Source organism: Symphodus melops, assembly GCF_947650265.1.
Source record: "Symphodus melops genome assembly, chromosome: 1".
In the NCBI taxonomy this organism is placed as follows: domain Eukaryota; kingdom Metazoa; phylum Chordata; class Actinopteri; order Labriformes; family Labridae; genus Symphodus; species Symphodus melops.
This window is the reverse complement of record NC_136691.1, coordinates 52,510,373-52,582,461: the sequence shown is the minus strand read 5'-3', so window position 1 is coordinate 52,582,461 and position 72,089 is coordinate 52,510,373. Positions and strand designations below refer to the sequence as shown.

At 42.7% G+C, this 72,089-nt stretch overlaps 2 protein-coding genes across 2 annotated transcripts in view; one reads left to right on the top strand and one right to left on the bottom strand.

The window, feature by feature from the left end:
• The window catches only part of rasef (RAS and EF-hand domain containing), a 20,102-nt gene extending 19,647 nt beyond the window's left edge, over window positions 1–455 (top strand). Inside the window, exon 17 of the mRNA XM_079358190.1 lies at window positions 1–455. This exon is cut by the window's left edge and continues 807 nt beyond it. The gene's annotated coding sequence lies outside the window, so the exon portion shown is untranslated.
• Window positions 456–23,689: 23,234 nt separating this feature from the next.
• Window positions 23,690–46,126, bottom strand: LOC306841200 (transducin-like enhancer protein 1). The gene is made up of 20 exons (XM_079370918.1): window positions 45,316–46,126; window positions 44,865–44,965; window positions 43,963–44,026; window positions 43,121–43,165; window positions 38,498–38,560; window positions 38,279–38,380; window positions 34,385–34,604; window positions 34,104–34,120; window positions 31,166–31,279; window positions 30,766–30,813; window positions 30,452–30,601; window positions 30,211–30,349; window positions 29,778–29,977; window positions 28,224–28,300; window positions 27,847–28,096; window positions 27,480–27,727; window positions 26,854–27,001; window positions 26,571–26,721; window positions 26,285–26,361; window positions 23,690–25,595 (listed from the first exon to the last, which is right to left on the bottom strand). The coding sequence occupies exons 1-20, from the start codon at window positions 45,337–45,339 to the stop codon at window positions 25,488–25,490; spliced, it is 2,346 nt and encodes a 781-aa protein (XP_079227044.1). The 5' UTR covers window positions 45,340–46,126; the 3' UTR covers window positions 23,690–25,487.
• Between the last annotated feature and the right edge of the window lie 25,963 nt (window positions 46,127–72,089).

The window sequence follows — 72,089 nt, the reverse complement described above, 5'->3', positions numbered from 1 at the left end:
ACTCTCCTTTAAAGACGCCCACTTTGTGTGAGCAGGTTTGACCTTATGTACGTTTATGATGTGTTACGATTGATTGTTTGAGAGATTATCAGAGAGGAGGCTTCGAGCCTTTAAACTCAGATTGTGATTCAGTTTGATCTCACATGATCGGGATAATAACTACACGCTGTCGGCCTGCTGACGAACAGTTTCAACAGCAAGAAACTTTGTCCAAGCTGTGATAATTGAGACACTTCTGAAATGTTTATCACGTGGTTCACGGTCCTACTTGTGATGTCATCACCTGACTTAAAGAAACAGTGTCCTTCATGGGTCTTTGAAGAAAAGTGTATCTTCAGTGGTTGAACTTTTAGCATTTAGGTGCATAAATGTCACATGAAATACCCGTTCATGCAACTAATAAAACGTCTGTTTTAAAAATGACTTTCTCAATAAAACTGTAGTGTACGACTGTGTATGTGGTACTGGTGATTGTGATGGGGGAGAGAGAGAGGCTCGTTTGTTTTTGTTCATTTTTGCTGCAACAAGATCAGATTATTCATTTGAAATTCATTTATTCTGGGTATATAAATGAACTAATGACTACAGATGCTTGGAAAGTGAAGTCAATTCTGTACAACACTATTACACAAAACATACGAAAAGTTCACAACATTTGATTTGAGGTAACTTAAACTTCACTTTTCTTTATCCTCCAAATCCGCCTCATTATTCTCCGTCTGTGGCAACACCGATTCACCACAATGTTAGCTCTTAGCACCCTAAATACTTCCACTAACAACCTGTGGACTCCACTGACTTCATCCAGTTTTCATTGTTCCTTCATAAAAATAAAAGTTATCAAGTTCCGTTATCAACCAGAAACTAAGACACTGAGACTTTAAAATATCAAATCTCAGCAAGAGAAAGCCGCTGAGGTCAGGAGTTGTGAAACATTTCTTCCTTACAGACATTGTATCAGAATATTACGTGTTTTTAATCCCATGGGGAGATTCGCTCCTACACAGAATAAAAGACAGAGCTCGACCGATTAATCGACCAGCAGACAGCATTGGCTGATATTAACGTATCCAGTATCGCTATCGGCCAATTTTACTGCAGATATGCACCGATCTCACATTTATTCAGCAGTCAAATAGAATTTCATTTAAGTTTCATGGTATTACACATGCAGATCCCTGGCTGTCACCAGCAGAGGGCGCTACACGGATTACAACAAGCCTGCTCAGAAACTTTCCAGCTAAGTGGCCATTTTGTCTTTATTATTAATGTTTGATAACTGCATTTGAGGGGTCAATGCAATACATGTGTGTATGTATGTTTATCTATTTTTACAGTTAGGACATAAATCAAAGGAAGATATCTGCCGATATATTGGTATCTGATATTTTTTGTTTTTGTCTCTTGAATATCAATATTCAAAACAGCAGATGAGATCACATCATTTTCTAATGACTGTCCCCGTCTTTCTTTTTGTCTGCAAATTGTCCTCCAATTCAAAGACACAAAGGACAAATGAAATCAATAAATCTGATCATTTTGCAGCTCGAAAGGACCCCCCTGTTAGCCATACTCCCCAAGCGTCTGCAAGTGTCCCGACAACCATAGCTGTGTGAATAAATGCAACATATGTTAGGGATATTAAACACTGTGTGTCTGTGTGTGTGTGTGTGTATGTCTGTCTGTGTGTGTGTGTGTGTGTGTCTGTGTGTGTGTGTGTGTGTGTTTAATTGTGTTTAGAGTTGGCACGGGTCCCTGTTTCCACCTCCCATCTGTTTACATTGTCATGTGCTTGATGAGGCGAGACCACTCATTTGTCAAACAACATGCAGGGTAGCGTAGGTGGGGATGGGGTGTGTGGGGAGGAGCAGATGACTGTGTGTGTGTGTGTGTGTGTGTGTGTGTGTGTGTGTGTGTGTGTGTTCTGTGGTAACGGGGATAATTAGATAAGGGGGACTGTGTAGCAGGAAGGTTAATGACAGTAATGAATATATTAGCGTAGAGGAGTCAGAGCAGGTTCTCGAATGTTCGGCTTCTGCAGGTTCAGAAAAGGTCAAACACAACAAAAGATGGAAAACTCAAACAATTTTTCAGCAAATATTTTAAAGTGTGATTGATGAAAATGTGCAAATCTCTCCAAAAACAAACAAACAAAAATCATTGGATCAGTGGCATGTCAATGGAATCTGAATATTTTAACAGAAGAAGTAAAAAGTGGATTGTTAACAGCAATTACACACACACAGCTTTTTAGCATGGTCGCACACACACACACACACACACACACACACACACACACACGTGTCTATGATTCTGGGAGCGATGGGGGTGCTTACTGGGAGAGCCGGGTGTCACCATCTGGAAAGATCAGAGGTCAGAAAATGGGACCACTGGTCACTCTGATGACATCTGGACTGGCAGCCTGTCTATCCAAATCCACCTCTTTGTGAGACACACACACACGCACAAACACACACACAATCAGACACACACACACACACACACACACTGTCTGGTGCATCCGATGGCTATCTGTCATATTGTTTGTCATGTCTGGTTTTGACACTGTGATCAAAGACCCAAATCATTTAAGCAATGTCTGGCAAGCTGTGTGTGTGTGTGTGTGTGTGTGTGTGTGTGTGTGTCTGATTGTGTGTGTGTGTGTGTCTGATTGTGTGTGTGTGTGTGTCTGATTGTGTGTGTGTGTGTGTCTGATTGTGTGTGTGTGTGTGTCTGATTGTGTGTGTGTGTGTGTCTGATTGTGTGTGTGTGTGTGTGTGGCTGAACTTTTACAATTCTATGTACCATTATTTTCTTCTCTGTTTTTCATCTCTTTTTTGTGTTTTTATTTGTTTGTGTGAAAAACTCCCATAATGCATTTCTTTTTCTCTTTGCCATGACGACGTTTCTGATGTCTTGTATGACACGCTTTGAATTGTCCGGTTCTTGAATTGTGCTCTTAAAATAAACTTCCCTTTGCTTTTATTGTAGCGTTTCTGCTGTTTTTACTCAAAGATACTGTTACGCTTTTCACCACAAGCCGTCTGAGGTTTTACATCAGAGCAGATGGCTTTTTACGTTTGCTGCTATTCCAACTGAGCAGGCAAGAGGGCAGCAGCTTCATGTAATACAAGACAGGCTTGCTGTGCTCTGAGTATATCTTGTCCTGTAGCTTTTTTCACATACAGACATAAGAGGAGTCTCATTATTTCAATCTATATCAAAATATTAAACGTAAATATGGAACTCTTTGAAGGCAGCGCAGAAGCACACATACGATTAGCTAATGTACTGAACACTGAGGCTTCATAAAGCACAGAAACAGATGAAACATCGATTGTGTCTTCACCTGCGGCTCAGATGTTGTTTTTAGATTTGATCCTGTAGCACATATTAATAATAAAGTGGGTTTTTTTTTGTTGTTGCCCAAACACCCCCCCCCCACAAACCTATCCTATCCTACTCTTCTTTCTGCATCTTGTCCCATCTCCCTCATCCCATTTTCAAGCCCAGCACAGTTTAGCAGATGGCTGTTCCGTCATGAGCCCGGGTCTGCTGAAGATTTCTGCCTGTTAAAGGGAAGTTTTTTCTTGCCACGCTATGACGGATTAAGCTGGGCTCTTGTAATATAGCCATAAGTAAGGTCCTTTACCTGCTTTTTGTAAACATAATGATGAGCATGGTCTTTTGTTAATGTTAACAGACAAACAGTAAGGTCCTTTACCTGCTTTTTGTAAAGTGTCTCGAGATAACGCCTGTTATGAACTGACGCTGTACAAATAAAGATTGATTGATTGAGATTGATTGGTTTAAATGAGCATTAAAACCACTGTGCTGTGTAGTGTTATGAACTTTATTACAGCAAACTGTATGAAACGGTTTCAGAAGACGAGCTGCTCTCTGACAACGTTATGGATCAGTAGAGCTAGAGCAGGAAATATAATGACAGTGGGGACGCTCGGGTTCTGTTTATCTCAATGACCGCTCAGTTTGATCTCCAGAAGGACGGCCAGGGATTAGCGGCAGTTTTATAATGTGTGTTAATCTGACAGATTAGCTTGATTAGGTTAATCTGAGAACGTTTGTGAATGTGAGCGTATATATGCACACAGTATATCTCTTAAGTATTTTATCTGAGCTCCTTTCAAAGAACAGTTCAGGCTGTGTGTTCAAGCTGACATGCAGTGTCTGCGAGCGTCTTTGCTGATAAGTTGATATGACAGTAGCTGACGAGAGATGGCAGGGGTTGCCAGGCTGAATTCTTCACAGAGTCTAAACAGTGTTTTGCTGATGTTTCGTCGATAATCTCCAGCTGCATTCGATGCCCACAGTGTCTCTCTCTTAAACTGAATACCCTCAAACAACACACATCAGCGCTCCCGATCGAGAAACTGTCCCCACTGCAACTCCAAAACGACATTTTTGACCCCTAAAAATCAGATCCATCCACGTTGTTTATCTGAGTCAAAGCGAGGAAAACAGATTGTGTGCATTTACATTAATCTATCACCACTTGCAGTCCATCGACATTTGGCTGTGTGTTTGCGTGTGTGCGTGTCTGCACACAAAGCAGGCACCCGCTGACATAATGACCCTCCCTGCCTTCCGCAACATTATAGAGATCTCGTCCAGAAACTGTATTGACATATCGACCCCTTCTGTCACACACGAGAGCAGCCGATATCGACATGTTGTTCACTCAGGAATGTAACCTAGATTTGGTTTACAGAGCTGCTGCCCTCCAGCTTATCACAAACACTGTTGCTTTGCTTGAGGTAAACATCAGCAGAGGTGGGTTTGTCCTTCTCACTGCAGGGACAAGACAAAACCTGATCAACTATTTTAAACTTTGAAAACTTCTCTCTCCGTCTGTCTGTCTTTGGTCTTTGGTTTGTAAAATATACTTTCTCAATCTAAAAGGTTCTTGTGTAGTCTATACAGAAAGCTACTGTAGTTTTTGGAAAACATATAGATAGATTTTTGATGGCAATTTCCAGCCATGAACGGCTACAACTTTGATTCATTAGTCAGTATTCACACGAGATGTCAACGCTCGCTGTAGTAGCCACAAAGTCGCTAAAGCTCCAGTTAATGGGCCCGCTGTCTCCGCTCTGCTGTCCAAGCACAGTAAATGGATAGCATCTTAGGTGCAGCACAAAATTAAGATAAAAGTGTGTAAGCTTTGTCAGGTTAAACTGGCAAATCAACCGCAGCAATGTGTAGCTACAGGAATGTCCACGTTAAAAGGGAAGGCTGGTGGTGTCAACGCTGCACACGTTTTCTTACCTTCGGTTCAGTCGGTAAAAACAAATAAAACATTTAGAAACATCTAGTATTTACACCTGAGGTAATGAGGTTTCTCACAGTGTGCACATGTTTATTGTAGTCAAACAGTTTACACAGTACAGCAATGTAGTCTTTTATTTTTTTTCAGAAGGTTTTGCAAACTACAAAGACATCTTTGGCATATTTGTGGTCCATTTATGTTTTTGTTCACATTAAATGTTTTTTAAAGTAAATACATGAAACGTTTCCTGCCTATCCTATGAACCACCTCTTCTGAAACTGAACAGTTTAAAGGACACTGTTTTCGTTTTTAGTTTTGCTCCCTAAGCAGTTTGTAAAAATATTCAGGTTTTTTTTTTTCGGATATCAGAAAAGGCCTCGTTTGTATTTAAAAGTAAAGTTACATCTTTAGAGTTTGTGGTAAAAGTTCATTGAAAAATGTGAAATCCAGAAATGAAAAAAAAGATACATGAATAAAGTGTGTGAATTCTCTTTCTTTTTTCTGCTCGCTGTGTGCCATCAGACTCTTTAAATACAATCTATGACAGTCGACAACCTCAACACAACCTCCGACACACAAACGGCTACAAAGGGATTTATTTTAAGATCCATTTCACCCTAAAAAAAGTTTTTAAGACTTTCCCCCCAAGGACAGATCCACACGACATGGAAATTCACGAACAAACATACACCATGCCATCCACGACCTTTGACCTTTCACTGTGCCACGACCCCATCATAATGATGTACAGCAAGCTCATCATCTCCATGGTAACATGAACTACTCGCACTAAGCACAGCGACAGGAGAGTGTGTGTGTGTGTGTGTGAGGGTTTTAACTGAGAAGTGGATGGGGTGACGCACACACACGCGCGCACACACACACACACACACACACACACACTCTAATAGGACTCTCCATCTGTCTATGTAAATCTATCCTGACCTTTGCTGAACTCTGGCTGTGCAGTTTGACAGTTAATCACTTGATAAGTGTGTTGTGTCTCTGAGTGTGTGCTTTTGCCTTTGTCTATGTGTGTACATGTTTGTGCGTGTGTGTGTGTGTGTGTGTGTGTGTGTGTGTGTAAAAGCTATTGTTTCACATTTGGTGTAATTGAGTACTGAAAAACAGCAGGCAACCAAACAATCCATCAAAATAGGAGAAGCATGGTGTGTGTGTGTGTGTGTGTGTGTGTGTGTGTGTGTGTGTGCCTGAAGGTAGGATGTTGATGCTTTCTGACATTGTAGGTGAAACAGCCTGAAGTTAAGAGATAAAGTACACATAATATTTGTTTATAAAACCTCGTCAGGTATGAACATGTAGCCAACATGTCTTTAAGTTTTAGTCTGCACGTCTCTTCATTAAGAGCAAGAGGTTCACAGCCGTGTTGTGTAGTTGAATCTGTCTCCATTATCTGGTCATTGTTTTTCCAGAGGTCACATGTACAGCGACATGGCTCCAATATAACATTATTAAAAATACAGCCATTCGGAGATAATCTATATGACACACAATTATAATACATCATCATATCTAAGGTAAAGAATGAGCGATTAATCGATCAGCCATTGATACTGGCCGATATTTGAATATCCAGTCTCTGTAACGGCAAATTTACCACATATATATTACTCAATTAATTTCCCAGTCAAATAGCATTTCATTTGAGTTTCATTGTGTTACACTAGCGGCTCTCTTTCATCATCAGTGTGCACAATATATATCATATTGGCCCTAAATAGCCCATATCAGTCAGGCCTTAATGTGAAGAATACATTATGTCTATTAGAGGGGTGTTTCTAGTTGGGATAATGAATAATCAATTTGTCACCAACCAGTGTGAACAGTCAAAACTGAGCCTATGCTAAATGCTCTGTAGATGAAACCTGTAATTTGCTTTGCTGAGTGTGACACATGTAATTCAGGTAAATATGAACATTTAGCCATAAACAAACATTAGCAGTGCTAGCACCGCCATTATTCTGCCCACCCTGCCGGTTCAAACCAACACACCTTTATTGCTCTGGTTGATCTGATGTTTAACCCGACACGACATGCATACATTTTTATCAAGCATCTCCACATCAGAATACTGCCAAACTGAGCTGCTCCTATGAGATGCTCTCTGTACACTGTGCTTGTTGACATCCGGGTAGTAGAGTGAGGAGAGCCGGTCCATAAACTGGAGTTTACTTATGTGCGTTTGTATTTTGCTTTTTTTTTTGAGTATCTGATCTTTCACAACAACAAAAAAATACTTTGAACTAAATTCTTACTTTTTCTCTTCTCCTTCTTATGATGGCTGATATATTCTTTTTTTTATTTTTTTTGCCTCATATCGTGAGTATGTATGCGTATGGTGCAATATTGCTGTCGGACACAATTTGCCAGTATTTCTCTTCTTCAGCATCCTTTGCTTCGGCAGTAAATAAAGTGATGCTGATGTGACTCTCATGTGGAGCTCTGCTGTGTGTGGGTTGTGCACAGTGAGAGAGAGGAGACGGCAAGAAAAAGAGAGCGAGAGATAAATGCTGCTGTCGTGCTGTGCGGCGCGCTCCGTCACTTTGATAAATCTCACAGCGGGCTGACGACACCTGCTGACAGCACACTAAAATCTGATTGGCTGGAACAGCTCCAGGTCAGGAGGATGCTAATGGATATGATGTGGACAACAAACCGCACACACCAGCTACACACCAGGATACACATGACCAAGCAGGTCACACACATGAAGAATATCACACGCTCATACAGTATCACCTTCTTATCTGACATTGTTTATATCATTAACGTGGTGATTTACACTAACGTCACGTGATAATTGATTAGCTCATTAGGTATTATCTTACGTAGCATAGATGATTCCTGGTAGACAATTAGACTGTAAATAATGAATCCTGGAAACACGTGATTACGTAAACAGATGCATTTACATAAAGAACGAACTGTGAAAGGAACTAACTAATGCAAACACATGGAGCACACATTTCAACTCCAGGCCTCTCCATGCACACACACACACACACACACACACGTTATATCCTCTGATGTCTGTTTTGATTTGTGGTTTATCATGTAGGTCAGGATGGCGCACGCTCTATCTGTTCCCTTTGTGCCTTCTTAGAGCATCACAGATCGGTCACCAAGCATTAAACATGGTCTGATTTTTTTATTCGATTTGAGGGAAATCACTGCTCGTGGAGGAAGAAGCAAAGGGGGTGTGGGGTGTGTGTGTGTGTGTGTGTGTGGGGGGGGGAGGCAGGACTGGAACAGAGAGAATACATCATGAGGGAAACATCAGTGAGTGTGGTGGTGAGGAGATGGAGAAAGTCATGGTGTACTGCATGATGAAACGCTGCTGCAGCCTCGACCTTTGAAGAGCTGGTGGAAAAATGTAGGGACAACTTCAAAAGAGCAGCATGAAATATACAACACCATCACCACCAATACTGCTGCTGCTGCTGCTGCTGAGGCTGGAGGAGCTTGTACCTCCAGGTGTGCCAGGTTTTTTTTTTTTTTCCACCTGCTTGTTTTCTTCTCTAAACCTTTGATATTTTTCTTCACAGGTCGGATAAGGGTTGCATCCCACAGAAGCCCGAGAGAAACACGAACTGTTGGAATACAGATTGTTGTCTTTTTGTCCTCCTGAACTTTGGCTTTTTCATAGCTGTGTTTTAGAACAACAACAAAAAAATCGGTTGTTTGAGAGAAAAATGACAGAATCAGACGCACAACACGGCTCTTCTTTTGTGTCTCCCTCCCCTCTTTAAATCCATCTCTCCCTTCATCTCCTTCCACGCTTCACATCCTTCACTTGCCCTATCTGTTATCACCTTACCGTCTCCTCCTCCCCCCTGCACTGCTCCGTGTGCGAGTGTGTGTCCTTTCTGTCCATATATCTGTGTGTGTGTGTGTGTGTGTGTGTGTGTGCGTGTGTGCATGGCTGATGCAGATGAGACAGTGATACATGATTTGCTGCGAGTCTTTCTGTCAGAGGACATCAGATCATCAACCACACACACACACACACACACACATAAGCAGGCAAACACACACACACATTTGCAGACACACACACATACACACACACAGCGTCTGAGGAGGAGATAAGGGAGTCTTTGAAGGTGGAAATTAGTTTTGGCGCCTGGCTGCTCCTGTCTTGCAGGTCATGTGACTAAATCCTCCAGTCGCACCAACATAAACTGATAAGGCAGCTACTCTGTGAGTGTGTGTTTGTGAGTGTGCATTTGTGTGTCCTGCTCGCTGTATGACTGTGCACATTTACCTGTAGTGCATGCACTGAACGATGGGTGTGTGTGTGTGTGTGTGTGTGTGTGTGTTTGTGTGTGTTTATGGATTCCATTTATCCAGTGTTCGTCTCTTGTGGCAGGGCGAGGTAATTGGTGGCAGATAAACAGCGCTTAACACACACACACACACACACACACACACAAACACACAAACACACACACACACACAGTAATCAGAGGGGATTTACAATGTGTAGTTTGGAGCCTAATTGCTCTTCAGGTCCCTGTGAGAGTGCTGCCAAAGCCATTAGCCGCTGCTATTCTCAGAGTGTTCAGTGTGTGTCGCTTGAGTGTGTGTTTGGTCTCTTGAAAAATGAGCGTGCACATCACTCCAGTGTATTTATGCATGCATGTGTGTGAGTGCCTTTATTTGCTTCTCATTGGTGCGCGCGCGCACCCGTAGCTTTAGTGTTTTTCTCGTCGACTTGGCTTTCCTCCAAGCCTGAAGAGCTAATTGGAATTAGAATAACATTCCTCAAAGGCCGCTCGTTTAGTGCCGGCGCTGAGTGCTAACGACCAAGTGGTGGGTGAGAGGAAGGCGGGAGAGAGCGCCCTAACGATCTGCGCTAACAATGTTTTATTCTGATTTTTAATGAGGGGTAATCACTCAGCTGGAGAGGAAGAGCCGAGGAAAAAAAAATCAGGAGAGAAAGTGGAGGGAGGAGAGGAGTGAGGAGGAGAGGTGAGGAGGAAACAGTAATTATCTCCTCTCTGAGTTGTGAGTCACAGCCTGTCTTGCGGTTTCTCTCCGGGAAATTAGAGACGCACACTAACCGCCTTTATTCAGAGTCAGTGCTACCTGACAGCAGCAAGAGAACAAAGCAGAGGCCCTTTTGTTTAGTTATCAGGATATTTAAGCGATCAAAAGAAGAAAAGGTGCAGCCACGGCTACATGCATCCACTTAGTGATGCCCTTAGGAGGATTTCCTAACTAAAAAAAGAGTTCCTTTATAAAATCATATTTGAATCTGTGAGAGACCTCACACATAACAACATACAGTATAATGAAAGATTATTATCTTTAGTGTGTGTTAAGATCAGCAATTCAACAAAACAACACACACAAACAGATTCTGTTCACCAACAACCAGAGTCAAAGTCTCTCACAGTCAGATGTTACTTTGGAGTCACGATTTCAAACCCTCGTTTTTTCAGTCACTCTTTGTTTCTGGGCTTTTGGGCCTTAATTGTAAAGAGGGGACAATGGGTGGAGTCGAGTTGAACTTGAGACGCCCACTTGGCGGACTGTAGATGGGGCGCACAAACTAACCACTCGGCCACCGGCGCCCCGAGAAGTCAAAGGCTTCGAGAAGGGGTCATTTGTTGTTTATTTTTACCTAAAAGGTGAAAACAAACTCCCACACAAAAATTGGGCAAAAACTTTTGCAACATATCTGTGCATTTCAGACGGCGCTCTCTCTTTTTGCTCCGTGTTTATTACTGCCTGGAATCTACCATGTATACGCGTTGTTCTTTAACATACCTATATCACCAGTTACATTGGCTGCTTGTTTGTGTACAGGAAACCATGGCAACTGAAACCAAGCATACTATGTTGGTGTTGGACATGATAAATATTGAGCAGAAGTTGACCCTCTTGTAGGGTTCGTCCTTCATCAGAATATGGAAAATAAATAAATGAATTTTGAAAACTGTGGATATACGATGCCACCCAGTGGTCCGATCACAGAGCCTAAGTACAGCTATGTGAACCAACAGTTTATTATACAGTGTAGATTGTACGCAGAAGCACAATCTGTGTGTTTATATCATGTTGTAATCACAGTACTGAACCATGTTATCCCAAGTTGCACATTGTTTTCATATCGTATAAGTGAGTTAACAGCATGTAATGTATGTTGTTTAGTGTACCAGCATTTAACAAAAAACATGACATTTTCCCTTCCAGACACAGAGAATAGAAAAGCCCACAAATCCATGGACCATAAGCCACTGACCAATTAGGCTTTTTAAATCCAGGATCCCACAGGGAAGCCATCAAATCCTGCAGTTTAGCCTCTATCATCGACGGACTGTAAACTGTTAAGATTCTTCACTGAGTCCAACTGAGCAGTACTCAATATATATGGAGTGTGTGTGTGTGGTGGCGGGGGGGGGGGGCAACTGGAGAGAACAGAGTGAGAGATGTGCTGAGAAGAAGGTAAGGTGTGTAGGACAAAAGAGAGAAGAGCGGCACGGATGGAGAGACATTTGAATCCTCAGAGACGCAAAGAGAGAGAGAGAGAGATGGAGTGATGAGTACGGTCGTAGTGGAGTGTGAAACAGATGCTGCTCAGTGGAGAGTGAGAGGCCAATGGTGCTTGTAGAGTGCTTAGAAAGGGCAAAGGCTGAATCGATTCACACACAAATCTGAACTGTGTGTGTGTGTGTGTGTGTGAAGTGGAGGGGACGGGCGGGCGGGTTGAAAAATAGAAGGGGGAGGAGAGAGAGGTGAGTGATAGTGGCAGGGGAGACGTCGAGGTGGAGATGGATCAGGAGAGAGATGGAGGCTGATTATTGCTGAGCACTGACAGAGTAAAGGCCCCGTGGGTATGATACTAACACACACACACACACACACACACACACACACACACACACACAGGGTCTTCAAGTAAACACATGGGCTTACACACGCTCCCACAAAGTGATGGAGATGGAGCTGCCAGAATGTAATGCAGTTAAAGCCCCATTTTCGCAACCATAGCCGCTGAACGTCTGCTCCCCCTCTCCTCCTCCTCCTCCTTTCTTCTGTCTCTCCTCTCCTGATCAGATTCAACTCTCAGCTTCATTCTCAGTCATCCTCTGTTCTTACCTCCTAACCCTCTCTCTCTCTCTCTCCCCCCCCAAACCTCCCCTCCGTCTTTCATCTCTCTCCCTCCTTCCCTCCCCCACTTCTCTGCTGCTTACTTTATCATAGCTTCTCTCCACATGAGGGGATTCTCCGGACCCTCGGAGCAGAAAATGGAGGCTAGTGGAGAGAGACAGCGAGAGATAAAAAAAAAATAAAAAAAATAAAAAGTAAAAAAAATCACATTGAAAAATATGTCGAACAGACACATGTACACACAGACATGCAAACCGTTTATTAAAAATAATGGGTGTAGAAACGTACTTACAGATTGCTGTTATACTCTCATCTTCCATCTTCACTTTCCTCTCCAGAGTCAGATTAACATGTGCAACTACAGTTTACATTCACAGTTTAAGTCACACAACAATCCAAGTTCAACAGGCCTTGATTTCTCTTTGCACTCAGACATTAAAGATCCATCTTTAAAAAACCAAACACTCACCACACCACATCACTACTACACGACTCCTCTAACGGTGGTGTTTATGACATGACATGAGGACAAAGTGAATGAACGCTCGTTCCCCCAGAAAAAGCCAGTAGAAGCTGTTGGACAGTGGTGTAAATAAGTTAAAGCAAGAAGCAAGAGATGAAACTGACACTGCACTGCACTGATTAATTACATTAATCCTGCACTTTACCTTTTTTGGGACATTTTTTAGTCTTCCGTTAATCAGATACTGTGATCATACGATTTGTCCTGCAATTAATAAATGAAATCATCCATGCACTCTTGACCTCAGTAAATGAAGTGTAGTGTGAGGAAGCCTACGAGCTAAAGCAGTGGGGGCGTGATTCAGGAAATGCACACTTATGAGGTCGACTCTTCTGTGTGCAGACGGCAGCCCGTCATCTTCTAAGTTGGTTGAAGTGGATTCTTTTTGAAAAAGTGACATCACCACTGACTGTATAACGATATTATTGTTAACCGTGGGCCACAAAATGAGTCACATACCCTGCCATTCCTACCCTTTGGTTTGAGCATGTGTTACCCAAAGCATATGTTTGTGACTCCATATAGACAGGGCAAAAAAGTAACCCTTTCCTGTTTCAATTAAATCAAAGAAGAGCAGACGTCCTGTTGGATTACCAGCCTCAGGAGGATCTAAGAATTAGGATTATTTAAATGAAAACTACAGCACAGAGACAGATCTGAGCACTCCTTCCTTCACGTCACTGCGCAGCTTTTTCTACCGCACAAACTCTGACAGTAAAATGATCTGAAAAAGTAATCACATAATGGCGCTGAGCTTCCATCATAGAGACATACACTATGTGCACTCATAACGCTTTCATCCGCACTATTCCTGTTTTGTTTTTTTTCCCACTTGATCGTGAGTGAGACACCGAGTTTGAGTTAAGAATAAAGCTTTGGATTAAGTACGGCCAAGAATCAATGAAATAAATGGGCGATGTTTCACAGTCTGACAAAAGAGACGGGATGGGGGACTAACAGAGTTTTATCAGAAGAAAAGGATTATGGAAATCAGGTTGTGATCTGCGGTGCGGTAATCCCTGCCGCAGCGAGCAATCCCATAAAAAGTGTTAGTGAGATTAACCAGCAGATTAGCCACGTATCCACGCACATATTTAACTGATTAAAACCCTTGAAAATCCGGACTCTGGGGAGGAACTGCACCGTTTAGGATCTGTATCCGCTGTTAGCTATTTCCTCCGGCATAATTATGGAAAATTTGATGTGTTGCCTTCCTATAGTGTGTGTGTAGTTACAGAGCTGCAAAGCTAAAAGAATAAAGACGAGGGATTAACACGACCCCAGAAGGTGACAACGGAGTTTTAATTTCCTTTGCATCCTGATGATTAATGAGAAAGTTTCTTATTCCCTTTATTCCCATCTAATTGTGAAGGATAAATGAAGCACCTGGGATTCAAAGAGAGGGAGACAGACAGTTTATATGTGTGTATGTTTAATCCCTTGCGCTTGGCATTAGTTTGAATAATCCATGGTAAAGGTAATCAATGTCTCTGATCAGCAGCCTACTTCATAGTTATCAATTCAGAGGTCGATGCATGAAGTGCTTTCAGTCCCCACAGAGTGAAAACAGGCCTGGAGCTGTGTGTCTGTAAGTACTCACTGACTTTCTGATCAATCCCACACGATGGATGAGAGTGTTTGAAGTTATCGAACGTAAACACGTTCAGTTTAGACTCATAAATCACACATTTTGAAGAAACTTGTCTTGCTATCAGAAAAAAAAAAATGTCTACCACATGGCTGATGCTCTCATACAGTAATTAGTTTGGACTTAAAACAAACATACCTTTTGTGTAGTGAAGCTATGAAGGCGTTTATTTATTTTTCATTGCAATAATAATTTATGGGACAAATGTACAACAACATGTCCATCCTCAAATGCACGTGTGCATAATAATTTTTATACAGTTTATACAGACTTGAAGTTATTGGCTCTTTTAATGATTTTGTTTACATTCTTATATTTTATGCAATTTAATTTTGCACTTTGTGATTTTCTTCTGCTATCCTGCTTTGTTGCTGTAACACTGTAAATGTCTCAGTTTGTGAGATGAATAAAAGATTATCTTATCTTATCTTATCTTAGCCTACACACAAACACACACCAACTGCAGAGATGTTTGACACAATTTGGGTTCAGTATCTTACCCAAAGAGACTCTGACATGTAAAAGTAAGAAGCCCGGAGAAGAGTAAAATGCTGTCACATAATTTCTATACATTATTCATGATAGTAACACAATGTGTACAAAAAGTAGGAGATTCAAATAGAGTTGAATCTCCTACTTTAAGGTGAAGAGCCAAGAATCAGCAACACATAATTGCTACTAGCTAGCCAGCTGTTTACACGCAAATTATAGCTAGTGCTAGCTTGAAGCATCATTTGAACAAACTAGCTTTCATTCAGCTGTCGTTGGTCACTTACTTAAGCAGCTCTTCCAAACATTCTTAGTCCTCCTTGTTGTCCTCAAAGTCCTCTATTTGTGGGAACACGGCATTCCTCCTGGTTAGCTATTAGCATCCTCATATTTGATATTTGCAACCAGTGATCGCCCCACATCATCCTGTCTCTCTCTGGTTTGTAAAAAAATATCAGGAAATCATCAAACTTATTATATTTCAATTATTCCAATTCAGCAGGTTGAGGTTTGTTTGTTTTTTCACTAATTCAGTCAGACTCTGAATGAACCCACCAATCAAATCACAGAAGCTGCAGGCCACTAGCAGAAGCGTCGCTTGAATTTCATTATATAAATTAAAAATATGATTCTTATGATTTGAATACTTTTAACTCTTTGTGGACATGTCACAGTTTTTATTTTATTTTTGTGGGGAGGGGTATGTGCCATGATTTTAGTCCCCATATCTTTACAAACATATCCGGTTTTCCTTTTCTGATACATATGTCACTTTCTCCATTAACACAGACAACATGACTGACTTTGTGGTTTATTTTGTCATGCCAGAACACTCTGTCCACATTGTGTACCCGTGCTTGTGCGCATGTATTAAATAACCTTTTAGAAGCGCACCTCTTCCAAGCGTACCAAGAAAGTGTACTGTGTGCTTGAGTACAGATCAGAGCACTCATACTAGTCAAACAAAGTGGACTTTTGGGGTGAAGCGTGCTTAGGTACAGTACGGATTGCCTAGTGTGAGTTAGTCTTCATCCTGTTGGTTGCCTCTCAATATTGTTTGCAGGACATAAACCAAAGATGAATTAGAGTATACTGCAGATGTGCAAACGTTCATTTCCAGAATAAAAAAAAGATGTTACAATTAGAATAATGAGAAACCAAAAGCACGAGACAGAACTGAGAGTAAACGAAATAACAATTTATTAGAAAACACGAGTGACAATAGATACAAGTAATAAGTGACACTAAAGTGAGGCATAAATCTAATGTGACAATAATAAATGTGTACAAGTAATTAACGTGACTCTAAATGTGCAACAATAATCTAAGTGACTCTAGATGTACAAAAACACGCGTGCAAGCCAGATGGGGACGAAAACAGACGACGAGGAACACGGGGTGCGGACGGCAGGACTGGGAAGGAGAGAGAACACGAAGGGTCAAAAATACGACAGGGAATTCACAGGATATCTATCACAGAGTATTGAATCAAACGAGAAGCACGGAGAGCTACAAACCACGGGAGATGAACAATAATCTGGCGCTGGCTTCCTGGCAGGAGCCATCTTAAATACCCAGATGACGAGATGGCCCACACCTGTGGACCACACCTGAAAACACTTAATTGAATAATTAGTAGACACAGAGGGAGTGACAGACAGACCAAAACATGACAAAAGATCTTGTTTCCTTTTCAAAGAATTAACCTATAATGTTTTTCTTTTTTAAAATTGGTACTGTAAGTAACATCATACTGGAGACACTGTATAACAGACATGATAAACTCGTTTAACCTTACTGATCAAAGAGGGACAAAGTTTGCAGCTCTGATCACTTGTGAACAGCTAAAGGACGCTGCCATGACTTTACCTGCATCCAGCTGTGACTCTGAGACAACGTGGCAGAGGTAGATTTGTTCTGTAGAGAGTTTGCCTCTTGACAGGTAAATATAATTTATATTTTCTTGTGTTTAGTGAGTAAATGAGGCTTGTTGAGGATGTAGACCTTAATTAAGACTCAGTGACTCTGACAGGGAACATCTCAGCAGCTGCAGCCTCTCTGGAGGAAAGGGAGGCTGGATGGATTTTTAGCTGCTGGTGGCGACTGATGTTTTTTTTTTCTTCAGTAACTCCCACTGACAGCCAGCTTCAGCTGAAGATGCATAATAAAGATGGAGAAGCCTCACTCGCAGTCTCGCACACACATACAGGTAAGCACACATACACAAGCATGCACACCCCTTTATCTCTGTCCTATTGAATAACTCTCTGATGCTTTCCATATTCCATGCGAGGGATTATTACAGCTTACCCACAATCCCCAGCAGCTGATTATCCTGCGTGTTGACAGGACAGAGTTGTGCTATCGCCCTTGCGCAGCAGTCAGCTGTGTGTGTGTGTGTGTGTGTGTGTGTGTGTGTGTGTGTGTGTGTGTGTGTGTGTGTGTGTGTGTGTGTGTGTGTGTGTGTGTGTGTGTGTGTGTGTGTGTGTGTGTGTGTGTGTGTGTGTGTGTGTGTGCATGTATAAAAGAGAAAAAGGCAACTGTGTTAAATGTGTGTTTGTGGAGTTTGTATGTGAAGAACAAAAGCAAAGATTTATTCTGCATTTATCGACGTACCAGTGTGAGAGAGATGCATTATTTTCTAAGTGTGTTTGTGTGAATGTGTGTGTGTGTGTGTGTGTGTGTGTGTCTGTGTGTGTGTCTGTGGTGGGTGGGGTGGGGTGGGGGGGGAAACTGCTCAACCTGGCAGGTGTTTATGGTTGATACCTGCAGCTCCAGCAGAGCTGATCACCCCAGCATGGCACCTCACCTTGGGAGGGAGACAGCTCTAAGCTCATTAGCACACACACATACACACTGGTGCAAGGCACAGTGGGCTACCTGAAAAAGGTTGGGGTAAACATTTTTTAAAAAAAATAAAAAAAAAAGGGAGGGAGGGAGGGAAAGAGTAAAATAAATAAAGTTGAGGGAGGAGAAGTACAAACGTGTGAAAAACAAAGGGGAAGATGAGGAGAAGAAGGGAAAATATTTTAGAATATTTTAGTATTTGAAGACTTTGGTGTGCAGAAGGAGGAAAACATCACTGATACAGGAAGGTGGAGGAGGGGGGGACAGGTAGATAGAAGCAACGAGGAGGAGGCTTAAAGACAGGGCAGGATGTAATGGTTTAACACACCTGGTTTATTCATGCTGGCAGCTGCTTCACTCTGCTTATCCCCTGCTCATGTGTGAATTCAATTTAATCTGAGTCTATTGTAGCTTCAGCTTCCGTTTACTTGTTAAAGTGAACCCAGTCATGAGTAAATGCAGCAGAACAAAATGCTCAGAATCAAACAAATGATTCATATTTAAGACCTGGGATGTCACAAAATACTGGGTCTACTTCTGTCAAAGAAAATGTTATGGTCCATCTTGTAGGCAAAGATCCTGTAATCTCTAATAAAGTGTTCCCTTGAGACTAGAGGAGCAGTAATGAATAATTTGTGATAATGATGTAGTTTTGCGCCATTGCACACTAATGAGTCTGTCAAGGGACGATGAAGAACAAAAATAGAGTCAAATAAAGTGTGAATTTTTAGACTTTGATATAGCATACAATAGTATGCTAAACATGTTGCTTCAAGTTTGTAATAGTCATTTAGGGGTTTTACCATTTGGCAATTGCCCAGAGCCTTGTGCATCCAGTGGCCTCAATACATATGCATTAAGAGGTCGCCTTATGTCACACTCCATGATGTACTGGCAAGAGCCCCAAAGAGATCTCAATCCTCATATGCATTCACATCTGGCCTCAAAGCTATTTGATTTTAGATTACCAGGATGGATTTTAATGCAAGGTGTAAAAACAGCCTCTTTTTGGCTCCATTCATTCACACGTATCACAGCAGGAGGAAAGTGGTTGCAGCATTCATGTCCTTGCAGGAAAAGTATTCAGAAACAGAAGTAGCTTCTGTAAAAAAAAATCCAAATAAGCCTCCTGAGATCATGCATCAGTCTTTCAGCCTGTGTGGCTATGACTCAGTTGGTGGAGTCGCTCATCTCTCATCTAGAATGTCAGGGGTTCGATCCCCAGATCTGCAGCCCCATGCTCAATGTGTCCTTGGACAAACTACTTAACCCAAAGTTGTTGCCGCTGTTTCACTTGCGTCTTATGAATGTGTCTGAATGACTCCTGATGGTCACTTTACATAGCCGCCTCTGCCATCAGTGCTTGAGTGGGTAGGTTTGACATGTGGTGTAAAAGAGCTTTCAGTAGTCAGAAGACTAGAAAAGTGCAATACAAGCTCAAGTCTGTGGAAAAAAATGACTTGTTTTGCTCAAAAACAACTTAAAATGTAATAATAATCTAATAATCAACCAAAACAAATCTAAAAATCCTTTATTTTTATTAGCTACTAAGAGATTAAATGTTGAAATTAACTGTCTTATAAATTATGTTAGTCACCTAACTAGAATGCAAATTTTTGTTTTCCACTTCAGAGAGGTCCAGTACTTTTGATGTGCAGGATATTCAAGACTCATCCATCCAGGGTGCAAGAACATCCTGACCACATTAAAGGATGAATGAAAATTTAAAAAATGTTGGCATCAATAATATATCTTACACATACGCGTCATCATACAGGCATTTACATTTCTGTGTTATATGGATTCAGCATTGTTTCTTATTTCTAGCCTAAAATTCTCAAACACAGCTCCTTCAAAGTGAGCACGACCAGAAATGTTACTGATGTCCTGACCTGGTCCTCACAACCGTAGAAATACAAGCACACTCACATCCATACTGTACACATAAGCTGAGCAGCGTTGAGATAAATAGGATTAGGGATTTGGGAGATTTAGGGGGGAAATAATCCGTCTCTGTATCGGAGAGAGGCAGCAGCGGTGATGATCAAAAGAGAACGCTGTGATTCAGAGCTCAGAAATCTGCGGATAGACTGGAAACTTGGTGTGACATTTTCTCCCTTTTTTTTCTCTCCAAGGATCAGCTTTCATTTTGTCACTGTGACTGCTGTAATTGCCACATAATCACCTCATTCTGCACAACGTTGTCAGTGTTTGTGTTTGTGTGTAAGTGCATGTGTGTGCGACGAGAGCCAGGGATAGACAGAGAATTATATATTCACAGTAATTAATCAGATTTACAGTTTACATCAGGGAAGAGAGAGCTTGTCTGTTTGTTGTGGGTGTTAGTTTTAAGCAGGGGATTGGACTTGGTTATTTAACACACAGTTGATTTGAACAGCTGCTGTGTTCTGTATTATCTATACCTCCATATCAATACTACATATAGTAAAAAAACACACACACAAATACTCCCTTTAAACCTCTTTCTCTCTCTGCAGACTGAATCATCCAAGTGGAGTGGGCCACCCAGCTTCTTCATTCTTCACTTTTACCCCATTATCCGCTCTTCAATAGCACAAGGGGCAGGACCCTTAGAGCCCTGTAGAGAAAATAAAGGAACTAGGAAGCAGGAATCATTTTGACCGGAAAACTAAGACACAAAACTTTATTCTCTTTCCAGAAGAGCCTGAAAAAAAGCAAGGATGACTTCTTCTCTGTTTTTCTTTTTTTTCAAACTTTATTTTGCAGTTTTCTTTGAACAAACATACAATTGTCGAACATAGACACAAAGAAAATAAATTCAAATTTTTTTTTAAATAAAATGTATATATATATATATATACCCGCCCCCCCACCCCTCAAGGCTCGTAAATGGAAATAAAATCAAATAAACAGAAAAATACAAGAGTAAATACAAAAATAGTCGGACAGGGACCTCTCATTATATGTTGAGTGGATTGATACTTCAAGCACGTTACAAAACATTTTTAATTATTCAGTACAACTGACGTTAAGTATGTTATTGAAAGGGAAAACCTTCTACAAATTCTATAAAGGGACTCCAGGTCAAGGTGAAGTTTTTGTGGGCTTTACATATCTTATATCTCTTAACCTGAGATTCGACCACCTGACTCATTCTTATTCATTGCTGCTTGTTTGATTTTATATTGTGTTGGATCAAAAAATCTATTTGACAATATATTTTATCCTCCCTGACTATATGATTATGAAACTGCCGCTCATGAATTTCAGTATTTTAATTTAGAAAGAACTAAAGCACAGCACAATAAGAGCAGGATAACAGCGATGGAAAGAATAGATCAAGAATGAAGCGTGACAAGAAATAAAACATTAACCCTGCACAGAGGAAGTTCTACAAACTGAACTTCTTGGTGACTAAATAATAAAAATAAACTAAAAATATATTTTATGCACATTTTAACCTAAGCTTTACAATTTTTTTTATTTATTTGATTTCATTCTTTATTTCATTCTTTATTACAACAAAAGTACATCTATTTGTGTCATATTTGGTCAATTTGATTTAGATGAATTTGGGTCATATTAATTGGGGGAAATTTGGGTAAAACTTTTGAGTTTTGAGGAAGAATTTTTGTGGTAAAGCCGGGATGATGAATTCTGAGTCTTTCACGACTGACCTGTCGGCCACTGACTGATGATTGTCAGTGTTGGTGTAACTGTGCCTGGTTTCTATAGGTCAGTATATTTTTCTGTAGAACATGGAATCAATGTTTCTGGACTCTTCCAGCTTTTGTTTTTGAAGCCTGCTGAAGCTCTCCTCAGATTTCTGGATAACTTTGAACAACATGGACTTGAGATGGACTCGATCTCAGTATCTACAGACTTGTTCAAAGTCTCCTTCAGCTCATCTTGATGATTTCTGCTGATGATAGTTATTTCCTCAAGAGCATTTTTGATACACTTGCTCCTGCATCTCAGAGTTCTTAATCTTTTGCTTTGTGAGCATGTCTTCGAGTTGTGTCTGTCTTCTCTTGTTCTCCAGCTCATGTGCTTTGAGCGTGTCTACCGTGGTCTCCAGCATATCTTCTCCTCATAACGTTCAGAGAGGAAGCGATACCTCGACTGAGGTCACGTTTTTCTGAAGTTCGGGATGGTTTGAGAAAAGTATTGCACACAAAGATTACACGATAATGAAGCTCTGCTCATCAGCCATCGCTCATTTCAGTGCTTTGTCTTTCCCTTGTTCTCATGATGTTTGTGAAGCACTTTTAGTTACTGTATCTCGTTGTTGAACGTGACACATTAATGAACCTTTGGCTTGTATTTTCAATTATGAGTCTAATAAACAGAAAATATCAATCACAATGCCTCAGAACAGGTGGGACTTGGTATTGCTTGGAGTTCCCTCTCGGACTTTCTAAAGCAAAAGGATTTTTTTTTTTCACATTTAAAAAGACGTGTTTCGTTTACCCTTCTGCTTCTAAAACGTGGACAACTTTGAATTTTTGATTCAATAATCTAACCAATGAGATGACCTTTAGAAGCAAGTAAAAACCTTTTGGAAATCAACTATAACAATTTCACAAGTAAACAATGTCTGCAAGGTGCGCATAATACTAAATCGTAATTTCTTTCAACTTTATTTATAATTTTTCCACGTTTACAGAAAAAGGGTTTTGTTTTGTTTACCCCTCAGGTTCTAAAAAGCTGACAACCATACAAAATAAATAAGGTAATGAAACATAACAGAAAGGAAATACAAGACAATTATTCCAATTCTGTGAGTCCTGATAAACTCTTTAAATGCGTTTTGCCTAACCAAGTCGTCTAAAAGCATCAAACAACTATTCGAGGATCGCTCTCAACTACCTGACAGGAGAATGTTAGCGACTCCATGCACACACATTGGGCCATAATGATTATAGTGATGGCAATCAGAGAATTTAAGTATGTAGAACAGCATTTATTTGTGTTGGAACAAAAATGAATGTCTGTGAATCCTTTTGTCTTTAAGGACTGCGAGCTGGTGAGGAGAGAGAGGAAACGGTCCTGCTGATCTTTGTCATCCAGGACAGGAGGTCTGGAGCACGATCTGGGAAGACGTGGGATCATTCAAAGAGGGACTTGTGGTCCTCTGTGATCTTCCGATTGTTGTCCGTCCCTGCATTGAGCTACTTGGAATGATTATCTGGATGTGAGCTACCCAACACTGTTGATGTGTTCAAACTTAAGATGTACGAGTAAACAGAACAGAATGATGATCTCCATACATCATGTCCCTTTTAAAGCATTTTTATTCACATTTAAATGTTGCTGTTCAGCATCTGGCAGGCTGCAGAGGACGTCATAGATGCCGTCTAGATTGTTAACTTGTAGCTATAATGACCAGTTCCTGTTGTCATGCTCATCAGGTTCATTGGTGACTCTTAATGTGACTCGTATGTGTTAATATGATGGTTGTCTGTCTCTCGGTCAGCCCTGTGATTGAGAGGTGAAAAGTTCAGGGGGAACCGTCCTCTCGCCCCAGTGACAGCTGGGATTGTCTCCAGCCTCCACTTCGACCCCCAAATGGGAGACAGTGGTCTAGATAATAGATGGATGGAAAATGTGGCAGCAAACTCTGTCACAGTGAAACGCTAACGTGCTAACTTAAATGCAAAGCTAAATGAGCCCAAGCATTAGCTTAAGTTCCTCCCGTTTATAAGAAACTTGATGGATGCTACAGCGTCAGAACGAGTTATTCCGCTAACCCCAAAGAAGTCAAAGAATCCTCAGGTCACAAAAGAAACAAACCACATTTATTGTCTAGATATTTTAATCATTTCAGATTAGCTAGAATTAAGACCATTTAGTATTTCTCCTGATTAGACGTTTCTTTTTCATGTAAAAGACGTACAAAAACAGTTAATTCTAAAGCATGTCCTGTAAGAAAAAAAAAAAACATATATACATTTTTACAAACATTCGACAGACAGATTTAAAAAAAAATTTAAGCACAATGTCATGACATGAAGGAGCTTGAAGTGGCCGAAACACAGCAGCATCTTTAATACCCTTCTCTAGAAAAACTATCCTGACAAAGAAAAAGAAAGTAAAATGTTGATGAAATGAAAGACAACATAACGTTACTTTTAAAAGGCAAATGTCACAAATGCTCCACATTCAAGAATAACAGCAGAAACACATGGAAGTGAAAAGAAAGGCAATAAGATCAAGTTTGTCGACTTCGTCGTGTCGAAGTTAATTTAGTCATCGGGTGGATCTTTGTCTCCTTTTACGAACGAGGAACGGCCGTCTGAACAGTAGGGTGTGACGTGACAGGTTTTACAGACTGATAAAAGCAGCATCAGAGGACAAATGAACACCAGGCCACTCATCTCAACTGTCACCATCATACAGGGGATTTGTATTGAAATAGAGAGAGAGTAAAATTACAATCGAGGCACAGGCCACGGCTAGATTCCAATAAGCTATTATCAAATTTGAAGCTTTATCCTTTTCTCAGTCGTCTTAAGAAATGTCACTTCAGTGATGGTGTGTTCCTGTACGACAGCTTACGTTGTTTTTTGGAGTAGAAACAGGTACACCGGGAGAATATCGATATTTATTCACTTACAAACAGTTTCACTTCCATCAGGTTTCCACTGATGTCTCTAAAGCAGAATCAGAGAACAGCAGAGTTAAGACTTTAATGACGCCATCTTAATCATTTGATCCTGCTCTGGAGCTTATTTGGTTTGGTATGAGAAATGTTTTTTTTTGTTTTTTTCTGAGGTACGTCGATGAAGAATTATGAAAGCATACTTTTGCTCTCTGATCAGGGTACGAACAAACCCATCACATTAAAAACACGGCCTCCAGTATGTTTCCAACTGCTGTGATGTTGTGTGTGTTTGCTGAGCGGCTACCACTACAGTGCAGATGTTGAGGGTAAGACTTAACTGTTAAGACAGCAAAAAGGTACTTTTTCAGACAGTGTAGGCGTATCAGAATAGCGAGCTGAGGTTCTGAGGTCAGAGTCAGAGCTGAGAGAGAGCTGTGGGCATGATCTGTCTGGAACAAAATACAAACAGACGCGTTCTGCAGCCTGTAAAAAGTTCTTGTTCTCCCTCCGTTATATTCTCCATCTTTATGCACGTTTTCTGCCGGATACTTGTCCACATATTCGACCAACACTTGTTTGAGTGTTCGTTCTCGGCAGATTGCACCCAGTCAAGAGTGTTTTCAATTCTGATGTCCAGCGGAGCTAGTCCCGCCCCCTTTGGTTTAGTCATTCTTGGGTCCCTGTTACTGATCCAAGTGCAGGTCGTAGCAGAAATCACAGGAGAGACACAAAAATCCAAACGGCTCCTCTTCTGTCATTATCATCCAGCTGGTATTAGTTCCTCGCTGACATGGCGCTGCGTGCACAGGCATTGTAGATGTCTGCATGTGCACGCTTTGTCTCTGCCCCAGGTGTAACAGATAAAAACTGCACCATCAAGGTCCCTCTCTGTCTGCACGCTCCGGCTCCACGACAATGTTTCTGGAGTGTGTTGGAAAGTGTTTCTTTCTACGCGTTCTTCCCATATTTTCTAGTAGATGACCTCATAGACTGTGGCCTTTTTGTCCCCCGAACCGGTGACAATGTACTTGTCGTCCACAGATATGTCACAGCTCAGCACCGAGGATGATTCTTTCGACTGAAAAAAGAAAGAGAGAGAGAAAAGTCAGCGGGATGTCTTACATAGCCTTTAAGGAGAACACGACATTTCTTCTAAATCAACAGTTTTCAAAACGATTATCAAATATCAAGTAATAGGGTTAGTCCATCCAAAGAACACAGTCGCTGTTACACTTAAGTTTTAAATCATTATTATACTGTAGATACTTGCTAAGCAATCCTTCACAGCAACCATGTTTGCAACTCGAGCAATTTTAAATGCAAATCAAGTGAACTGACACTGTGACAGTTCGGTCGTATCAGGTCACTGATAACTGACGTTTACGACCCTGTGACGTTTCGCCTTACAGAGGCGTAGTGGCGGGAGAAAGTGATCCCCCCCTCTGTACCGTCTTGAGAGGCGAGGCGGTATCAGCGTGGAGTGTGTGTGTGTGTGTGTGTGTGTATGTGGAGCTACCGCTGTGCTGTACTTCCACAACGCTGAAACTCAATGTGAACTTAGACTGGGACACCAATGTTATGCCGTCTCAGAATGAATACAAACGTACAAAGACGCGATGGCGGCCGTGCTTTTCTGCACTTTTTTTGTAAAACTTATTATGAAAGGGCCGTTAATGAAACGCAGGTGGAGAAACTTTGTCCTGGAGGCCTTTTTTTTTTCGCTATACTGCACAATGCTCAATGAAGGGAGGGATATGTCGTCCCCACCTGGAATATGCTGGCTCCATACGGCGTTCTCCATGCGTTCAGCAGGTTGTCCTTTCCCGTGCTCACAAACCATTTACCTGGAGAGAGAAAAACACACAATGAGAAATCAGTTTTTGACGTAAACACAACCGGTAAAGACAGATCAAGAGAACCAGGAGTGGACTGGAATAGACTAAACTCAAACCCTCTATATTCCCAACACATCAAGTAACTACTCATCGAGGGAGTGGTGTTGAAGTATGATACAAAAGAGGGGAGGAAAATGAGCGAAGTACTGAACGCTTACCACAGTATGCAAACTGCAGGGAGAGTACGCAGCTCTCGTGCAGATGAAGCTGGTACTTGTCAGGCTTGGTGACGTGAAGGACCTCGACGTTGCTGCTCTCCATTCCCACAGCGAGCCACTCTCCGGTCGGACAGTAGCCGAGCGAGAAGATCTGCGCAGAGAAGGCAGGAAATGTAACGTGACTTCATTCAGCTTCCAGATATCTTACAGGAGATACGCTGCGTGTACCAGCAAGGATTCGAGCGAGTCAATAAGACTCCGTTTTGTTTATTTGAGTGTGTACCTGGGACGTGAAGTCGTGCTGCTGCAGCTGTCGCCCCTCTCTCAGATCCCAGGAGCGCACCGTGTTATCCAGGCCTCCGGTCCACAGCTTGGTGCCGTCGTTGGAGATGTCAATACAGCTGGCTCCGTCTGTGTGTCCCTGGAACTGCCTGCAAGATACGCACACACAGTCAATAATTACATAAAGACAGAAATGTTTGAACGAAGCCACACTGAGCATCAGGCTGAGCAGAAAGTCAGGATGCACCAGAGACTACCAGGCGTGAATGTTTTAGTGTATTCCTCATCAGCAGCTGACTTTTACTAAAAAGTGAATCAATCAAATTCATCCTTTGGACTTCAGCAAAGATTGACTCTGAAATATAGACAAACTCCCCTTTTTTCTGACACACAATCAATGATACACACACACACACACACACACACACACACACACACACACACACACACACACACACACACACACACACACACACACACACACACACACACACACACACACACACACACACACACACACACACACACACACACACACACACACACACACACACACACACACACACACACACACACACACACACACACACACACACACACACACACACACACACACACAGGCCTTACCTCACTAGTGTCTGGTTGTGTAAATCCCAAACTGCGATGTTTCCATCACTGCAGCAGGAGAAGCAGACCTTGGAGTCCGGGCTGATGGCCAGAGCGTAACATGCCGGTGCTGAAGACGTTAACTCTGCCTTAATCCTAGGAGTGGGCGTCGCCAAATCCCAGATTGACAGCGTGCTCGCCTCGCCTCCCACAATCAGCGTCCGGCCGTCGGGAAGTAAGCGGCAGGAGCGGATGTAGTTGTCTCTGTTCTGATGTAAGCAGGCAGAAATAACGTTTTTGAATGTTTTTGCATCACTACGTTCTTCACATGAATGACGAGACGATAAGTTCTCTTTTCAGACGACGCTGCAGAAACCGCCTCACTCACCAGACAGTCGAGCTGCGACACGGGGCTCTTGTTTCCTGGGTGACTTATGTCCCACACCTTGACACATCCCTTTCCTCCAGTGTAAACGTGTCGGGTCGGGTTGCTGATGGTGACCGCACACACGACTTCTCCGTGGTTCAGTGTGTTGATCTGGCGGGCGTGACGAGGAATCCCCGGGCCCACCAGAGCGTCCGGAGGGAACGGAACTGGCTGCATCTGTCCGTCTGCCGCCACGTGAAAGGAGTAAGCGCTGATGATACAGAGGAGAATAAAGTAGAGTTTTGAATGAGAGCAAGATTTCTTCCCAGAAAGTGGTAGTTGGTGCAAGAGGGCGATTCAAGTCCTCGAAAAACACAAGCGACCGCAAACACACTTACGGTTTGCCGCCAGGGATCCCTGTCAGACTGGGAGGCATTCCAGGAACTCTCATGTGAGGATGAGGATCAAAACCAACCTTGAAGAGAGAACAAAGACATTCTTATGAGCACAGTGCAAACACACACCCATAGGCATTGGCAGAAGACGCACACAGGTCAATAGTAACCTGCGGAACAGAACACAAACACTCGTGAGCACAAAGCAAACAGACACTCTGGAGCGCGCGCACACACACACACACACCCTTTGAATGTGAATGACAAGTTTAAGAGTCAGCAAACACACAGAGGCAGAGCAGTCATTGACACACACACACACACACACACACACACACACACACACACACACACACACACACACACACACACACACACACACACACACACACACACACACACACACACACACACACACACACACACACACACACACACACACACACACACACACACACACACACACACACACACACACACACACACACACACACACACACACAGTTTCTATCAAGTGTTGCCCAGACACAGCTGTGAGTTGACTAAACCTATTTAAACAGTGTAATGAACACTATGCAAATACAGCCAAGAGTGGAGAGGTGATTGAAGGTAACGCACACACACACACACACACACACACACACAGGAGGAATACAGCTGTGCCACTATTGACAGTTTTCACACTTTGCCATATAAGAGTAGTGCTCATGAAAAGTGTTCACACCCTCTAACTTCCTGATCTGTGATCCTCTTTAAACGCGGCATTACAGTGAAATTAATCATTAATGTTCAACACGGATCCACACAAACAAAGACCTTTAAAATGTCTAAACAAAATCTCTGCAAAGACGTCTGTGATCTATGTTTACATATAAAAGAACTGACTAAACAAGAAGTCTCAAAATCTGCCATTTAACAAAGGATCCGTTTCCTTTTTCAGCCTGCATTACATGGACGATATCTGTGGAGCGGCGCACGGCCTATAAACACTTTAATGTACAGTGCAGATGGAGCTTGTTCCAGGGCTTAAAGGCTAAGTTGGTAGTTTCCCTGGTGCTTCTAAGAGAACGAAAAAGAGGAAGCCACTGTGGAAATCTGAGGGCATCGCTAAAAATTCACTATTCTGCTCACTAATATCACCCGTGAAATACCACAAAGATAAAATGTTTTGGATGTTTGTGAGAGACCTCAATCATGACGACAAACACCGATAGCTTTAACTGTTTGGTTTCTGTGCTGTGACTTTAACTATCTGTCACAGTCGAACACAGAGTGAACATGGAGGACGACAGTCAGGGAGAGTTTGTGGTCTCAGCTTTTGGATGACTTTTTACTGAAATGCACAAAGTAAAAAGAACATGGGCTGAACAGCTGAAGGCTGAAAGGCTGTTGAAAGATCAATAGTAAATCTGAGCATCTGAACTTTGCCTAACGTTTGGGTGGGAGGGGGATTGAAGCCCAGTGTTTCAGTGTGTGCCTCGCTCTGCATACAGTGAAGAAGTCCCTGTGCCGATGTGACCACTTCGATAACACGCACGTCACAATTTCCCCACTCACCATCGGTGAACGGCCATAAGCAGCGACAGCAGCTGCAGCAGCAGCACTCATCTGAGGTGACATGTTGTGCAGTCCAGCAGCATAAGCTGCAGCCCCGGCAGCACCTGCCAGCTCCCCGTTCATCCCTGCTGCGTGGGGCAACATACCAAACGCACCCGGATATGGGCCTGGTACAGCCAGGGGGGTCCGCAAACCTGCAGCTGAGGAAGGAAGGAGGGTCGGATACGTGAAAAGCTGGAAACTACAACTGCAAAAGTCATGTTCAGAGTCCCTTCAGTGTTTAAAGGCACAGACCTGGATTCTGTCACACCACCAAAAGCACCAAAATGTTTTTCCAATTGAAGTTCGGAGTAAAACTGATATTTTAAATTTAAAAATGCCCTTTATTTTCATTTGAAAAAACGTTGATCTAAAAGGTTTAGATGGGACTAACTTGGTGGATGTGGTATCTCCATGGAGGGCGGTTTTGATAGATTTGGCCGGATCCCAGGGGTGGAGCTCGGACCGGGAGTGGAGTCCCCTCTTGGCGTAGGTGTGCTTGACTTCAGCCCCGGTGTACCTGCTTTGTCTCGCTACGACGGAGAGGCAGGCGATAAATATACATGGTGTGTGTAATAACCAATCGATCCATTCGTTCATACAACAACAAACTATCCAATCATGCCCATCCCTACCATGGACATCTCTTTGGACTTGAGCGAGGACGAGCTCGCTGATGAAGCAGTGGAGGCTGGACTGCACGGGTCTTTCTTGAGAAGGCGAGCTTTGTCCAGCCCGTTTTCTCTCGGGGAGGGGAGAGGTGTCCCGCGAGGGGAGGTAGGATCCTGGGGAAAGGACGAGGCTTCGGTTAACTAACGAAGTGAAGGCAGCAGTTTCACTTTTACACAAGATCTCAATCCAACAGACAACAGTGACTTCAGTCAAAAGTGGCTGCATTCATACCGTAGAAATAAACACAAAGACACAAATATGACCAAAAAATACTGACCTCGTTTGAGACCACGAGGTTATCGTCACTTTTCTCCCCGTCACTGTCCTGCAAACAACAACAAAAAGCATTGAAGACTCCGGACTCATTTTATTTTCACAAGATTGTCATGAATAGCATTTCTTTTTAGTTTATAGGTAAAAAAAAAAAAAAAAGGACGAGTCAGGGATTTTAAAAGTGAATCTTGAAACTTCTGACAGATGTCTTCAACTATCACATGACTCCTCGACCAATCAGATAACAACAAAAAGTGACAGATGAATGACACGGTCAGGAATAACTTTTAAAACTTAAAAATGTGGCTGCAACACGTTTGTACACACTTCACATTCATTTCCAAATCAAGAAGAATTCAACGTGTTCTTTGCAGAAATAAAGACACGGAGGAGTCGTGTCTTACATAGTGGCTGGAGTCCTTGTCTTCCACCTTGCGTTTCTTGGTGTCATTTGGAAACTCGGGTCCATTTCGTCGCTTATCTGAGTTCCTTAGACTTTCTGGCAGCAATGAGTTACTCTGCAGATGAAAGGCGAGAGAGGAAGGGAGAGAGGGACAGAACACAGCGGAGAAAAGTCAAGGGAGGAGAGATTAAAGAAGAAAAAAAAAAAGAGAGAAAGGAAAGTTTGGAGGACAAAAGAGAGGGGAAGAAAAAAAAGATTTGCAGCGGTGAGACAATTTAACTTCTTGTCTGTTATCCATTATTGGATCTTGTATTGTACACCGTCATATAATGTTTTTGTTGTATGTGTAAGTGCTGTATGAGGTTTTTGTTTTCTGTTTTGGAAAAAAAAAAATGTTTTTAAAAATGTATACAGTTGAGGTTGTGTTGATTCTGCGTGAGCTCACGAAAGCGTCACATCCAGCTACGACTAATTACAGCAGCCTTTCAGCCATTTGTAGAGCGGGTTAGAAAAACAGACTCTCACTGGCAAATAGGTTAATAGTTCACAGGAGCATGAATTAAGCAGCACTAACACTTAAACAGCAGCCGCTTTTCTCACTTGACCAGAGCCCGACACACACACACACACACACACACACACACACACACACACACACACACACACACACACACACACACACACACACACACACACACACACACACACACACACACACACACACACACACACACACACACACACACACACACACACACACACACACACACACACACACACCTCTGAAGTTGATGATTACATTAAGTGGCTCTCCAAATCTATCAGTGCTCCCTCTCCTGGCTCTGACAAGCTGCACTCACTGCAGTTTGTAAGTGTGTGTACTTGTACCAATGTGTGTGTATGTGTGTGTGTGTATGTGCACAAAGTGTAATTGACTGTAAAAGCCTGTGTGTATGATCAAGTGTGTACCAGACAGTGTGTGTTACTTGCATAACACCCATGTGTCCTAAGACTACACACACACACACACACACACACACACACACACACACACACACACACACACACACACACACACACACACACACACACACACACACACACACACACACACACACACACACACACACACACACACACACACACACACACACACACACACACACACACACACACAGCGCTGCCCCCCCTCCAGCCTCCTGACCAACGGATCCTATTGTTAATGGATTAAAGCTTCATGTTGAGTCCATTATAGTCGCAGCCCGTCAATGAAATGTGCATCCAACATACACAGACGCGAATGCGCGTGCACACCATCCAGCGAGCGATCGCTTGGACTTTGAGGGGGGAAAGGGTAAATGAAGGAGGACCAGTGGAGGGAGTTGGGGGGGGGGGGGGGGGGGGAGTAGTGGAGGAGGGTGAGAAAAGAGGGGAGGGGATGAGATTAGAGGACGCAGAGGATGGAAGGAGGGTGTGAGACTGTGGAGGAGAAGAAAGGGTGACAAGAGACGAGGCAGGGAGTGAGACGGGTTGGGGTGGGGGGTGAAAATCTGTATTCTGCCAAAGGCCCCCTTCCTTCACGCCCCCCCCCCTCCCCCTCCCCCCTCCCTCCTACCCCTTTATTGAAAGGTTTTAGTGAGCTGAGCACAGGGGCACTGACCCGCAAAACATAAGCAATTTCCCCCCTCCGTCTCCCCCATTCGCTTTTAGCATGGTCTTTCTAACACACACACACACACACACACACAAGCTCAGTGTCATATGACTGCTGCCCCTCACCCCCTCCCTTTCCAAAGCCCTCCCCTCTCAGTGGTGGTGATATTAAACACAATGAGAGTCTTTAAGCGCGGGATCAGGGGCGGTGGGAAGGGGGGGGAAGGGGGGTAATCTGCTCACTGAGGTGTTAAATAGGCACAACAATGCAGGCTAGGCTGGGGGAGTGTGTGTGTGTGTGTGTGTGTGTGTGTGTGTGTGTGTGTGTGTGTGTGTGTGTGTGTGTGTGTGTGTGTGTGTGTGTGTGTGTGTGTGTGTGTGTGTGTGTGTGTTAGTGTGTGTGTGTGTGTGTGTGTGTGTGTGTGTGTGCGACCATGCTAAAAAGCTCATTTGGAGGAGAAAAGAAACCCAACAGTTCAGCGCAGATCTAGAGCAGAACTAAATAGGCAGGCCAAAGCACTCCCCCAGAGATCCCCAAACACACACAAACACACACAAACACACACATGCACACACAAACACACACATGCACACACAAACACACACATGCACACACAAACGCACACTTTTAAAGTGACAGTCCAAAAATATTCAGCACAAGGATGAAAACCATTTGTGTGTGAAGCAGAGGTAAAAACAGTGCAGTGAGGTTTTTCATCGGTCCCTGCGGGGAAAGCGGGTCTAATTTCTGCAGCAGCCAGAACACCAAATAACAAGGCGCGTAGCATCATTTGAAAAGAAACCTGTTTATACACTGTGAACATGTGTTTAAGTTTCAGGCCTTAGTTTATGTTCTGCGTAGATGTAAACGAGTGCTTGGCTGCATTGGAACAGGATTAGCTAAATATTTGTTTCTGCGGGTCTTTCACTGCTATTTCTACACAACTGGCACAAGACACATCATTATAAATCCAAACAATTTGATTACTAATTAGTCCTGCTAAATCGTAAACATTTGACTGTTTACCAAGAGCAGATTATTCTAAATGTGTCCCCCCCCCACACACACACACACACAGTTTGAAGTAGGTTTACTGATCCCGATGTCTATCAGCTGAGCTAATCTCCACGTTGAGCTAAAGTCCAACATTATGCAAACTGCTTCTAACAACAAATTCAAGTCCCCTAAAAGCAGAATATCCCTTTAACACAGACAACAGAATGAACCGAGATAAAAAACAAACAAACAAACAGTGAGCGTTACTGAAGAAAGAGGAAGTACTTACAGTGCTCGGCTCTCGATCTGTCGCCATCAGAAATGTGTGGATGCGGTTGAGGTCACAGGGTTGGGTGTTCAACAAAAACAAAAACATGAGAAAGGAGAATGAGTTAATGTGGAGGATCCATTTATTTATTTACATGTCAAATCAACAACAGAACAGTGTATTCAGAAACATGAATGGAGCGAAAGTATTCAGAGAGCTTCCTTGTTCCCGGTCTGAAAGGTTACAGTACATGGTTTTTTATTTCAGGTGGTGTTTCTGTTGAAGCGGGTGCATTCTTTCACCTCTCAGGTGCTCCGGTCCTGCATGGTGCGAGTCAGGTCCAGACAGGTGAGGCTTTTTATCTCCGCCATCTTTTCCTGCCAGGTGTGGAGGAATACCGCCGAGCGCTCCCGACAGAGCCAACAGACCAGCTGAACCGCCCAGCTGGGAGGGGTGGAGGCCGGCAGGGTGAGGCGTGAGAGGCACCGGAGCTCCGCCGTGGTTATGGGATAGGTGCTGCTGCTTGACGACAAGAGAGGAAACACAAGAGGGAGGTGGTCAGCTCAGTGTAGGGACGAGAACTGAGACGTCCTGATCAGAGACGAGCAGCGGTGGGAGTAGCAGGGTAACTCTGGATACGTGCAAGTCGGATTTGTCAAAGTTGAACTAACACACCTTGATGATGTAAACGGGGACAGATTTACTGTTGCATATATGCACCTGAATATGCAGTTAAAAATGTGAAAAAAACCAGGAAGAAAACAAAACAAAATCTATCAACATGGCGAGTGCTAGAGAGAGAACAACGCACCTTTGGACAGACAACGAGACACAGTTTACGTACGAAATGTGCTGAGCTGTAAATTTTAGCTTCCTCAGTTGAGTTGACAGGGACCATGTACAAATATAACATCTTCATCTTCATCTCACAGAGGAAAGATGCTTCGCAGCAGTTCGCTAATTTCCATCTGCAGGCAGGTGGACACAGAAAACAAACAAAGATACTTGCTAGCTTGTTTGTCGTATGTTCGGTTTGTGATGTAAAAGGTCAAACAGGAGATGGTCCAATAGTAACTAGTTGAAAGGGGGCATATCACCAACCACCAATTAAATCACCTAATGGAGCTCAAACTGTAGCTCAACTTTACGGAGCATGTAAATGTACTGAGGGAGCCACAAGTGGCAGGTAGTCACGTCAGGGTTATTGATATAGACGTGTTTGGCACCAGTGATGTGTTATTGCATCACAGGAGTCCAGGTGAGGACATATAATGTACCAATATTCAGTTTCACCCTGAGTTATGAGTGTGATGCTAAGCCAACCCACAACATCCTGGTAGTAAAGAAGTAGGCGGCGGACCGACTGGATCGACATCTGACAGCCCAAACTCAGAGGTGTCCGTAAATGACAGAGAGCCGCGAGGAGGCGACGATCAATAGCACTCTGTAACCGAATCAATGGAGACTTCTGGCCTTCCTGCAGTCTTCAACAGATGGGACAGTCTCTTCAGTGTCTTGGTTTACACCACCTCAACAAGCTGCTGCAGTCTACAAGGCGGTGAACACATCCTCTCCCCCCCAACACACAGCCTCCTCCCTCTGGGGTCAAACACTGAACAATACTGACAGCTGGGATCACAGCCCAGAGCCCGAGGATGTGGTGGCAGAAGAGGGGAAGGGGGGGGGGGGGGGGGGGGGGGGGGGGGGGGGTGAGGAGGAAAAGGAGGAATGACGGAGAAGTGGGGGTGGGGGGGGGGCAGAGAGGCCCAGCTGCTGCCTTCACTGTCAGGTCTAGTGAAGCGGCTGAGGAGAGAGGGGAGGAGAGAAGAGGGTCAGAGAGAGAGAGAGAGAGAGAGAGAGAGAGAGAGAGAGAAAGGAGAGAGAGAGTTTGGCTGGCAGCCCTGCTCTCTCTTTCACACCAAATCAGGCGCTCGTCTGAGCGTGAAATGCCTTTGTGTTCCAAAACATCATTATTGCCTCCTCAGACAGTAGCCGCGGGAATCCAAGCTCACTGATTCGCCACCGGGAGGGGAGGAGGAAGGAGGGAGATGAGAAGAGAAAAAGGGAGGGGGGGCGGCACAGGAGGCGACTCTGCAGGGGTGGAAGGAGTGCTGAAGGTCAAACCGACTTTTATCTCACCTAATTGACTAACCCACTCCCCCCTCTCCGGAGCCCTCGCCCTCTCTTTTCCTCTTCATCCATCCTTCACTCTCTGCCGCCATGAATGAAAGCTAAACAAGAAAACAGTCTTTCAGTCTCAACCCCCTATGCCTGCCTGTACACACACACACACACACACACACACACACACTAACATACACTCAATATCCAGGGCTGGCACGCCTGCCTCACAATCAAACATAAACACACCCACACGTCACACTTGATCAGACTAACATGCATACACAGAGTCTAGATAAACAAGTCAGGCACACACTCAACCATGTTACCCCGGCCTTTTTTTTTTTTTTTTTTTCGGGGGATAACAGAAACACACGCTCTGCTTCACCCAGACGCACACACAAACAGATGCAAAAACACACACACACAGATTCACAAACAGGACCCCTGATGGGAGTAAATGGAGGGGAAGTATTTTGTGGAGGGAAAAGGGGAGCCCGGTACGTCATGGGATGTTAGTGTGAGCTGGTGTGTGTGTGTGTGTGTGTGTGTGTGTGTGTGTGTGTGTGTGTGTGTGTGTGTGTGTGTGTGTGTGTGTGTGTGTGTGTGTGTGTGTGTGTAGAGGTAGGGGCAACATGCTTCATTACACTCATTTAACTCACAAACAGGGTGAATGACAGGCTGGCGTGGGAGACGGGAGGAGAGGGGAAGGGGGGAGTGTAAGGGCAACGCCGTGAACCCCCCCTTTTACAAACACTGAAATCCTGCAATTAAGACTCAAACAGCAACTGCCAAATCCACCTCTCCCCCCGTCACACACACACACACAGACCCCCATCAGTCCACGCCAACTAACAAGCCCACCTCACATTTTACTCTGCAGACCCACTGCCTACTCTTTACTTAGCTTAAGCTATGAAGACCTTCCCCCCCCCCCCCCCCCCCACATTCCCCTTCAACTCAACCCCTGGCCTCATCTCCCGCCAGTCAAACCCCCTATGGCTCCTATAAAGCAAAGTATTCTCAATTACCCCCACCCACCCAAAATGTCACCGCCAACAGCTTGACACTGTTTCTCTTTTAACCTGAACATCCCAAAGTTAGGGCAGAGAAACGGTTCGCTGTGAAACGCTGGTCGTGCCCCCTCATTCATCACAGTCTGATGACAGCTTTAGAAATAATCCGCTCTCGTCACACTTCTGAAACAGATTGGTACCCGCTCTTCTCTCCGTGTTCAGACAGAAAAAGATCAGGTCTATCAATCGATTCGTTTCCTGACCCACAGTCCGTCTGCGTCCTCCAGTTTTACTTGATTTGATTCGTCTTCTTTTTAACATCTCCTGCCAAATGTTTCTACGACCTTTAGCTAAGTTCTCCTGCTTCACGGGATTTTGGTCATTTCCTCTAAAACAAAAGTTCCTCATATGAACCTGTAATGTAAAATCCACACTAACTTAGGTGTGCAGATGAATGATGTAAAATAAGTGCTGTAGTCGAAGTTTAGCTGTGATCGTGAAGGTTTAACATGAAAAGCAAAAAGCATAAAAATCTTTCCGTTGAAATACACGTAGCATTAAAAAAAGGGAAAATATTCTCATAGCGTTTTGTAAAGGAATCTGTTGCTTGGTCCGCTACATCGTTTTTCATGTCTCGCGTTGACTCAAGAGACACCTCCTGTCTCCAGCTGTGACGTCAATATGTGAATCCCAATTTTTTTTTTCACCTCTTAATTGACAACAATTATTCTGAGGACAGCAGATAGCTAGCTTTAGCCTGCTCGTTTACATAAAAATGTTGTATTTTTTGCACTGAATTCAGACTTTAGCAATGTGTTTTATAACGAATACTCAAAGTCTGACACGGTCAAATTGCAATCAATTGTCCAGGCCTGATAAACACAGGTTAGCGTCAATCACAAGTCAACATTTAAAGAATCAAAGTTCTACCGCTATACTTTTATAATGGACAGATACACAGATTTATTTCCACATTTCTTCACATTGATTGATGTTATTCAATATTTCAGAAGTGAAAACATTGATGATTTAAAGATGAAGTAAGTAGAAAATACACACTGGTGGAAGTCCTGGCAGTCCACGTACCCCGATGACGGCATTGAGCTCTGCCATGGTCACCTGTTTGGCTCGCTCCACAGCTTGGACCACCTGCTGCTGATGCTGCACGACACAAAGACACGCGCAACATTGCTAAACATGGAGAGTACAGCTATGATTTATGAGTGAGGCTCGCAGAGAGTACAGAAAAGTCTGTCTCTCAAAGTCACACACACTTACCTCCTGTGAGAGGAAGGGAATGACTTGTGCACAGATGGTGTTTAGTCTCTTGGCAATCTCGGTCTGATGGAGGGAGAAAGAGACTTCATTGTTAATAACATAATTACATCCATTTAGAAAAGACAGCTGTTCAATAACAATAATAAAGTAATACACAGAGCCCTCCTTCAGACTACAACACAATCCCAACACCCATACACACTCCCTACTACAGAGTACACACAATTCCAGTGTGGGCCATTTTCAGCCTCACAAACGGCAAAATAAGATTTCCCTTCCTAATTGTCAGCGTGAGCTCAAGTTTCTCCCATCCATGTTGGCTTTTTTTTTCCTCCTGCTCTCTTTACCCTCTGTGCTCTTGTCCCTCTTCCCATCAGCACTTCAACATAATCTCATCAGCAACTAACTTCATTTGCTCTCCTCCGGTATCCATGCCAACACATCCGCCTGACCCCCCCCAAACCCCCGGAGGTGGCAACAATTGGCTGAAACCAGATACCCCCACAGTGGCACCAAATCAGATAAGAGGACTCGTATTACACGTCATCCAATAAAATGGATGCGTAGAAGGCCAGGGTGAAGGGGGAACTGGAGCAGCCATGAAACGTAGTAATGGCTCGTCAGACACACAAATCCAAACTAAATAGACACACAGACACGCAGGCTGGGCTGGGGAGCCTCACAGGGCGACGTGGTGTCATGTGAAAGCTGAAGAGAAGTTGGTTGTTTTCCATAGTTTTGTGTTAACGTTGTAATACTTTTACTCTTTGAACAAACGATGACTACGTCCGATCATCCACAGCACCAAGCAACAATCAGTGTGGGTTTAACTGACCAACATTACTTCACCTGATGTAGAAATAACTGGTTCTTTGGGCAACTTTCCCCCCCGTTTAAAGTTCAAATAAAACGCACTTCCCCTTACCAAGAAACTTTCAAGACACTTGTTGCTCCATGTTCATATCTCCATCGTGCTGGCTCCTTTTAAAATCTACCACAACGCCATTTTCCTTCCACATCAGCTGTGCAAGAAACCCGTGGATCTTGCACCAGTTCCTCTTTTATCTGGTGGTCAACACGAGTCTGCAGACATGCTGGCAGCTCGCTCAGGCTGCTGTCGCTACGACCGTTCAATCAGCTCATTTGGACTCATCGGGTCAACATGATGCAGGGATGCACCGCCTGCATACAGAACGCTGGCAAGAAAGCATTCAACACCTGCTGTTTTCACACATGTACAAAACTCCTGGGAACTGGGAATTTCCCTCAAAGTGTACGAGCTGCGTGCGTGAACTCTGCACCGTTCTTGACAGCTCACTAGTACTATTGATATTTTGGTCGTCCAGCTGTTCACTATTGCATACTGAGAGCGGAGCCACGAGCCTATTATCTGACTCTGGGACTCTTTCCTATGATTTTCCCTTCACATTCGGAAAGACAGCGTCTGAAATCCCCATGGCAACCGCAGACATGCCTGCTTCATCCGTCTTCCCCCTCCCGTCATGAAAGAAATGTGGCAGAAATATCTGCGGACCTCCAGCTGTCGGGGCCTAATTGCAATAACTTGACTGCGAGTTAGTGCGTTTGTTGGCGATGCTGATTGCGTGCGTGTGAAAGAGAAAGAGCGATCACGTTTTTTTGCGGCTTTTTGAGCCGCGCATTAGAGACGAGTGAAATCAACCTCCATCTGTGGGAGAACTGTGAATGCTCTGTCCCCATCTAATTCATAGCGTGCGAGTCCTCAGGTGGACAATCGTGTTGTCAGTGTGCTTTTTTCATTGTGCTGAATCTGAGACCTCACGTCTTACACACCAAGTGTCATATTATGACTAGATGACATACAGTATGTACAGGCGGGGGGGGGGGGGCCTGGACTAATATAAGTGCAGGTCTGCAGGGGACTTGGGAGTGAACCGGGTTAAGTGTGAGTGCGCCCAAAGCTTCAGCAGCCTCCTTAAACAGAAGGCCTCATCCGTAAGATAACCACATTCATTATGAATTTATTCATACATGGAGCTGCTATTCTAACAAATTCTGCATCAATTTACATTGGTTATATTTAACTCTGGAAACCAAGCAAACCCTAAAGAAGTGCCTCCTACTGAACCAAAACCAAACAGCTTGTTGTTATTGCCTGAAAGCTGACATTGAGGAGATGCCCTCTTGGGCCGTAGCATAAATGCCCTCATTGGATCAGCCGGGCACACTCACACGCAAACTGACCCTGCCACGCTTCAGCCAATTATGTACTTGGATGAGCTAAATAAAGTGCTTGCCCTTTAAGAACGAGTCTTGAAGTAATTAAATAAGTGGCTGCTTCACCTAATATAACCAGTGTAATTTGAGAGTCCATCTGTTACTAAAAAAAGACATTTCCGAGCATGTTTCAAGTGATACTACCAAGAAGTGTGACTAAGGTCTTTATGTATGCTCAGAAACATGAGGCAGCTTTAGTGAGCTTTAAACACTTTAAATAATTGACTCATTAACTAATTTAACCTTTATCAGGAATCAAAGAGAATATGGGACCAGGTGCTGGAAGCAATAAGCCTTCAGATCACCTGTGGAGTGTCTAGAGTGTCATCGATGGACAATTTCTCATATGTTGTACAGTTCATTATAAAGAGATTTATATTCCACAACGGGCTTTTAATGAATCACAGACGTCTGTTCTCGTCTTTGGAGGCGTCTGCTATGACTTACAGGTCTGTGCAGCATCTTTGTGATAAATCCAGCCAGTGTCCCCGATGCATTCGATATCCATGTGCATCTCCAGTACCTATCCTAACAGCTCTCCCATGAAGGATTTCCCTTGCATCAAGCTAATAAGTTCCCAACTTCAGCATGCTGTAATCCAATCTTACAATGTCCAACCTATTCAAATCCCAGAGAGCTCTAAGTGCTATTTCAGGCAATCTACACCTGCATTTCCATTCTCAGAAATGTTGGTTGTAAGCCTATAATTAGCCTTGTATAAAGGCGGGCTGATTAGGCATTCTGAAAATAGTCAGACCACATACTATCAGGTCAGCTCGGCTAATCTTACTAAGCCAACTGACAAAACTAACAAGGATCAAAGAGATGAAGCCAGGAATACCTGCAGGTGCAATCCCCAAATGGGGCTTTATTGCCAAGCGTGACTCAAGAACAATTGGAGGAAAAAACATAAAAGGTAATAAAGACTCAGATATCCTCTTCTGTAAAACCTTAGTGCGAGCTCGTTGCTGTGCTGCACCGCCCACACAAACACATTCAAGTCATTCAGAGAGTGAGTAAACAAAAGTTGAGGATACAGAGAAAAAGTGAACACGCACACAATGTGTTACAGCGAACGGGCTTCCCATTACACATATAATTGGAGCATTACTGCCACACTACATGCGCACACACTCGTACCTCCCCAGCAGGAGGTAGGTTGTTTCGAATCCCCCGTACCCCCCTCCGACAGAAGCTTGTTGCTCTGACAACTGCAGCCCAAAGCTAATGACCTCCCCTGGAGCTTTAGTGTGTGTGTGTGTTTATGTGTGTGTGTGGACAATAGGAAGAGATGCATCTCTCTCACACTGAAAGAACAGTAGCTTCTCACACACATAAAATGAATTAGGGAAAAAAAGAAATAAACCAGAGCGGCAGCTTAGAAGACGGAAAAGGAGATTCAAAGAAAGGGAGAGAAGGAAGGTGTAAAAAAGAGGGGGGGGAGGGGGGGGTGAAAACGCAGGAAAACGTGAGAATAAAAAAAAAAAAAAAGTAATGAAGGGGAGTGCGAGATTAAAAGAAGAACCACCTCCCCTCCTCAGTGGAGCAGCCAGTCCAATCCACCTCCAATTTCCTCTGGTCCGACTGGTCGATAGCTGTGGTAATTACTGGTAAACGCTCTGAGCCATGCACCTCTGCTGGGTGGAAGTGTGCTTTTGTGCATGAGAAAAGGGAGTCAGAGTTTCCTCTCCTCGTTCGTGTCGACACTTCGTGTTTGCCTTTTTATGCGTCTGTGTACTCGTGCATGAACATGTTTGCCTTCCTCTGCTTGAGTGTGCATTACTGTGCATGTGTTTAATTGGCCCTCTCCTCATGTGTTTGCATAAATTATTCAATGCAGAACATAAATGCCCTTGCCTTACATCACACTCGGGAAGTGTCCTTTCTGTATTTGCATGTTTGCACACTTGACCCACACACACACACACACACACACTACCATGAGCGTTGGTCTGGTTTGGCCTCTCTGCCTCTAAAGAGAGGAGCTCCAGCGTCTCTCCTCTGCCAGCCCTGCCGTGATCGATTCCTCCACCCTCCCCAGCCCTGCCCCTCTAATGTAATAAAGCAGGCCGCTCCTCTAGACAGCACCAATCAATCTGCAGAGCCATTCATCCTGCCTCTGGGCTCAGGCGGCCGGCCCTAACTGGGGAAATGGAGACAGAGCCCCATCGATCACAAATAAACGCACATCCACACACACACAGTCTTACAGTAAAACACACACACACACACAAATGCTTTTGCGCACACACAAGGACACGTCAACAGGCGCACACACACCAAATACATCAAAGCCCTGCCGGGAGAGAGGGAGGGAAGCAAGGGAGAGGCAGACAAACAGGAAGACGCACAGATAACCACACATACCTGTTTGTGCATCTCGATGTTGAGCCCATAAGACATCTCATAGTACTGCGGAGGACAAACGGAGAGGTCAGTCACTTCAAAGCATTTAAATCACAACAAAGAAGAGAACACGTGTAACCTTTAAAAGTGTCAAACCAGGTCACCCTCTCAACGTCCGAAATCAAACGCACGTTAACCAGGTGTGAGTGCAAATAGTTCAAAACCGCATTCCTGTCCGTGTTTGTTCCTGTGTCAGGCCGATGGTGTTAGACACACCCTAATCCTCCCGTGACCTTTCTTGTTTCAGGTTAAGTGGCTATTAAAGAAAGAAGAGATGAAGGCAGATTCACCTCCAGTGACTCGAGTGAAATGTCACATTTGCTGGAAAAGCTGGAGCTGCCAAGTCACAAAACGAAACGTCTGGAAGTGTTGGTTCAGCTCGAGCTTTTCGCCTCTTGTTCACAAGTGTAAATAACATCATGTAGAAATATCAGTCTTGACCTGCTCTTTTTTGTAAAGTGTCTCCAGATCATGTTTTATGACGTGGCACTTTATAAGTAAAGATTGGTGGTTAATAATCCTCACGACCATTTACTAGAAAGAAAGCTCTCTGATGATGCAAAGCAGAATCATGCAGTGCTTTGTTCATGTGCACAAGTTGATGCCTTGTTCTTATTTCTTTCAGATAATAAAGTGTACAGTCGTTGATGAAGGTTTTCACTAAGCAGCTGTCAGAGGGACGAATGATCCGCCCCAGAGTGAACACAGCATCTTCTCCCAGGACCCTTCAGCAGGGCGAGAGCGTCGCTCTGTGAAGCGTGCTATAGTGGGGACGAGTACATTTAGAGTCACACAGATCTCACCATGACGTAGTGTCTCTGCATCTCCGTCTTTTCACTGGCCAGCTTCTCACACTCCAGCTTGAGACTGAAAAACAAAAACAACAACGATCGCGTCATTTAAAATCAAGAGAAACTTCCAGAAAGTTATTTTCGACCCCGCAGAGACGGTTTTGACCAATGTTTTCCTGCAGATTAATGAGCATCATCGAGTACTTTAAGCATACATCTGAGTGGGCATGTTGTCGTTTTTCTGTGAGTTTGCCGACTCAGCTCGCAGATTAACGCAGCAGATGCAAATAAAACCTGACTCCTTACAGCCAAGGACACAAAGTGTGAAATGGAGATGAAGCTTCTTGTCAAACTGTGACAGCAAATGACCGTAGGATGTTTGGCTTAACCCTGCCCTTTGTATGCATGAATCAGGATGTGAAGGAGAAACAAAACAGCTTTGTAGGTCAGCAGCTTTCACCTGTTGCATCCGACCCTCCCAGACAAGACAAACAAGGTAAAGCACACACACGCAGAACTAAGAAAAACACATATATACACAGGCGGGTTTTTTAACCCAATGCATGACTACATACACACAGGGGAAAATAAGGAGTGATTTATGCAACGCTGAGCCCACACGCCACCCTCTGGCTCTCACCCATCACCAAGACTAAGACCTACCGCAGAGTGAGCACTGGGTCTGTTGCATATGTGTGTGTGTGTGTGTGTGTGTGAAACTAATCCGGGTTTACAGGTTAGTATGAGGCCATAGCTGGGGTTTTGTTCATTATGGTAAGAGGGATGACTGTGGTTAGGGTGAGGTTTAGTGTTAGAGGGCAGACGACAATGAGAAGAGCGGCCAAACGTGCCGCCCATATGCAGACAGACAGAGAAATCCCCAATATGTGAACGTGTGTGTTTGTATTATCCACCTGTGGTACTGAGCCTGAAGAAACTGGAACTCCTCCTTGATGCGGTCCAGTGACTCTGGGATGGTGAACTTGAAGGGCTGGCCTGGAGCCTGGTGGGGCGTCTGAGAAACACACACACACACACCGTGGATTATAAACATCATACTGCCTCATTGTTTGACCTACAATTTGATGTTCCGATCCTCTCAAGGCTCACGTGTAAAGTCAACAACTTTAAAATGATCAACCTTTATTAAACAATCATCTCTGTCTTCTTTTAACTCTGACTCTCTATGCAGACTCAGAGCACAGTTAAGAAGAATTACGAGCTTGTTTTGAATATGTGCTTCAGCATGAAAACTCCTAAAACTAAGACAACCAACAAAATGTAATGTTTTCGTCACAGTCTGTGAAGCCTGCTGAGACAGCCTGCTTTTACAACTGTTCGAGCAGGACAAAAATGGAGTCTTACCGGGTGTCGCCCCTGGGGAAACATCGTGATCTCTGGGAGGATGTGATCGTTTCCTTCCTTAGAAAAAACCCCGTTAATGGGGGATCAAATGAGAGTACAGCGAATGATGTGTGGGTGCTCCTGATCACGGAGACGAATCCATCGGACAAAAAAAAAAACCCCGGACCACCTCGCTGTTTCCGTGTCCAGTTCACTGACCGTGCAATGTGAATCCCTGCTCTTCTCCGAGTCTCTCGCTGTCGCTCCCCCGGCGTGGAAATCAACCGGAAAAACACGGGAAGCGGCTCATGAGCTGCAGGCTGCAAGCAGAGGAGACTAAAAAGGCGAGAGCCAGGTGAGAAATGAAAAAAAGGGGGTTGGAGCCACCTCTATGACTCCAGCGTTGGTTTTCGTGTGCAGGGTCCGATGTACTCCGAAGAAGACAAACAAAACAAGGGCAAAAACTGAAACCGGAGAGAGACCGTCAGTAGACAGCCACAAACTGTGGGCTCTCACTCAGAGGCATCAGAAACAACAAATCCAACACAAGTTAATAGCAGTGAAGAGTCCCCCCCCCTTCACTTCACTCGGTGCGGTCGCTTCCTGGCGGTCAACAAAAACAAGAAAAATTACTTCCACGTTGAGTTTGAAAAAAAAACAAAAAACAACAAGCACAGAGCAACGTCCAAATTAGATTCACGAGAAAAAAAAAAGAGGAAATGTGTTGTTAGTTTTGATAGCGACAACTCCCACAGCGGCTGCAACAGTGTAGCCTCCGTCCAGCTCTGCTTTACCTCAATGGCAACTTTCTCACGCGGTTTCACGCTCACAGCTAACCGAAAATGTAGCCCCGCCCACAAAAGGAGCCGTGGACCAATCAAGATCGTCGTTCCACGTGGGGGCTAGTAATGTAGATTGTACCACTGACCAATAGCAGCTCTGTAAACTTCCCCGAGTCAGTTGACCTGGTTGAGCTACGCAGAATCTGACCAATCAGAGCGCAACAAGGAGCTGCTATTCCGGAGGCGCGCTGGGCGGGCAGTGCGGTCTGTGAAGGCAAGTTTTGCCTGTCAATCAAAGTAACGTGGGCTCAGCAGGCGCAAGGCTAATGGCGTGCACATGCGCATACACACACACGCACGCTAAGAAACAAACAAACGCGCGCGCGCTCACACACACACACACAAATGCCGTCTTTCTTTGTAAATGCTGTGAACCTTCCTAACAAGTGTCACGGCAAATCAACTCAAATATCTCTCTCTCTCTTCCTCTTCTGTCTTTGTATGTAATATTATACAGTATGCACTTTTATGAAGAAGGACCTGATCTCACTTTTGTTCCGCTTCTCTGAAAAGAAAAAATAATCTAATAAAGCAGCTTAGATGTCGCTCCTTACACTTTCAAGCTGATTGTTGTTGTTTTTATCTGAATGCAGTCTACATGGAGAGCCATAGTGAAAGTGGATATAGAGAAGAGAATTCATAAAAAAAAAAACTACATCATTTTCTAATATAATATCCCTTAAAAAAATACACTTGTCCTAATATAGTAATTTCATGGAAAGAGGGACGTTTGTGTTTCAAGCTGACAAATCCAGACAGCAACATATAAAAGGTCCACAGTGCACAGAAAAAAGAGGAGCTCTTACATGTAGAGAGGGAAAACAACATTAATACATTTACTTTGTGCAGTCACAAATATTTATAGAAATATCAGAGGGAAGTAAAAGTATAAATCATGAAGAGCCCCCTACATAGATGTAAGGACAAAACAACATTGATTTTGTACCAAAAGTTAAAATACAATGTTAAACACATAATAATAAAGACGTATAATGTTTTGGCGTTAAATTATAGTTTTATACACTTCCCTGGTCCAATGAGTTGAAAAAGAGAGATGTATGTGGCACCGGTGGCTAAGTGTTTAGCTTGCATACTCCATGAAGCTTCAGTCATTACAGCTGGCAGCCCGGGTTCAAATTCAAATTGCGCCTTCTTCCCCTCATGTTATTCCCCACTCTGTCTCTCCCCCTGATCTCCACTTATTCACTGTCCTGTCTCCTCAAAAAGACACCGAAAGCTGAAAAATAATTCTGCTGTCTATTTATGATTTATATATTGATACTTTTCAAAAGAAAGTGTTATCTTTGTAATTTTTATTCTTTTGTTGACACTTTATCTTTGATTACATTTTTAGCACAGCTGCAATGTCGTTCATTTACTGCTCCGTGTGCCTTTGAATTGCCCCCCCCCCCCCCCCCTCCAAATACAGTTTTTTGAATTGAATGTCTTTTAAAGATCAAAAAAATAGATTGTGTTAGTTTTTGTGTTTCAGGGCATCTCATTGCTGCGGATTATTGCCCTTTAACACCACTGATAGGAAGTTTTTTAACTTCACCTTTTATACAGTATTTCCCTTTCATCTAATCAGGCTTACATGTCATCTGGTCAATAGGTCATTGGGGGATATTTATTAATTTGAATTTGTTATTTATCCTATATTGTAACGCTGTGGCTGAGGTCTCTTTTCCAGGGGTGCAATGCATCAATACAAGAATAAAAACAACACAAATATAAACAAATATGAGAAGTTAACAATAATTCTATTCAATTCAAAAACTTTATTTGTCCCCGGGGGGCATTATGATGGCTGAAACACATTCATTCTTGCAAACCATGTTGGTTTCAAGTATTTTAAATGCCTTATAACTTATAACCATGTTTGTACCATGTACTAAATCTTTAGTGCTCCTTACACTCGTGAGTTCCTGGAAATCGAGTCGACAGCTTGCCCCCTGACTTTTTCCCGAGTTGCTCTTTCATACATGTCCCACTGGACATTTTCCATGTTTGAGAGGAGGGTGGGGTTTTGCTTTTATACTGATGTTGCGTCACATATCGTTTCACCCAAGCTCTGTCTGGACTTACTTTAAGGGGCCGGCAGGAAAACTCCAGAAAAGATCATGGTGAAAAATGTGATCGTCTGTGTTCACACGAGCAGCTTGAAGTTTCCAGGAACTATTACATGTGTGAAATGGGCTTATTATGATTGTTTTTTTGGATTAGAAGATAAACAGCTTTTCCAATCAACACCAAACTACAAGCATGTGCAAGTCACAGCTACAACTTGTCCTGGACTTGTGGGCATGTACTTCTGGGTAACTAATGATATTAAGTTCGGACAAACCTGACCTGCTAATGAGCTGATGAATCATTAAAAGTGAGCGACTGAACACAGCTGCGATGAAGAGACCACCTCATGAGCGCTGCTGTTGTTCAAACTGGGTCGTAAAGCAGGCTCAGGGTTTTCTGTTCCTCCTGTTCTAAGCAGCGCTCAAAGCCCCTCAGCTTCATGCCGACCTGCGATTGGCTTAGAGTGCTCAACCCTTGACCTTTGCAGTGGCTGATCCAGTCCATGAGAGACTCCTGACTGTTACACACTCCCACACACACACACATATGCAGCCACACACAACTTGGTAGTGTTGTGGTGTGCACATGAAACCACACCCATGTGTTTGTGGCCGTGTGCGTGTTTGATCCCATTTTGTCCTTCTCTCTGTGTGTGCACTCCTGACTTGACCTTCCCCCTATCTCCCTTATTCCCTGAGCTCAACCAATCAGATTGCCCATAATGTAAGTCACAACGTCTAGCCATTTGTGTTCTATATTTAGGTCCAAATAGACAACCTTAAGTCCCTTATGTGCCTCTATTACTGTCTCCTGGAGATAAAAATAGCTTCTTTAATTTCTTCTTAATCTATTAGTAATTCCAGATTGTGAACCTCTTTTAAAAACTTTATTCGTTTTGTTTAAAATGTGGTGCAGTTTTTAATTCAAAATGTATAAAAACAAGAATTTTTAAGATGTCCTTTTAATGTCCAAAGATTGAAACATAAACGTCGCTGTGTATGGTGCAAAAAAAGTGGATTCATCTAAGGACCAAGAAGAACTTGTGAGGTCCTTCAGGTTGTTAAATTATCTTCATTTTCAGCCATTTAACGTCTTGCACAATGTGATGTATCAGTAATTAACCCTGCATGGTGAGGGGAGAAAGTCAAATAGTAATCATATTGAGTTTCTGAGGTTTGTTGAAAATGAACAAATTGCAAACAACATTTTAGCAAACTTTTAGAAAGCATTTATTGGTTTTGAATTACTGTTGTCATACGGATTTGCCAGCGATAAAGAGCAATGAGAGCATGGCCTGAATGAACCTGACATTCGGTCCAACCTGAGCTTGAACATAATTTAGTAAGAAAACTTCTCCTCACGTTGTGGAAATAGAAATAAAAGCAGAAGCTGAGACAATGTCCCCAGGTTCCTATAAAAAGAGGTAATCGTTACAATGTTGGTTCAGTGCTTTCTCAGTTCTCTAAACAAAACGGTGACACAACAAACAAGAAGACGAAAGCACAAACACTGCCTCCTTTCTGATCCACACGAGGAAGCATCTGCCGCTAATTAGATACTAGCTGTTCAGTTAGTCATGTTGCATAGATGTCATCTCAATGTAATAATCAATCAATCCATTTCTATTTATACGCAGCCAAATCACAACACCTTATGTCAGGATAATGTACTGTAGCAGACTCATGGCTGAACAGCAATCTGCTGCAACATACACCCAGTTACATCTTGTCTTTTAAAATGTACTGTTGTTTTTATGATGTTTAAGGAAGTCAAGTTATTGCAAGTCTGACTAAAACTGAAAAACATGAACACATAAGTCCAACTGAAATCATACAAAATTGAATTTCAGTTGTAGACAGGAAGAGTAAATTGACCCCCAACAGTATTATATAGATGTATAAGTCAGACATTGAAAATGTTAACTTGGTGCCAATTCAGTCACGCTAACACATCTCGATAATGTGGGTGGTCGATTTACTCTGCTATTTATTCAACACAGTCAACATAAAAGCTGTCCGAGGCGTCCTGAACATGCTCCACAGTTCCTGCACTGGAACTTTAACCGCCTAGTTTAACGGCATAAACGCTGAGAAGAAAGCTCGGAAGAAAATGAGACCAATGTATCAACATGTTGGGAGCTACAACAAGATGTTTTAAACTTCCAAGTCATGCTAATAATGACATCCATGTCCATATTCAAGGCTGATGATGTAATGTCTTAGGCTTATCATTTATTTCATCAACAACATACCACACAAAGCCGCTTCAATTTACTGAATAGCAACATGGCTCACAGTGTTGTGAAAGTCTATTGAGGACACGTTGGCAGCACATTTTGTTAACTCAGACTACGGCCTTTGCTGTGTGTACAGGACGATTAAGATTATTGGATTAAGACTTCAAGGTAACCATTAATGGCTTACATAGAGAATATAGGGTCACTTCGGGAAAGGGTACCACGTGGTGTCTGTGAACGAGGCGCTACAGTTTCCACTTTGTGTGTTGCTGAACCGGTCTAAAGTTTGTCAGTCATATATACTTTCTGCTTTCAGCAACAGTCACCATGCAAATAAGTAATGGCACACGAGCTCACTGGTCTCCTGATTTTCTTAACAAATAGTCCGTCCCCTCATTCTCTTCAAAAGTCTCCCCCCCCTTCTCTCAGTCATTTGTTTAGAGTGGGGAAGCACACAATTAGCCTCTGCTTTGGATGGGGTACAAGAACCTGCCATAGAAGCCTCATTTGGTTTGCAAATGCCCCATTTCTTTCTGATTTCAGTAGCTAAAACAAATGGTTGAGCTTTGTTTTTAAAGGAGGGGAGGGGAGGGGAGAGGGGGGGTGGGGGGGGGGGGGGGTGGAGTGACATGTGGAAGAAGTGGCTATTTTAGCAGTGACCCAGTCATCTCTGCTGTAGAGGAGAGAAGAGGCTCTTCCAGATAATGACTGAACAAGCAGCTTTGTGTGGGACGATTAATGGAGTGATCCCACTCTTGTCCCACTTATTGCGAAGAGAAGAGCGTTGGTGTGGTGTGTGTGTGTGTGTGTGTGTGTGTGTGTGAATCTCTTTGTGTGTCTGAGCTTATATGCAAACATGTGTGTTTTGTGTTTGGGCTGCTTGCTATTTGAATGTGTGTGTGTGTGTGTGTGTGTGTGTGTGTGTGTGTGTGTGTGTGTGTGTATATGCGCATTTGGTTAGTTTGGTTTGTCTCCTTGTATGCACTTGTGTTAGTGTGTGTGTGAGCACAGGGTGTTAAAGAGTTTATTCATGGTCATGAGGTGGTGTGTGTGTCAACAGCAGATGATTTGCATGAGGGTTCTGGCAGAATTATCCCAGGGAGTACTTTTGTTTTGTTTTTAATGGACAACCAAGGACATCATTTGAATAGCATCATCCAGCCTGTCAAACACTTTCTCTGGATACTGTTGGTGGGAAGTTTTTTTTTTTCCTTTTTGGGTGGGGGGCTGCATGGAGGAGTTTTTGTACCTTTGCATTTGTGGACTGAGTTTTTGTGTGAGGGGAGGAGAAGAGAGGCCTTTGTGTTTGGCAGTATTGACTTCAACACAAAGACTAAAACCATGCAAGTGGGGGAAAAAACACATAAAATCTGAAGTTTCACCACAAACAGCTGAAGTGTAATGATGCAATGAAGAAAGTGTGTTTACTTTGCTTGCTTTACTTAGCATTACAGTCGACACGCTCTTGGGTCAAGCCATCCAGCTACCTAGTGTGTTGAAAAAAAAAGCCAGTGTAGAAGTGCAACAAACTGCAGTTCCTCAAGCATCCACTTGAAGCTGTCTTTAAAAGCTATCCATTAATAGCCATGTTACAATGTCCTTTTGATAGAATAACTCAGACTATTCAGTTATTTATAGACAGAGGCGTGGCTGACTTCACTGACAGGTGGACACGGTGCTACGAGCCAGCAGGATAGAGGCGCTTCAGCTCCACCTCTTGGCCTCTGACATTAGGTTGAGGCAGCATTTTAAATGTGTTCTGACTGAGACTACATCCACCTTCTACACAATCATGCCAGTTCTGTACATCATCTATGTCCTATAGTATCCCAGAAGTCCAGTCTCCAGCTAATGAGGTTTTACGAGATTCTCCCAGAGGTCCAAAAGAACACAGGGGGTCCGCTTAAAAACAAGGGTCAATGTCAGAGGGGAAGCACAATGAGTAGAAACATAGAAGAGAGAGAAAACAAATGAAGGTGTGTTGAAGTGAAATATGACATATTTGCAGTACTTAAGATTTCACTGAGTAAAAGGAGGGGCAATTTAAAAGACAATGATTGAAAAATCCGTCTTTAGAAGTTATGCAAGTAGGACTAGAAACCTAAGCCCTGCCACTCTCGGCTGATTAGATTCACACATTTATTTTATTTATATTTGGAGCTCAAACTCACTGAGATTGTGAACGTGTTCGTATAAGTGCAACTTCAGTGGCTGTGAACTCCATGTAACCTCGTTGGATTTTTATTACTCTGCCTACAGGTAGGAACACTTTCCTCCTCCCATACCTTCAGTAAATCACTGCAGTCCTATATGCTCTGAGCGTTTAGTGCTCAGTGTTGGTTTATGGATGACATAGTCACCCCGGTGTCAGGTTTCCAGCCTTCAGAGAGTTATCTCCAACCAAATTCAAGCATCACGATGGAGATAACACATGTGACAATGGTTAAAATCTGGACGTCACTTATCGTGATGATCAGTGAGATCAGAGAGGAAACACCTACGTAAACGCAGGGTGGAAATTGTATTGAATACAGATAGAGAGGGAATCAGCTGACCTCCAGCCTGCATATTTTAACAAGTTCACCTTATTTCATTTACATAGGTGTCTTTGATGTCGTACAAAAGCACAGCAATAGTTGTTCATATTGGATAGAGTCAGGGCACCAACTTTTTTTATTTTCCTGTAATATTTGAAAATGCAAAACTGGTGGCCCGGTGGCCGAGCGGTTCAGGTGCACACCTCATGTGTGGAGGCTGTGGTTCCCCGGGGCGTGCAGCCGGATTCGTGCCCAGCCTCTGGCTCCTTTTCCGCACATCATCCCTCATTTCCTTATCTCTGTCCACAGTTCTGTCTCTACATTGGAAGCATAAAACCGAAGCGAGGAAAACTAGATCCAATAAACGAGAGACATATATCACTTATCATTTTGCAATTCTTCTTCAGTTTTTTTTAAAGAGAAGAAAAAAATGTGTAAGTTCATGTATAAACCCGTCAAAGGAGGGCTTACTATTTCTCCACTTGCTAAGTCTCCGTCAAATAGTGGTGTTGTTCTTCCTTTCATATTCTTTCCATATGTGAGATTTTTGCGGTGCTTTTTTTTAATGTAACCGCAGCTCAGTGTAAGTTAAAGGATCAAAGTGAATACAACGGGGAGGTGAGGAGAAATATACAACAGTGTCTGTACGATATCTGCTCCACAGGCGTTGTATACCTGGTATTGGTGATGTGGTCTGCCTCCACTTCCTACCATAACATACTATAACATGTATTATATTTATCATATCGGATAATATAATCAGCAGACTGATGGGTCTGTGAAATGATCAATGATATCCTCAACTGTTTTCACAGACCCTGTGATCATATTTTATCTATATACCATCTTTGGTTCTGAGCTGACCTGAGGACACAATTTCCCCTCCTGATCCCTGAAGGGATGACTGTGTTAAAAGGACAAGAGAAAGTCTGAGGCCAAAGCAGCATTATGAGGGTTTTTCATGTTCATGATTCATGTGCAGATTTTGAGGGACTTTTTTTTAACACACTGTAAAAAGATAAATAGATATTTGAAGTCAAATAAGTTAGTGTACGGTCCGCCTCATCTTTTTAAACTGACTGATTTGAGGTGATAAGTCGAGATGCATTTATTTTCATAATAGAATTACAGCTAAACCAAGCTTTTTTTTATTGTTTAGGTTATTTAACTTTATTTTGAGTAGTTGTTTAGTCATCACAGTGTTTCCTTGTCATTCGTGGCCGAGGCGTGATGCTCTATGTAGCGAGCATGTTCATCTTCATCTTGACATTTGGTCAACTTTATTTTATATCCTTTTGATTCCCAGTCTTAATTACAATTTCAAACCATTATTTATTCTCAAAGGACACAACACAGAGTTTTTCGAGATTTTTCGAGATTATAAGCACAGAAAAAACAAGCAAAAAACAAAACAAATGATGAAAAACCACTGTGAACTTTTAAAAACAGTGTTACAAATAATTAAATCATTTTGTAAGCTGGAAAACTTCAGATAAGTTAAAATGGCATGAATGCATGGCGTTGATTCGTCTACTGGTTGTGTCACGTGCCTCGTGTCCTGAAGCTTTAGTTCACAGCTGCCGTGGGTTCAAATCTTCCTTCTTCTTTCCTTCTTCGACCGTCCTATCCAATATAGACAAAAGCCCCCCCCCAAAAAAAAATAAATAAATAATAAAAATTACATGAAAATGACTTGAAAACAAAATATAAACTACTTTGAGTTATACCGAACTGTAAATTGCAGGGTTAAATGTTTTCACAGTGTTGTGTGGGGTGATAACAGACACAGAAAGTGTTTCATTGATTATCATGTCTAATGTTTTATGTACATTATCAAGAGTGCTGTGAAGTGCACACAACAAAGAGTTTTCCAGGAAGCGAGAGGAATGTGTTGCTTTACATTAAATGACATTAAAGTGGAAAAATCCATTTCAAACCCCCTATGTCTAATGTGTTACTAAATCTGTATATCAGGGGATTTTCCTCTTCAAGACTGTAACGGCTCTCCTCTTGAATGTAGAGTGAAAATTCACTTCTCCTATCCAGGGTGTCCCAGATCTAAGCTATGTGAAACAGGTTTTTGGCATTTGTTAAAGCCGCAGTATGGTGTTCATTCCCAGTTTGCAGAGTTCTTGTATAATTTACGACTGTGCATTAAACAGCCTAGCACCAGGCAGCCCATCATGTAAACAGATCAGGACTTTACAGGCAGCTTGCCGGCTGTTTAAACAGACGAAAGGAAAAGGGGAAAAGGAGGGAAATTAAAACCTAAATGGAAAACATGTGCAGCACTGTGTGTGAAGGGTTAGATGTGTGTGTGCATGTGTTGAGGGGGCTGCAGCCAGACGATGTGGAAGTGACACAGTGTGAGGTGAAAAAGCACACATAAAAAACTTGAAAACACTTATAAACCCACACACACAGACACACACAAACATAACCCCGCACACCACAAAACCTCCAGTTTTTATCAGGTCCAGCTGTGAGCCGAGTCGTATCAAAGGCAGCATGGTGAGCTGCAGAGACAATCAGATCCAGATGTGCTTCGGTCCGTAACAGAGCTGCTCACCTCCTCTGTTTCACTCTGCTTTGTTACATTATATATTACTCTACCATATACACTCATCTTCACTCTCCTGCGCCTTGCCTTTGTTTCATTTCATGGCTTTCCTGTTGTAGTCGAGTCAAATATGAACCACAGAAGGGACAGACAACAAGGTTGCAAAAACCACAATGTGTATGTTTGTGTGGGTTGTTTACCTTGGATCCAAGCCACAAGGACGTCCGTCCACATTTCTGATCATAAAAACAACAAACTGAACCAGAGCTAAATATCGTCAGGAGAAAATGAAGAGCAAAGATCACATGGATGTTTTTTTGAGAGGTTTTGGCGGTTATTCTGTGTCCAAACATGTGTAGTTGCAGTCAGAGCGGCATGATCTACAGCAGATGGTGGAGCAACAGGCTGTCTAATCAAACCACACACACACACACACACACACACACACACACACACACTCAAGTTCAAAGGGTTGTGTGTGGAGAGCATGGCTTATGGTATTCATCACAGGGGATAGGACAGCAAATCACTTTAAATGCTGAAAAATGAATTCTAATGAAGACATCATGTAGCTCTGTGGCCGTTATTGGACGATTAGCACAAACCACATCTGGCCACATCTGATCCTGCAGACAGGACGTGACTTTGAGGTTACTGTTGGCATGAACTTTAGTGCATGTCAGTGAGAATGGACAAATCTGCTCTCAATTTGTAATGGTGACAAAGTTGTGCTGCTGTAACAGAGTAGTTAACAAAGGATTTTCTCAGAAGAAGAAGGATTTGAAAATGGGTTTATGTTTTCATTTTTCCTGTTTATGGTGTTTAGTCAGGGAATTGAAAAAGTGGATTCTTGTTGCCCATGAAATAAAACGAGTGGAGTGAATGTTGTTAGTTGTGTTTGCTCTGGATTCTGACCTTAACCAATGACCTCTAATGCCCTCAAATTGAGCATGACTGACATTCAGACCAAACTGTAAAGCAATTGCCTGTAGATCGAGCAATGATCATGTTTCTGTCTGTGTGTATGTGTTTGTGTGTGTGTGCATGTGTGTGCGTGTTAAAATCCCCCTAACTCCTGAAAAGTTCAGGAAACGCTGCACATGTGAATTTTTGAACCAAACCTTCAGAGTTTTTTCCTGCCAGCCTCCTTGTAAAAAGTCCACAGTAAGTGAGTGCAGGCAGCAGGCGATATTTAGGGAAATTCTCTGCAAACAAGTGGGATTCAGTGATACAGTTTATGTAATGGAACTAGTGCAATCTTCATGCCCGTCGAGCTACATGTAGTTTGTAGGCAAAAAGGGTTATCATGGTGCTGGACCCTCCAAACTCAGACAGATTTCGTTGGCAGTCTGCTTAAATTTATTTCTGAACTCTCTGGAGTGCAAATGTGACTCGCAGAGATTTAGTGATCTCCCCTCTGTACCGAATCCAGAGGCGTTAGGGACGTGATCAGCAGAGCCAGCGGGGGATGGCAGCACTGTGAGAGTGTGTGTGTGTGTGTGTGTGTGTGTGTGTGTGTGTGTGTATGTCTGACTGTGTGTGTGTGTATGTGGAGCTCCCACTGTGTTATGCTTCTGCTACATTGAAATCCAATCCAATTTGAATTCACAGACTGTGAATCAACATGAATGTACAAAGATGTCATGACAGCTGGGCTTAGTTACGTCACTGTTGTGGAAACGCACTATGAAAAGGGCATTTGACTCCAGGTGACTTTGATTCCACCTGAGTCAAGGTGGCACTAACTCCAAAACTTCTCCCTGATTGGCCAACAGAAGCAGGTGTCCTTCCTTTCCACTCTCCTGCCATCCACAAGTACAACACCTTGCCGAAGGCCCACTTAGAAAAAAATGTTTGTACCATTATGAATCAGATAAACTTTTTTTCTCTCCCTCTTTAACAAAATTGTTTGTGTATTGCAAACATTTCCAAATAAAATCACCTGTGGCTGTAAAGGACTGTGCTGCAGAAGACCAGGCACACACAATCTTCCAGAGTAGCTATTAAATCTGTTAAATTGACCTCAGACGATCACAGTTAAAGTTTTACATTTATTGTCGCGTTAAGTGCTTAAGATAAAATGCTCCACTAAGTACCCAGGTCGCGTCCGATCTTGAGAACATCTGAGATAAAAAGCAGAGGGTTTGTTTTTTCTCTCGAAAAGCTCTCTGACTGCTTTGTAGCGCCTGGCATATCTGTGTTATTCCATATAGTATCTTGTGGTTTTACAGCAGCGAGTGATGTTCAAAGTCTGAAGCAGAGTCAAACTTTATTCCACTGGGGTATTTTGATCCGTCTTTTTGATGCACGTGTTTGATCTGTCTATTCTTTTTGAAGCACACTCCTCTAGTTTTCCTCCTCACTTTAACAAGGATAAAACAGAAAGCAGAATTGTAGCTGCCAAGTTGCTCAGCCGAAAAAGAACATGAAATCCTTTTATGCCGAGCGTACAATGAAAGTTGATCTTTTTCTGCAGCCGTTTGAATTTCAGATGACACTGCTTTTAAAATGCATTCCCTTTGTTGTTGACGTGTGTTTGCATGCACGTGCACCATCTTGTAAAACGTAAAGATCTGCGTTGTGCGATCAAGCAAGGTATGCTTGTAGGTGTGTATCAGGAAGGTCATGGTCATTAGGTGTGCGTTTTTCAAACCCATGCAAGCTATTCATGGCTTGCCCTTTGTGTGAAAAGGGAACAAAGATAGCTCTCTAGATACACCAGCAGCCAGTTTGTTTAACAGCCATGCAAACAGGCTTGGGGGAAATACCCACCGCGAGTGATAATCAAAGGCTTGTTATGGCCATGCATGCAAATACAAGTGTGTATGTGTGGGTGCAAATACAAAGAAATGCAAATAGAAGAGTGTGTCTGTCTGTCTGTGTGTGTGTGTGTGTGTGTGTGTGTGTGTGTGTGTTTGTGTGTGTGCGTGCATGTGTGTTTGTGTGTGTGTGCAGGCTCTCCTCGGCTGTCGCGCTAATCCAAGAGACAGGCTTAGACACTGAGACTCTTGCGACCCTTTAAGTAAGCACTAATACTGTTAAACCACAACTGAGCTCTTATACACATTGAGAGAAGAGATAAAGATAGAAGAAGCTCTCTCACACACACACACACACACACACGCACATAAAGCTACGCGTGCATTATCTACTGTATGAACCTCTAACAGCCCTCTGACGTATTTAGCAAGCCAGGCCTCTCAGCTGAAGCGGTGTTGGTTTGGAGCATGTGGTCTTTAAGGCCAATCAGGTGGTTAAGTGAGAACAAAGAGGGTTATCGCCCTCATGACACAGGCATCCACACTGCAGACGCGTCCTTTAGTAAAGCACGGAATCCCCACATGCTACGTCAGGGCCGCTGGGCTTGTATTTGCACAGATTAAGACTAAAGTCTAAAGATGTTGTTTTTTTTTCTCACATTGAGATCAGAAGTCACTTCCCTGCCTAACGTGTAAATAAGCGCTCACCTGTTGTATAGGACTGAATGTATCCTGACTTAAACCAAGTGAGAGGCAGCGTTGTTGACCCAGTTGAGGGGGTGGTGCACAATGTTGCCCAGGATGCATTAACGTTTACATGCCAGGCCACCTTCGGATGTGGTTTGAGCGGTCAGATCTGAGTCGTCCTCAGGACTCATTGGGGTGCGTTCACACCTTGAAGTCTACTAACTTGTTATTGGATAAATGCAAGGTGTAAACAGCCAGTATTTTAATTTTATTTCACCTGTCTTGAAAACTAATGATGCTTCCTGATCATGTAAAGACATGCATGAGTTGTATTATGATGTTATGTAAAAGAGGTAAAATGTGTGAATGCACCCTTACAGTGGTTCTTTCACAGGTCATATAAAGTGTGAAATAAAAAGGAGGATGCTGTGGAAATCACAAAGCTCTCGTAACAACAAATTGTGTCTGTAATGGCATAGGTGTTTCAGTGTTTAGTGTGAAGTAAGTTCACAGTGTTGTGAAGCCTGTAAACAAACAGAGGGAGCTTCACACACACACACACACACACACACACACACACACACACACACAAAGTATTCTTCTTCTCTCCCGATTCTGCCATTATATGCTGCCAGCATGTTCCCCCTCTCTTACTGCTTCTTTTGGCTGTCCTGCCTGTGTGTGTTGCGGGCAATACATACCAATGTCCCACGTTCAACGTTTAAGTGTTTTTCATCCATTCCTGTCGTCGTCCCCTTTTATCCGACAGGGACATGAGCTTTGAGGGACATGTTGGTGTGACAGCAACTCTAGAAAATGTGTGAAAACGGGGACAAATAGAATAAGAAGAATAGACTCCGACCCTCCAAATTCCTGTCATACATCATCTGCATATAGGTTTAATTTAAGTTTGTGGGTATATCAGTGAGGCACTTAAGGTTGAATATGGGATAGACTGTGGGGGAAACAGATGAAAAAGAGGACGGTGGGAGAAAGACATGAGAAGAGAAATTAATGTGGAGAGGTGGCGGCTGTGGGTGAGAGAGCCGACTAAGAAGATTTAGTGTAACGAAGTTATTCAACACTGATGTAAAAGAGGCTTATCGCTCCAGCGTTGCTCCCACCTGCCCAACTAAACACGCAAACACACATAAATGTATGTGCACACATTGACGCACTGTTACACACATACCTGTCTGACCTAACAAAACTTGCAAGCCTAACGTGCGTGTCTGTGCATGTGTGTGTGTGTGCGTGCGTGTGTGTGTGTGTGTGTGTGTGTGTGTGTGTGTTTCAGTCTGGCTTTTGCGTAACTGCCAATAGGATCAGTGTGAATCAGACTGAACTAAGCTCTGGCCCCTGGACTTAATTTCATGAGTCTAGAGCAAGAGGGGATACACACACACACCTACACACACACACACACATACACACACACAAGTAAACTCAAATGCTTTAGACTCAGACTTGCAGTAAATACCAACCACCTGTCGTATTTTAAGCATTATATTAATTCTTTATACCATAATTCTCAGCTGGAGAGTATTCAGATAAAACCATCTTGAAGAAATTATTGGGTTACATTTTTGAATAATTAGTTGGCTCCATCAAATGTGTCCTACATTTCCCAGGATTCATTGTGCACCAATTCATTCAAGATACAAGATACTTACACTTAGAAAACTGTTACAGCTAGTTTCAAGCTACTGAAACAACTGTCAAAAAGACCTTTAGACGTGTGTTGCTGAAGGTTCATATATTTGCGCTCGAAATACTGGAGGAAACCGACCTGAGGGGGAGAATATGTCACAGACGACTTTTTTCAAGTATAATTAACGTGAAGTTTTTATCACAGCAGCACATTCACAGCAGTAGCTCGGCAGCTTTCAGAAGCAGTTCACACTTCCTTAAGCAGTGGTCACAACATCTGATGTTTCCATGGCAACAGCAAACATGTCACGTCTCTCATTCGTTGCTCTGTCATGGCAGCCGCCGCGAAAGACACACAAATATATAAAATAAAGGATTTCTCTGGCTTTGATAACTGTTGTGAATATTTGAGGTAATGTAATTGTTTCATAAAATATATCCAGTATGTAACATACAGTAAGGTTTTAATTCATATATAACATTTTATCTCTTTTTTGTGGTCGCTGGAGCATCTATAGTTCATTTCAAAAATGACTTTTTGTGATGCTTTTTGTGGTGTGACCCTTTGTGCCCTATCTCTATTCAGGAAATGATAAGAAAATCCAGTCTGCTCTTATAAAAGCACTCTATGCTCCTGGCATCAACTAAACAGAAGTATGGGATGAGATCATTAGAATGAGACCACTTAGTCATAGAAGCAGCTCGTTTCTGTGACCTTTTATGAACCTTGCTAACCGCTTTATGGCCTCGCAGATCAATGCTAAATCTATTAGGACAGATTAGTATTAAGGTGGTGTGTAATGGGGAGCGCTTTATCTGTTTGGATCTCAGGTGTAAATACAGACTAGTGCTAATGCCACTATTGGCATTAGACCCACTGAGGCTGGTGCTAAAAGCCATTATAAAACCGAGGTAGCTTTAATAAGGTCAGCACATGGGGGCCAATTAAGAGCCTGGGATAAGGTCACATGACAAAGGCTCGGAGAGGAGTGAAACTGGACTGGACGATTAGTCTGCCATGTAGGTCAAAGGTGACACATGCAAGAACTCGTTCTTAAGGAAAGCATTCAAAAACAAGATCAAATACACCTACACCCTCCTCCCTGAATGCAAAGGGGAGTTGTCGCTGTAACAGGATTTTGAACCTTTAAGCTTTAAGGCTTAAAAGAAAAGGACAAACCCTCTCTGAATATGCAGAAGGCTGCATTTGAATGAAATAAGAGGAGAAGAAATGAGATGAAGGGCAGAATTCAGACTCTCTGAGGTTTTGTAAAGACAACCAGAGTCAGCCCTTTTATTAAACCAGAGCAGTTAAGTGACAGCAGGTTTGTATTTACAGCAACTGCCACAGGAGGAGTTTGGACATAAAAGAAAAAGGGTTGTACAAGTTTACTCATGCCCTACACATCCTGGGAGCGTTTTGATGGTTTACTATATGCTCATCCCATAACCTTGTGCACAGGGAATTCCCAGAGTCTTGAGGGGTTCTCACAAGACACACAAAAAGACAGAAGATTTACCTTAGATGGGCTGCATGTGTGAACGCAGATGCCCACATTTTCACCCAAACATCATCTAGATTTTACCGCCAAACCACATGGTAACAATTCCCCAAATAATCAAAGACTTCATTGACCTAACTTACTTCACGCAGGCCTTTTTGGACATTATGAGGAAAAGGCCAGTATGTTTGGCTAGTGTGAGTGCTTCAAACCAGTATGCTTCCTTGGAAGAGATGAGCTTTGGTAAAGTACAGTTGCTCATGCGCAGGAGCGCAACATGGTCGATCCCTGCCTTGCATTACCAAGAAATCCAGTGGTGCTAAAAAAGCTGTATCTGACCAAAGCAACACAACATGAGCCATCTTAGTATCTTAGTCTATGGCTGCAAACGTACTCCAGCACGATACGGGACAACTGAGCCTAGTGTGAGTGAGATCACACTACGCATAATTACTATTGTTCATAAAATCAAAATGAATGAGTAATAACGTTCATGTCTTTTTATGTTGTGGGACGTTAAAGAAATGATCTAATCAGACCAAACAAGTCTGATTAGTTTAAGTACTGTAAACATGTTTATCTCTGCAGTAACTATGGCAGTTTAAATAAGGGCAGTATGCAGACAGTACCTACTACTACTACCAGCAGGCAGATATTTGTTCCTATTTCGTTTTATTCATTCAGTGTGAATGTGGCATCATTTGTGTTACTCGAACTGGCCGCTCTTCATCCTCAATTTTATTGTTTAGCTTTATTCAAGAAGAGTAGTGCACATATACAGTCAGGTAAATAAAACCAAAATAAATGAAAAAAACATATTAAACAATAAGATAACATACAGTTCATACAGGAAAGTACAAATGAAATCCAAAACGATACAGAATATAAAGTCAAATTAAGCAATAAAGATGCAGACATAAATAAGCAAATCTTTATTTGAATAGAGGGTGAAAAGTTTCATAATAATGCTGACATTTGTTACATTTTTAGTTGTTATTTAAAAGAAGCAATTTTGGATGGGACTTTATTTCTAGATTAAAATTTGACTAAATTAATCCATGCTGGTTTGTTTTGATTTGGAGGCGCACATCAAGTGGCGTTTTACAGTTAATTTTGCACAGCATTGTGGGTCGTAAAATACAAATGATTTCCTGAAAGGATTCCTCCGGTCCATACTGCATAACACCTGGAAGTTTGTATCCATGCTGAAACGCATTGGCTTAATTTTTCTCTCTGGAGGTTGCTGCTTGGTTATATATTTAGCTTAACAGTTACATCTTTTACCACCCATTAACTGTCTTTGACATAAAGAGTTTCTGTTGTCTGACACTAATTCTCCCATCAGACTTTCTGCAGGAAAAAAAAACACCAGAGTGGTGGCCTGAAAAACTTTAAATAAAGTCAGAATAAAAAATATGACTGTTGAGTTTTTCAGGAGTTTCGTGCAAGTGAAAGCCCCAATAAGCAGACAAAAACTCTTCACAGGAGCTTTATAATTGATAAAGTTTAAGATGGGACGTTTCTGGGTTTCATTTTGAACTTGTAAGTGGGGCAGATTAGTTTTGTGTAATTTTCTGATGAATGTAACCCAATGTTTATTGTTGGCAAAAAATGCCCCACAAAACTACTGGAAGCATTTAGTCATCAAAGGCAAATTTCTTGATTGTTGGACTCTTACACTCTACATAATTTAATTGACAAGCTGAACCGCTTAAATCAGACACATAATCTGTGTTTAAATAATTAAGCATGACTGAGGGACACAGAACAGAGACTGTTTGGGAAAAGATTCTCAGTAAGTGGAATAAGATTGTTATGAATGCCCAACGGTGATTATTCACGCTGTTATCAGCATGACATTACAAGGACACAGTGTTTCGGTTTGTCTGCTGTAGCTGATCACTTACTGATGACTTGTTATTTTCTGCTGCCCGGATCTCTTCAAATACTCGTTTCCAAGGTCGTGGGGAGAGAAAAGCGTCAGATGCTTAACCACAAACAAACACAATCATTGTTCTCCGGCGCTGGAGGCGAGGTACGGCTGGTAATTGTCATGTCCAAGCAGTTTGATTCGACTCTTACACTCAGTTCATAGAATGAAGCTGAAGGCGGGTTTGACTTCTGAGGATGAACCTTAAGACAGTTTCCTGAGGATAAAGAGGAAACTGTGAGGTGAATTTCACACTCTGACAACCTTCAGCAGGCCAGCTGAGGGAGTGGCATTTCGGTGACGTGAGTCATCAGTGTTGTCGAAGGCTCAGCAAACACAGCAGTCGACTTCTACTTTTAGAGAACACTTTTTTTATAGTGTCACATTGAAAGCAGTGAGGGTTTGTAAATTGTTCAACCAACACGAAGCTTTAAGTAACTGTTTTGTCAACCTGGAATAAAAGCTAAACATCATCGAGGATAGGGCAATTAAATAAAACCCGCTTCAGCAACACTGCAAAGTGGCTTGCTACATTGAAGCTAAGTTTATAACCCTGAACAGTTTCCTCAATATAATTATCATGATTATGACTGAACCAATTTTGGTCAAAGTCATTACTGCTTTTGTTTATTAAGTTGTAGTGCTCTTTATCAAATGATGATTACTTTGGTCAGCTCCTGAAAACAGGTCTCGTTCCCCCCTGGGAGTTCAACAACTGTTTGAATTTGTCCAAAAATAAGACGACAGAGAGCACTGAACTGAAACCTGAATGCTTTTTTGTTTTCAAGAAACTTTTCAGATGACATTTTGTTATCAACTGCTGTGAACACGGATCTACGAAAACAACTAAACACTCAGTATGATATACGTGCCTGGCCAGTATAGTTGGCAGCGTGACTTTTTAATAAAACAAGACGTGTATTTGCAAACACTCCTCCTTCTAATCATCAGTGGGCTGTAAACAAACGTTTATGCCAGACGCTGAGGTGGGATTGCTGCTCCAATTGATCCTGAACTACAAAGTTAGTAACTTTCAAGAAAATGTTGGCTTGTTGCCTTGCGTCTTTTACTCGTACTCAGAAGTTTGATTTTGGATCGTGACAGAATTCTCTGCTGCGTTTCAACATTGAGTTGGGACAAATGCAGCTTGTGTGGATTCTGCTGCATTACTTGATGAATAAAACAGATAAAGGCTTTGACACACCAAGGAGACTGTCGGCCATCGCTCTGTCAGTGAGCGGTCGTCACCCTTGTTTCGCGGCGTGTCCAGCTCTGTCTCTACCCGCCGGCCCCAGTTGGCTGTTTTTTGGCCGATCACACATGTTCAAGTGTTGCACGGTGGATGAGAGGAATCTCTCTGATTGGCTGTTCAGATAAGCGAATCAGTGCATTTAAAGAAAAACAGGCTGACAGCGCCAGTGTGATTTTCAACTTTTTATCAGACATTATTCTCGATTAGAAGTATCTGGGACCTAGAGACAGACTTATTTTGTTTTTGGGTTGATGTCAATATCAGACCAATCTCGTAAATTAACAGCAATTGCTTATGTGTGCATAAAATAGCATAGTTGTGCTCTGCTGCTGCTGAATCATCCTCTGAAGTCGCAGCTGGTTCAGAAGCTGCTTCAGTGGTTTGTTAGTCTGTGTGTGTGTGTGTGTGTGTGTGTGTGTGTGTGTGTGTGTGTGTGTGTGTGAGAGAGAGAGACTGTTGGACTTGTGGTAGTTGAAAGGAGATTTTCCATGTTAAGAACAAAGCAGTACAGTGGCAACTGCAACACACACTGCTGACGCATTAAGTGGGGTTGTGTGTGCGTGCGTGTGTGTGTGTGTGTGCGTTAAACACTCCAAGGGGAATTAGGATCTAATGAAAGGCAGACGGGCTGAAGTCCCAGGCAGACTGTGAGGTGGCGTGACAATGTGCTAATGACTTTCATTGCCCCTACATGTAGATGTTTTTTTCTTCTTTTACTTGTACTCTGAACTCACATGGACAGACTTTCACTGCCAAGAAGAAAAATAAGAAGCAACTCTTGTTTTGTAGCCCACAATTCACAGCCCACAATCTGATAGCTGAAAGCACTTTAGAGGGGTTGGATGGTCGAGTGGTTTGCAATGATGCATGTGACACCAGTGGTGCTGAGTTTAAACCCCACATCAGTGAAATTGCTTTTCCACATCCAAAAGTGCTCAAAGAAGAAAGTTGTTTTCAAAAAATCCATGCATGAAAAGAAATCACCATCCTAACACTGACAAATTGGGAGCTTCGAAATTATAAGGTTCCAGATGTGTCTGTGGAGTTTCAAAGATCAACATTTTGACAATGCAGCTGGCAAAACTTTTATTCAGACTACCAGCAAGGCTGTCACCCAAGCTGTTCATCTTTTAAAAACATTCAGAAGAGAACATGAATATGAACTTGTTAGCAGATGTCAACAGTCCTGTTACTAAATGTAGCTAAAAGAAGAGTTTGAGTGGTTCTTATAGAAGTAAATGAACAAGAAAGATTCACACAAGATTTTACTTTAAGCAGCTGACGTGTTGCTGAAAAGCAGCACGAGATATTTAGGAAAACTAAAGTAGTAGGGAGATCATGAAATCAGCATGAAACATAGAGCGGACGAAGCCTGAGTGGCGTCGCTCATCTGATACAGCAGAGTCAGACATTATAGGGCCTGACTGTGCTGCACTTTTTGTGCAATCAATAGATGTGTCAAGGATCCTTTTTGTATTTAAGTGCATAAACATAAAATAAAATATTTACAGCACCTTCAAGACCATCGACCTTCCACATTTATCTGGAGTTTTGTTTCCACAACAGCAACAAAGTGTCAAGGCTGTATGTCTGCGAGATGCAACAGAGACAAAGAGTGGTGCTGGCAGCACTGATTTTTGTTTTTTTTATTTACAGCAGATTTCACATAAATGTTTGTAAAAAATAGCTGGGGCAATTGTTGCCTCTTCCACTATTTCTGACATGGCCTTAACCAAAACATTTCAGTATCATATTTGAGTGTCGCTGTGTTTGAATTTGCTCATATTGCGCTAAATGATCTGTTTTTCGGGAAGCTATTATGATGTCTGTGAGGACAAACTGTGCCTCTGAGATATACCTTTTAAACCTTCGAGAACGCCAAGAGCACAAGAGTAAATATTTGAACGTTAGTAAAGTACATGCCACTTGGTTATGCATATATAAATTGTAAAGAGCAAATACATGTTTAGTCCTCAAAGCAAACAAAAGTGGAAAGAAAGAGTATCATCAGAGGCAGAGGAGGATCTAATGCTTGTTCTAACGTTCATCTCTTGAGACAGAAAACAGAACAAGACACCACAAAAAATCTTTCCAATTATAAAGATTGCATAAAACATGGACATAGTCTCTGTGATGTCAACCATCGGTTTCTGGAGAAGAGTTTAGAAGCAACACAATGGTGTCGCCGCTTCAATGGAGAAACAGGTGAAGAGCTGGAGCTGAGGCGGGCCATTAGCCTGCTGGTGAACAGCAAGAACGCAGCCACCTGTCAGTCAACTCAGCCTGAGAAAAGATCTGAAACAAATGATTTCACCATATTTGACGACCTAGTTTGGGTTGTAAACATATTAAAATGTAATGAACACAGCAGTTCACTCCGTTTGATCTATTTTTGTGTTAGCCTGATGTTTCTCTGAACAAAAACTAAAGCAGAGCTGCAAAGAAATAAACTAATCAGGGAGGTTCACTCGGATTGTTGAATAGATTCTCTTTGTAAAACATCTCCACATGACTTCATGCAGGTGTGTGTGTGTGTGTGTGTGTGTGTGTGTGTGTGTGTGTGTGTGCGCGTGGGCTTGTATCATGTGTGTATATGTTTCCTGATTGTGGGTGGGCGCATTAGCCCACAACCTCTCATAGCTTCTGGGTCAGTGGTTTTGGAAATATGTGCCGCACCACAACCACACACACCTACACACACACACACACACACACACACACACACCTACACACACACACACACACACACACACTCCGGCTAACCACAACACAGATAACCACACCATCATGCCAAACTAAATCTATAGACACAGAAAAAAACCCTGATCATGTGACACACATCATAACAAACATTCCCCTCATTAACCAAACCCTTTGTGTGAACGTGTGTGTGTGTGTGTGTGTGTGTGTTGTATGAATCTCGCTGTATTGAAGTTTTATGATGAAACATGAAGACTGACCCTAATTCAGACCATATGACTGCTCTGGTGTTTGATGTCTGCGAGCTCTCTGAGTCACACAGAGGCTCACGGTGCGTGTGGTCACACATTCACTTTACACATGTGATGGGTTAACGGTCACACCTAGTTACACACAGAAAATCACACGAACACACACCCACACACACACAGAAAGAAAGACAGATAAAAGCTGGTGTACTTGAGAAAAGTGTTGCACAGCTCTAACCCCCTTCAAATAAGCTGTTTTAACGTGCACTGCTGAAAATGTCTGGAGAATTTCAAACTGCCCCTTTAAATCCTTTGGAGCTGGTTGTTCACACTTGGAACTCACAAAGGGAAACTCTCCTTGAGGGGGGGCTCCAGAGGCAACACATGATATATACGGAATGAGGAGGAGGACACGTTACAGTACCATTTACAACACTGGAATGAGAACATTTGTCTTTACATCAAATGAGTCATTATCGCAGGAAAGACGAGTTTACCAAATGTAAGGATACACGTCAGCTTGTTGAATATAAACTCAGTTGAATTATTGCTTTTCTGAACTCTCCTTATGTGTTTAAAAAAAGTTGTTACTTGTGAACAAATCACCTCACATCCTCCACACTGAAGATGTTAGCATGTGTACAGTGAGTGCAGATCGAGACGTGAGCTGATCAGACTATTGATTTTTTTGTGCCAGGCTGTAAACAAGTTAATTCACAAAAGGCTTTTCGGAGCAGGGTGTGTATGTGACACTCAGTGGGTTTAATTTTCAACACTGGAAGTTGCTGCTTGACACTCACACATACAGATGGATGCAAAAAAAAAAAACAACAGCAGAGGACTGAAACTTTCCCTGAAAAAAATAACGAAGGGCAGAAGTTTCGGTGTCTGTGTGAAAAACATGACATAAGGTCGTTTTTTTTTTTTTCACGTGAACTGATTCAGTGTTCAAAGGCCTAAAGGCGTCAACGTTGATAACGCCTCACATGTTTTTAAAGTTTTTATAGTTTTATAAAGAACGAGATTCTGTCAAACATACTTCATCTTGAGTGTCATGGGCTGTGGGTACTTTTGTAACTGATGAAGAGGACGGTGATGAGGGAGACAACGTTGTGGCAGACAACATACACAGCCTACAGCCTTGTTTGCAGACGGCTGTTGTGTTTACAATGCAGCCGTGGGAATGTTTGTCTAGTAAACTCTTGAACTCACTCTGCACATGTGTTCGAGCCGTCTCTGTTCCTCTGAAGTCTTTCCATTTTTAAGAAAACAAAGACACCACACTTCGACGTCATCGTCATGACGACATCCTCAGATCCACTTTGACTAATATCTCATCAACCTAAGGTGAGCTGAAATGTTTGATGATATTGTCATGACTAGGCTCAAGGGGCAATGACAAAAAGACAGAAAGAGTGAGACTGTCGGTGACCTGTGTGTGAATCTTATGTTAGCTTCTTAAACATGAAGATGCATCCAGAAAACAACCAGTCTGGTTCCCTCCTTTGTGAATGAAACACCTTCAAAAATTATTATTGCATAATCGTTTCTCCAGTATATTCTTCTCTGCTCATTTGTTAATATTGTAATTATGTCAAACTACAAAAAGCATGACTCTAAAGGCATCAGGTTCTGTTGCTGTGTCTGCAACCTGTTATTGTTTTCTTTTTTACAATATGCCTTGCTTCCTGAGAGGTGTGTATGAGACTTCATGGACAAGCTGTCCTGAAATCTTCTGGACACTTTCAGGAATGCTCACGTTTTAAAATATTTATTTTCTCTTTTAACCACTAAACCTTTCGAAATTTGAACTTTCTTTAGCCTTCTCTCACTTTTCTATTTCCACGAGTAAATGTGCCCTCATTCAACTTTCCCCATCTTTCCTTTTCCCTCCAATAAAATCTACCTGGCAGGATCCTTCCCCGAGCTTTGCTATCTCTCCTCTCTCTCTCTCTCTCTCTCTCTCTCTCTCTGGGATTCCACTCACTTTCGGCCTCTCTTTACTCTCTCTGCTCCTTCTCATGTTTTCTCTCTGCTTCTCACCCGTACTCGTCCTGAGCTGATCGTCTTCTCACAGGGGAAATCTCACAGAGGAGCAGTACAAAGCTGTAAACCCCCCATGCCTCTGTCTCTGTTTCCTATCAGGAACACCAAACACCGAGAGAGAGAGAGAGAGACAGCGCACACTCACACATACACAGTCATGCAAACCTCCGGTAACACAAAGAGACAAACACTCATTGTATCAAGGGCTTACATCACAGCGTGTGTGTTAGTGTGTGTAATAGAGCGAAACAGAGAGAACACATCTATCTGTTTGTATTTATTCCATGTTGACTCTGAGCAACACTGTAATGATGCTTGTCATGTTCCACTGGGAGAAATGAGCTTACACACACACACACACACACACACACACACACACACACACACACACAGTCCACAATCACAGCATTGAAGCTTATACAGAGTCGAAACACAAAAAGAGATACTGAACCACAGACAAAAAATAGATATGGGATAATGGAAAAAACAAACCAACAGAAACATTTAAGCCGACATACACACATTTTTGTTCTGGCAGAAAGTTCTCACACTTTTATGAGATGTAAAAACAAAAAGTTGCTTTAATGTGTTAATCTGACTAAAACCGGGCTTTATTAGTCCGACTCAAACAAAGAGCTATTTTTAGACTTAGACTTAGACTTAGACTGAACTTTATTGATCCTTTGGGATGACTCCCTCAGGAAAGTCTGATGCACATACACTCGGCAGTCCGTACCATGTTCAAGAGATGTGTGTTGATACAGTTCATCACGAGCACAAGCATTTGCCGAAACGTGGAAAGCCTTTCATTATCACGAAATCCTGGAGTGTTCTGGCTCAACACAGACCATGAAGTCCGTAAGCTGTGGAGGAAAATATAGTCTCCCTAAGCTGGGGCCACATTTACTCTCACAGGTATACATCTCAGTCTGCCCCAAGCTGAGATTTATTCAGTTTAAAGTCAAGAATTAGGTGTCTTCTATCCGCTGTGTTTAGAGTAATCATCTCTAAATTGAACAGGTCCAAACAGAATATATTAAGGTTTTGAATGTTTAGGGCTGAAAATCTTCAACACAAGCTTCTCAAAACCACCCTGAACACAGATAGAGGCATGCAATATTTAAATATCCCTGTTTGCAAGCAGTGCAAGTGTCTATGTACGTGTTGTATGTGTATGTGTATGTGTGTGTGTGTGTGTGTGTGTGTGTGTGTATGTGTATGTGTTATGTGTGTGTGTGTGTTGTGTGTGTGTGTGTGTGTGTGTGTGTGTGTGTGTGTGTGTGTGTGTGTGTGTGTGTGTGTGTGTGTGTGTGGTATTTATGCGTGTGCATGTGTGCCTAGCCTGGGCTGATGAGGGGAAGGCATGTGGTGGCCATTTAGAAGGATTAGAACTGTCGGAGACATCAAGCACGACTAATTATTCTGTTAGTACACTACACTGCAGGACAGAGGGATATGGCGTGTGTGCGTGCGTGTGTTAGCAAAGAAGGCTGCAGGCGGAGGGAAAGTAAAGCCAGAAAAAAAAAGATAGAGAGTGCGATGGGAGACAGATGGAAATGAATCAAGCCAGAGACACAAGAGGAGGGCTGAGAGCTACTACTGTTAATGCCCGTAGAGGATACACTTTCTGTATGAAAGATGGGCCGATAGAGACGAAGAGAAAGGGCAGATGAGGAGATGCATTAGTTAAAAGCCTGGTGAGGACATTTTTGGAAGGTATGGGGTTTATGGCCCAATCGACAAGATCGTTTTTGAGGGACAATATCTATATCAGGA

What these genes read in the sequence shown, in the direction of transcription:
- LOC306841200 (XM_079370918.1), bottom strand. Translation starts at nt 45,339, where the DNA reads ATGTTTCCCCAGGGGCGACACCCG. An exon ending in ACCTCGTGGTCTCAAACGAG is followed by an intron (nt 30,602 to 30,765) that starts GTCAGTATTTTT and finishes TCCTTTCCCCAG; the next exon opens with GATCCTACCTCCCCTCGCGG. An exon ending in TGTCGCAGCTCGACTGTCTG is followed by an intron (nt 27,728 to 27,846) that starts GTGAGTGAGGCG and finishes TGCTTACATCAG; the next exon opens with AACAGAGACAACTACATCCG.